The sequence below is a fragment of the Scleropages formosus genome, chromosome 14, assembly GCF_900964775.1.
Source record: "Scleropages formosus chromosome 14, fSclFor1.1, whole genome shotgun sequence".
NCBI lineage: Eukaryota > Metazoa > Chordata > Actinopteri > Osteoglossiformes > Osteoglossidae > Scleropages > Scleropages formosus.
In genome coordinates, this window is record NC_041819.1 from 27520789 (window position 1) to 27592877 (window position 72089).

At 46.8% G+C, this 72089-nt stretch overlaps 2 protein-coding genes across 3 annotated transcripts; one reads left to right on the forward strand and one right to left on the reverse strand.

Annotated features, from left to right (window-relative positions):
• The first annotated feature begins 1568 nt into the window (after window positions 1-1568).
• LOC114912198 (uncharacterized) lies at window positions 1569-5289 on the forward strand. Its single transcript, XM_029257935.1, has 2 exons — window positions 1569-2155; window positions 3899-5289. Exons 1-2 carry the CDS (start codon window positions 1649-1651, stop codon window positions 4505-4507), a joined length of 1116 nt encoding a protein of 371 aa, XP_029113768.1. The 5' UTR covers window positions 1569-1648; the 3' UTR covers window positions 4508-5289.
• Window positions 5290-23970: 18681 nt separating this feature from the next.
• On the reverse strand, window positions 23971-39693 carry LOC114909091 (prostaglandin F2 receptor negative regulator-like). 2 transcript variants are annotated; one of them, XM_029257923.1, is made up of 10 exons: window positions 39665-39693; window positions 39392-39482; window positions 37262-37627; window positions 36427-36837; window positions 35126-35518; window positions 32381-32797; window positions 30425-30829; window positions 30003-30110; window positions 24626-24928; window positions 23971-24472 (listed from the first exon to the last, which is right to left on the reverse strand). In XM_029257923.1, the coding sequence occupies exons 2-10, from the start codon at window positions 39462-39464 to the stop codon at window positions 24306-24308; spliced, it is 2643 nt and encodes an 880-aa protein (XP_029113756.1). In that variant the 5' UTR covers window positions 39465-39482; window positions 39665-39693; the 3' UTR covers window positions 23971-24305. The 2 variants fall into 2 exon arrangements, with proteins under 2 accessions (XP_029113756.1, XP_029113755.1); XM_029257922.1 differs by lacking the exon at window positions 39665-39693 and having other exon boundaries at window positions 39392-39647.
• Between the last annotated feature and the right edge of the window lie 32396 nt (window positions 39694-72089).

The window sequence follows — 72089 nt, forward strand, 5'->3', positions numbered from 1 at the left end:
AGGAACATCAGAGCACTTTTGAGTTGTCTCTACACCACAGGAGCAACATTGAGACAAGTCTGCAGTCTAACAGGTACCCTGTTTTTTCCTTTTAGTTGCACATTTACCGTGTTCAGTTTAGCAGAAGCTCTTTTGTAAAGGAATATAAAAAAGGATATGCCACTGTGACTGCAAAAATTAAAGAAAAGGTGGTACTCATAAACCTCTGCAATAGGGACAGGAGGTCAGTTCAAAACTCGGAGCTCTTTATATGTCCACTCACAACATCAGAATCAATAAAACCTTAAAAATACAGTTTAATCCTTCCATTGTCTGTAGGGGTGAGGTAAGAAAAAAGAACCCAAAATTTCCTAGAAGACTTTTAGATTCTACTTTGATCAAGAGCTCATACAAAGCAATGTCTCAGTGCAGCTCTAAACTGCGAGACACATGGTACAACATGGACACCAGTTATTACTGTCTATAGACGTGAAGCAACATTGCAGTTCGTTTTAAAATGACTCAAAACAAATGCATCTTCTCTACAAGCTCCGATTCAGTGAATTGTTGCTCCCTTTTCACACGTGACATGATGCCGTGTTCCTCCATCAGCCCAGCAGGAGAATGAAAAAGTGGGATACGTGAAGAAGGGTGAGCTGAGCCCCCCCATGAACATACTCCTCCAGTTGCCCCCAAAAGTGTCCCGCCTTCGTCCCACCCTGGAGCAAGAGGACGTCCACAGACTGTTTCGGAAGCAGAACATGAGGACGGCGACTGGTCCTGATGATGTCTGACCTGGGACTGAGACACGGTGCGGATCAACCGACTCCTGTAATTCACCAGGATATCGAACACCTCCCTGCGATCAAACCGGGCCACCTGTCGGATTCAGTTGCTTAATACCTATATTTAATGCTGTTTTTTTGAGACACAATAATACTTTACTATACAGCATTTATTCTGTGTGAAAGATGGAATAATTTCAGACACATGCTGCTCATAGCAATATGTGTACACATTGTGCTGCATACGTGGAACATCAGAGCACATGACTGTTACAGGGTTAAAACCTGAACCAAAAACTCAGGCTATGGGAGGAGATCATGGAATGAGATGATTTCCTCTGTGTGACTGAGGGAAAATTAAAGCATTCATGCAGTTTGCATTTCAGATACTACAAAGTGTAAATATGATACTGCTCTTCCATGTATTGAACAGAATAATATGAAAGAAGAAAATACGTCTTTTGGAAAGGTTTTTGACGTTTTAAAAGTCACATCCTCAGGGATAATACACCAGAAGACCACGGGGGAAGATCATCAGAGCTGATCCCACATACCTAAGGAAAATCTGCACCTAATTGAAACACTCTTGAAGAGAAGAAGAATTAGTTGCTGTGCCCGTGGAATCTCATTGAGGAGCGACGACCCTTCGGACCCCCGGCTGCCTCCCGGGTAGCGCTCAGTTCCTGCTCCTCTCAGCGCAGTTACTGAGACCATCTCTGCGTTTGGGTTCAAACGCAATTCCTAAAAAACAGGACATTAAACACCTGGCAAGTCGAGAATTCTTTTATTTACAAGCCTTTTAATATTAAAAGCAGTAACTTAATCCTCTAAAAAGGGCATTTTTTTAAAAAATTATAGCTACTTTCACTTTCATATTTTCAGACATGGCTCCTACACTATTTGGTGAAATTTTCTCTGAATTCTTAAAGAAAACAGGTACAGCTTTTAAGCTTTCTGCGGTGTTGGGTCCGAGTGTTTTCATCAACTTCATGCTTAAGTTGGAGCAAATGTGTGTCTGCAAACACTCTGGCGAGGACAACCAGTTTTTCTTAGTATCTTACATGTTTTGTCCAGCACTGATTTTGCTTATCATCATTGTGCTGATGGACAAGACCAGCATCACATGCTGGCCACTTTGCTGCAGCCCTGAGGGCCGGAAAAAACTTTTCTCTCATTCGCTCTGCTGCAGAAAAGGATGTACAGTAGTTATGAAAGGTGTGTTTGGAGCAAGTGTTTGGATAATATCAGTACTGCTTGATGGCGACTGGTACGTGTGTTTTAAAACATCACGTAACATCAGGGATGTCCTTGGAGATCTTCCCTGCAAGAGTGAAGACCGTGACACAACTGAAGAAAATTCCAGAATCACTCAGTATTACAATGTTTCACGGGTAAGTAAAGTCGTTTGAATAACCCAAGTAACTGCATTCATAATTGAGATTAAGTTTATTTTCTTAATTTCTCTTTTATGCTGTAGTTTAATTTCAGTCTCCTGGTTCAGAGAAAACATTTGTTCTGAAATAAAGCTGTGCTGTCTCTTTAAGAGAGTTGTTTGAATGTTGATTGTGTTATGCTGGGGGGTGCGGTGGTGCAGTGGGTTGGCCCACAGTCCTGCTCCCCGGTGGGTCTGGGGTTCGAGTCCCGCTTGGGGTGCCTTGCGACGGACTGGCGTCCCGTCCTGGGTGTGTCCCCTCCCCCTCCAGCCTTGCGCCCTGAGTTGCCGGGTTAGGCTCTGGTTCCCCGTGACCCCGTATGGGACAAGCGGTTCTGAAAATATATGTGTGTGTGTGTGTGTGTGTGTGTGTGTGTGTGTGTGTGTGTGTGTGTGTGTGTGTGTGTGTGTGTGTGTGTTAGTTAGTTAGTTAGTTAGTTAGTTATGCTGCTTGTTTATGTGACGCAGTGGGTTGGACCAGGTCCTGCTCTCCGGTGGGTCTGGGGTTCAAGTCCCGCTTGGGGTGCCTTGTGACGGACTGGCGTCCCGTCCCGGGTGTGTCCCCCTCCCCCTCCGGCCTTACGCCCTGTGTTACCGGGTTAGGCTCCGGTTCTCTGTGACCCTGTATGGGACGAGCGGTTCAGAAAGTGTGTGTGTGTGTTTTTCATGTAGACTTACTAGTTATGCACTGAAGAAAGTTTAGAAGCAAAGCTGTGGTTTTCCACTCCTCACTCATTTTTTATTTCTCTGCTGAACTCTAAGGAACATACCTCTTTTCACAGTGCTTCTGACAGTAAACATCTTCAACGTACTTGCCGTCTCTTGGATGTTTATTGAGGAACCTGTTTAGCTATCTGTCAAGCTAGAAATCATCACTAGATCCTAGCGAGGGCAGAATAAAAGTAGATATTTACATGTTTCAAAGTCAAGAGTGATGTAATTTACTTGACAAGTTTCTGAAAGTAATGAAAGTAACTTTTCATAGAAAAGTATGTGATTGTTGGTAGGGTAATGGTTAGAGCTGCTCCTTTGGACCCAAAGGTTGCAGGTTTGATTCCCCCTCTGGCTGTAGTACTCTTGAGCATGGTACTTACCCTAAATTGCTCCAGTAAAAAGTACCTCTTGGTACAAATGGCTCAGTAATTGTTTATAGGTAGACTAACATAAGCTGCTTTGGAGGAAAGCATCAGGTAAATGTAAATAATTCCGTTAGCACTGTCTCCCTCATTTTATATACTGTACATATCCGTGAATAAAGTTGCAATTCCAAAAAATGTTTCCAATCAAAAATTTGCTACATTCCTTTCTTTTGGGGGTAGCTGGTAGTGTAGTGCTTAAAGCTGTTTTTTCTGGCTTTGTATATTTCAACTAAATCACTCCAGTAAAAATTACACTGCTGTAATGATGGAAAAATCATTCTGAGTAACTTAACAGTGTAAATTGTTTTGGAGAAATATGTCACGTGAATGGATAAAATGCCTGTATAAAACATTCTGAAAGGTACTTGCATCTAATATAAATTTTACACAAGAACCAAACATGATACATGGTTTTAAAGGCCCATGAGCACAAATTTGAAACAGTGTATTAAGTTTTATTCGTGCAGATCTTGGCTTTTTAAAATTCTCAGATGTTTAATTGTTGAAACGTTTTTAAAATATAACGGTGACATTAATGGTGTTCTGTTTTCTTTTTTCTTCAGGCTATAAGCCTTATTTTGGCCACTATCCTGGCAATTGTATGGGCTATAGTTAGATGCTGTCAGGGTGGCTCCTCATATTACAAATATAAATATGAAAAATATCAGGAAAGGGAAACAGGAAAAGCCCTGAAAGAACACTTACAAGAACTTGCAAAACAAAACGCTAAAAAGACCTGCCTTCTGGTATTATCTGCAATTCAGGAAACATCTGGGGCGTCTACGACACAGTCACAGCCTCCAACTGTGGAACAAGTTATTGTAGAGCCTTTAACCGAAACTCAGAGACGAAACCTAATCGACAGAGCAAAAAAGACCCAACTACAACAGAAAACACTTGATGACCTTTGGGGAAAAATGTCAGAACCAGATTTTTGCTTATCCGGACTCCAGTTAGCTATAAAAAGGAACCAATCAGCAGTCACTGCAGATCCAGCATCGACCGATGGGAGCCGTGGGAGGGCAGGTCCCTCCGGTGAGAACCAACCAGCAGTCGCCTCAAATCCAGCAGCACTCAGTCAGAGTGAAGAGGAAATGCTGTTGAGTTCCACCACTGACAGGCAGCATAGACCCACTACAGCTGATCCCATGGAACTGAGAGGGATGCAGTGACAGTTACAAGTCAAAGTCACATAATTCGGTCTCAGTGTTGCGGATAGTTTGCAGAAACTTGGATGAAGATCCTCCAGCATCAAACAGTAAATAATGATCCTCCTCTTTGAACCTCAGTGATGGTGAGCAGCGGTTCCATCGCGGTGAGAGCTGTTCGGTCCCGGGTTTGAATCGCCTTATAATAGGAGGAATTACAGTACATACCCTGAGTTACTCCAGTAAGAATACCATGCTGTGTAAATTAGTCATTATGGAAATAACACCGTCAGTTAGGTAATAGTATTTTTTATTTCTTTCTTAATTTGACTTTGCTTTGAGATTCCTTCCCTTTCAGACAGTTAAACCAACTTTGATTTCTCTCTGAACTGCCCTTTCTTGGCTTCTCTAGCATGTGCTTAGTGTATCAACATAAATTTAATTTTCTTCATTTGTTACTGAAATAACCCTTCTATGGGCATGAACTGAGGACATGGCATCCATTTATTGGGTCATGCTGTTCCTTTCTGTCCTGTGAAAACCCAAGGTATTTATCCTCTTATTCTGTTAAAGCTCTGAAATTGAATACTTGCGCAGTACACAGTCAAATTCACTGATTATATTCTGTTGACCAGTTTATTCTTCGCGTATTATGACAGTATATCAAGATTGCACAATGTAACAAATTTTATTATGAGTTAAGGATTTTCCATTCAGCTTTGTTAGATTAAGCATACTTTTGGTGTAAGTTCATACTGTGTCAGTTCTTGGAAAAATATTCCATATTCTGGAAATTAGTAAATTTTGCCACCAAATATTCCAGTACCTCTTGGTATGTGATGCTTTTCAGAATGTTCTGGAACCTTTTAGAATCTTCTAATAACTGCAAGTTTCTGTGGCTAAAACAGACACTCTAGAAGAACTAGTGGCATTTATGTAATCAGTAAATGTTAATCATAGTCAACAACCGAGAACTTTGCAAAATTGTTACATTCTGTTATTGGATAGTGGTGTCTGTACAGGTGAAGATCACGCTTCTGCTATGGTATATTAGTTTGAGACATTTAGCCATGTTTTATGGAGGTATTTGAACTTCCTTATTGTATGCAATAATGTTGCTTGACTGAGTTCAATAATTGATTAAACTTTTAATTTGGAAAAGAAATCAGAGTTTTTATTCCAGAAAGACAGTTATAAGTGCATAAATACTATAGCATCCCCCCATGGAAGTACTGGAGACAAGCTCGGGAGTCAGGGCTCTAGGAAAATGCTCTTTATTAACCGCATACGTGTCTTTTCGATAACAATCTTCACAAAGATATCTCAGACACTACAAGCAGTCCCCAAGCACTGGTTCCCCCAGATCACTCTAACCCCCCTTCTCCACAATATGGTTAGGAGGTCACCCCTTGAATCCCCCAGAATTCCCCTGTGGCAAACTAAGCATAAGCAACATAACAGCCAATCAAAACAGAACACAGGACTGAGTACAGAAATAGACACTATTTACATTAATGTACATCAGCCCCCCCTCAGCGCTGGTACAATACAGTACATTTTAACTGCTTTGATTGTGTCAAACCGAATGTTCTGAGGGACACAGACATCCCCACGGTGTTTACATACTTTCAAGCAGCATTGTACACACAGGTCCTCTGTGACCACAATAAAATGCCCAGGAAAGGTGGGCAGTACCTGGTATTCAGACCCCCGAGGGCTATTTGCCAGATGGCTTAGTCTACCGTGCTCCTTATTATCTTACTGTATTATTGGATCAAAGTAAATTGCACTAATGTCTCATTTACAGCAACCTTGGTCAGTGCCCGGTGTCACTGGTGAAAAGAGCTCTATTAAAATAAAAACACTGACCATGATTTAAGCGCGGTAATGACTCTCCAACACATAAGACTATGCACAGTTCTCCTTAGGGAGCAACTGGTAGCAAAGTGGTTAGAGCCGCTGTACAGCAGGTTTCTCCCGAGGAGGTTAGCAGGCGATGCTTCTTTGAGTAAGAAAGAGTTTTTGCGAGAGCGGGCCGAGAGATACAGCCAAGGGATTAGTACATGGGGAACATCCGGACAAGGGAACATCCGGAAGTCAGCATGACAAACAGAGCACAGGGTGGCGTCCGTCACGTCATGTCAGAATGTAAGCGTTGCGGCAAACAGTGCTCTCTAGGCATCCCGCTCCTGAGTTGTCTCCAGGTGTATCCCATCTCCTTCATCTCTGCTAAATGAATAAATGTAAATGTAAGCGTGTGCGTTATATAGGTTGTGTGTGTATAGTAGTAATAAAAATATAATTGTTGCACCAGACATCGGATGAGTTACGTGGTTTATCAACACACAACAGCACCGGTATCTACATGGATAAGCAGCTTGGCACCTTCTACCTCAAGCGAGAGATAAGGCTCAGAAGAAGGAGAAGCAGTTAGATCAGTAGCCTGCGCTCTTGGTGTCTCTCGGGCCTCATCCTACTGAGTACCAAATGCTCCCCAAAATGATTATTCGAGGTAAAGGGTCCAGCTTGGGGGGCCGGTTTGGGGTGTGCCCCAGTGAGGTGAACTTCTCCCTGACTTCTGCGAAAAGGACCCATTTGTCCACCATAAAACAAGCACCAGGTGGTACATTTACTGTACCTAGTCCTTGACCGTGCCTCTCTTTCTCTGAGTCCACGTTAGTCTTCATTTTTTTCTTGATTCAAAATCCTTCAGCAAGCTCTGACTTATCCCAGTCAAAACTCCAAATACGTGGTTTACATCGTCTTTACTCAGTTACACTCATCTGTCCGTACATGTAGCCATTTCAAAGCTTTACTTAGCATGCATATAACAGAGTTATGAGCTGGATCCTCTTTTACTCTGCTTACTGGCATTAAAACCCCTTGTATTTTATGTTCTTGTGCCCAATGTACCACAGGGGCAGCTGGTAGTGTAGTGTAGTGTAGTGGTTAGAGCTACTGCCGAACTTGCAGTTTCAATTCCTACCTCTGGCTGTAGTACCCTGAGCAAGCTTATCATCATCATCTCCTTCAGCCCTGCCTGGGGCAGAGGTTGCCAACGAGAGCTCTCCAGGCATCCCGGTCCTGAGTTGTCTCCAGGTGTATCCCATCTCCTTCATCTCTGCTTCTGTGTTGTGGCGCAAGCTGTTTTTTGGTCGGACTCGATTTCTCTTCCCGTCCGGGTTCCAGGTGAGGGCTTGCCGTATGATGCCGGAAGCAGGTTTCGAAGGGTGTAGCCGATCCATTGCCAACGTCTTTGGAGTATTTTGTCCTCTACTGGTTGCTGTTTTGTTCGCTGCCAAAGTTCTTCGTTAGATCACAAATGTCTCTGTACCTCATCACGCCTCCTTTACCTTCAAACAGTCTAGCCGTGGACAGTCAAAAGAACCATAAGTGGGTCTCGCTCCAGGAGAGCCCCATGTCCACTTTTCTCATTTCACCCTCCTAGAAAAAAACTGTTTGATTGTCCGACTTACGAGTTTTCAACCTTACAATGATGCAATAGCGATATGCATTCAGTGGAAACCGTACTTTGAATTTCATTTCGTACTGTTTCACTGTTCGTTTTGGTCCATTATTTTACTTATATAACATTATTTGTTTCAACCAGGTTTGGGAAAGGACTACTGGAATCCATGTTCTGTCATTAACTACTAACATCTGTTTTATCAAGGAAGTATGACAAACATGCAATTGGCTGTTAAAAGGAATTATTATTATTATTATTTTTATTAGCAGGTGCCTTTATCTGCTGATAGCCATGAGCAGACAGCATTCAGGACTCCTTTTGGGCACTTCCAATTTAAAGTGTTGCCATTTGGGATTCATGAGGCACCTGCAACATTTCAAAGGCTAATAAACCATGTACTTAAAGGCACAGAGGGCTTTGCAGCAGCATAGTTGGATGACATTGTCATCTATAGTTGTAGCTGGGAGGAGCATCTACACAATCTGCAACATGTCACGTCCCTGAGAAAGCAGACAGGTTTCACCATCCACCCACACAACTGTGTTTTGGCGAAGGAGGAAGCTGCTTACCTTGGCTATGCGTTGGGCCGAGGGATTTATCCTCACAGGGTTTGGAGGCAGTAGTGGAGAAGCAAGGTAGTAGGACCAAAAATATTTATTTTTCTTTACTTAAAAAATGGATCTTCACCAATAACAAAACACTTTAACCCAAGCCAAATACAAAAATAAACTGAGAAAAAAAAACATTGAGTTACAAAAGGAAATGAGGCATATGAGCCATGGGCTTAAACCTCTTGCACCAGCAGCAATACACAGCTCTCCTTTCCTCTCTGTGTCTGTCTCTCACTAGTGACCTAATACAACCTTTTATAGCAGTAACTCCACCCTTCTGGCTGCATATAACAGCCTCAACAACTAATTCCAAAATACATATTCCCCAAAAATTACACCCAACAACATAAATACAAAGACATACAAAACATTTGTCTGTTATAAATATCCCTATTTCACAATATATAAAAACATTTATCCCATTACACAGTAAAACACCCGATCAAGTTGGTTGTGCCCAAGGACTCCCACCTACTACCAAATCTTCAGTCTTCAATCTACAATATTCAGGAGTTTATTGTAATGTGTACAGTAAACAGTTCGTTACACTGTACGATGAAATTCTTACTCTGTGAATCCTCTCAGCAGCCTATGACATAAATTGTAAGGACGTAAGGAAAGAAAAACACAAGGTAAACACAAGGTGTAAATCACAAATTTAAAAAAATTACTATTAGTGCAAAGTCACAAATTACAAAAATTTTAAATTTAATTTAAATTTTAAGCCGATGGCTCAAAAAATGCATTCAAACTTTTTCGGTTTGTTCAGTCCGATCAATGTACACACACAAACTGTCTGAAATCGTTTATCCAACGCGGGGTCGTGGCAAGCTGAAGCCAAGCTTGGCAACACAGGATGTGGGGCTAGAGGACACACCTCAGACAGGGCACCCCAAGCAAGAGTAGAACCCCAGACTCGCCATGCAGCGGGACCTGGCTAAGCTTGCTGTGCCACCGCACCCCCGATCAATATAGCTCTAAGAAATTATCCTTAGCAATTAAATACAGTTTCTGCCGCATGGGTCCGTGGCCTTGCACCACCCCGCCCCCTCCTGCTGCTTGAAAGGAATTGCACCCGACCCCCCACGTTGCCTTTTCGGGCTGAGCCCGGCCGGGTTATGTGGGCTGCCCGGCCTCCAGGTGCTTGCCTAGGAACACTACCCCAAGGCCTGACTCCAGGGGTAGGTCCTGGTGACCCTATTCCAGGCAGGGTAAATGCTAATTTGTTCATGTTCACCATAGGGGTTTTTTTGAACATGTTAGTCTGGATCTTCACTCTAGACCTGGTGGCCATGAGAGACCCTACCAGGAACATACTGCTCCTGATGAAATGGCTCTGGTGATCGCTAGAACCCTTCCGTCACAACAAGGCCCTGATGCAGGAAGGGATGGTTCACTCATGGAAAAGAACGGCATGCCCACTTCAGGTAAGGGGAGAGCATTTGCCCCAGGTGGAGGAGTTTAAATATCTTGGGGTCTTGTTCACGAGTGAGGGGAGAAGGGAGCGTGAGATCGGCCGCAGACTGGGAGCAGCGGCAGCAGTAATGCGGTCGCTGTACCGGACTGTAGTGGTGAAGGGGGAGCTGAGCCATAAGGCAAAAATCTCCATTTACCGGTCGATCTACGTCCCTACCCTCACCTATGGTCATCAACTCTGGGTGATGACCGAAAGAATAAGATCGCGGATAGAAGCAGCCGAAATGAGTTTTTTCCGCAGGGTGCTGGGACTCACTCTCCGTGACAGGATGAGGAGTTCGGACATCCGGGAGGAGCTCAGAGTAGAGCCGCTACTCCTTCACACTGAGAGGAGCCAGTTGAGGTGGTTTGGACATCTGATAAGGATTCCCCCTGGGCGCCTCCCTTTGGAGGTATACCGGGCACGATCAACTGGGACGAGGCCCCGAGGTCGGCCCAGGACCCGTTGGAGGGATTATATCTCCCAGTGGGCCTGAGAGCAGCTGGGGAACCCCTGGGTTCGTCTGGGCTTCTCTGCTCTTCCTATTGCCACTGTGAGCCTAGAAGGACTAAGCGGTTAAGAAAATGGATAGATGAAATTAAATACACACACACACACACATTTTCAGAACAACTTGTCCCATACGGGGTCGCGGGGAACCGGAGCCTACCCGGTAACACAGGGTGTAAGGCCGGAGGGGGAGGGGACACACCCAGGACGGGACGCCAGTCCGTCGCAAGGCACCCCAAGCAGGACTCGAACCCCAGACCCACTGGAGAGTAGGACCCGGTCCAACCCACTGCGCCACCGCACCCCCTTACAATGATGTTAAATTGGTATTAATTTTGCAGTTACTGGTGTTTAATCCCTATTAAACTGTATTTAATGTAAATGAAGTAAACACAGTAAAGTACATCTTTCCCTCATACAATGAAAACCTGCTGCAGTGACATGAAAATATGAACTATTTTTCACACACTGGGCTTATTTTTCTGTGCTATAGGATTTTTATATGGTAATTTTACTGCTACAGCAGGTATTTTATTCACTGCTTACTATGTTTCACTCTGTAAAACACACAGACACTGTGCTTCTCCCTTGATCAAAAATAACTGCTGAATGTAACTAATAATAAATCATACAGATACCTTTTATAATGTACATGAAACTGCCACTGGAGTCAAACCCGACTCATAGCAACCGACCACATGGTGTTTGTAGGTAAGAGAGAGAATGAACGTGGTTTAATGCATTACTGCTTTCCTCTGTGCGTGTGTGTGTGAGAAGTGTGTAAAGTTTTATGCAGCTACTTCTTTCATGAACATGGATTCATATGGTGAAAAGAAACAAACTAAGTGGACTGAAAAATCACACGTCTGCATGTAACCGTGTCTTTCTGTCATGGCTGGTTCCGGAAGGAAGCGGCGGACCCAAATGCGGAGTGGGGTAAGGGCTTTATTCAGGAAAATCCAAGAATCTTCTTCACAGAACAGGCAAAAGGTCTCTCATGCGCAGACGTCGTTGAAGGGACAATCCAAAAGGCGAGGTCGATAATCATAAAGAGGCACGAAGGCTAGGAAGCAGGGTAAAGAGACTGGGAAAGGACTAAGGGATCGGGAAGGAGTTGAGGGCCAGCAAGGAGATCGCGAATCACAAGGCCGAACATGGTTCCGCATCAGCTCCTGCTTTGGCGCTGTCTTATATGCGTCAGTCTGTGCCGCGCCCCAGGTGTTCCGCGTTGGCTCGTCTGCGTGAGCGTGGCACTTACTGCCAATGTAATGAGCATGCTGTATTTTCTACGAGATGTTTGTCGCTTTGGGGAAAAGTGTCTGATAAATGAACACATGTAAATGTAAATGTGTGTGTGTTTGTGTGTTTGATACCCGTGCAGGTGGAGAAGCTGAACCCGTCTATCAATTAATAGGAAAAGAGGTTCAACTGGATCCAAAAGTGGCTGAAACCATACGCAGCATCACATGGAAGAAAGAGAACAACAAACTAGCGGAGTGGATCAGTAATAAAGTGGATTATTATGGCAGATGTAGGACTAAAGACCAGTGTGACCTGAATTCCACTACTGGGGTGTTTATAATGAAAGGGTTAAAACCAGAAGATACAGGGAAATACTCTGTTGATTTAAATTCTCTAGCATCTGCAAAGACATTTCAGCTCGCTGTACTTGGTAAGTTGGATTTAAGTATTATTTGTATTAATGCGCTAAACAGTATTGAACGCAGTGAGACACACACAAGTATAAATATCGATATCGTACAGCGAACTTCGAGCTGCACACACACCATTGTGTCACATTTACTGTGGAACTCAGATGAATGAAAGCAGCTCTGGGTTTGTTAGAACTTCCACTGTTTCCCCAAGGCTCTTTAAACACTCAAGTGCGGAAATATTACAGTGATTTGTGCCACAGGTGTATTTTTATTCTTCTCTCACCTGTTCCAAAAACTATGAATATTTACACCCTGTATAAACTGTCTACATAGATTTCATGGTGTTCCTGTAGTTTTTACTGTGTTTCCCCCTTTTTTGATCATACTCTGTGTTCTGGTCTTTCGGTAAGATGGTGTGTGAACATGGTGTGTGTGTGTGTGTTTGTGTGTTTGATACCTGTGCAGGTGGAACAGCTGAACCCGTCTATGGATTAATAAGAAAAGAGGCTGAACTGAAACCAGAAGTGACCGAAACCATACGCAGCATCACATGGAAGAAACAGAAGGACAAAATAGCCGAGTGGGACGGAAGTGATAAACCGGAATATTATGGCAGATGTTCGAAAGACCAGTGTGACCTGAGTCCCACAACTGGGGTGCTGGTAATGAAAGGGTTAAAACGAGAAGATGAATGGACATATTCTGCTGAAATAAATGGGAAAACATCTCAAGAGGAGTTTCTGGTGACTGTACTTGGTAAGTAGGGTTAAAGTTTAGCTTTATAATTTTATATCTATTATTTCAAAAAATGTGAAATGAGAAAGCAGTGATTTGTAAATGCTGTTTTACCCATATTTCACTGAAAAGAGGACAAGGACAAAATAATGTTGTGCCTCATACATTTAAAAAAACTGTAAATATAAGCTAATTCCACTTCTGATGCCTGCAGCATGTTCCAAAAAGCTGGGATAGACACCTGTTTACCTATGAAATGAGTGGAAAAAAAAAACCTGTTTGGAACTTTCCACAGGTGAACAGGTAACAGGTGACAGGTGACACTGCCATGATGGGGTATAACAGGAGAATCCATGAAAAGCTCCGCTGGTTACAAACAAGGATGAGTCGAGGCTCCACGCTTTGCGCTGCACTCGTGAGTGAATAGTTGAACAGTCTGGAACCAACATTTATCAACATACGATTGCGAGGGATTTAGGGATTTCGCCATCTGTTGTGAATAACGTCCCTAAAAGAGTCCGAGAATCCAGGGAAAACGGTCAAGGGCATAAAGGTCAAGATCGCGACATTGAAGGTCGGTGATGTTGGAGCCTTCGGGCTGCACCGCATCAGTTTGGGTCCGAAATGTGTCTCTGTAATGAATGTAACCACATGGGCTCGGGACTAGTTTGGAAAACCGTTGTCATAAACACAGTTTGTCGCAGTAAAGTGGTCTCGTGAGTTCGCCTTTCGGCTTGTTTTTGGAGAAAATGGACTTGGGGGAGGGGGCGCGGCGGCGCGGCAAGGTTTGAGCTGGGTCTGCTCTGCGGTGGTCTGGGGTTCGAGTCCTGCTTGGGGTGCCCTGCGATGGATTGGTGTCCCGTCCTGGGTGCGACCCCTCCCCCTCCAGCCCTGGCAGGCCAGGCTCTGGTTCACCGTGACCTTGCTTGGGACAAGCGGTTGTAGCCTCTGTGTGTGTGTGTGTGTGTGTGTGTGTGTGTGTGTGAACTTCATGTTCTCTGGGCCAAAAACAAAAAGGATCTCAATTTTTACCAAAGCCAAGTTGAAAATCCAGCTTCTGTCATGGTGTGTTGGTGAGTGTATATTTACCAAAATAAACGTTCATCAGTTTAAATTTTACATACCTTGTCTTTGAACTGTTTTCAGTTAAACATGGTTAAAGATCACTTATACTTAACAGTCACTGCTTTCTGTTTTTATTTGCATTTTAAATACTATCGCAACTTCCTTGGAGATGGGGTTGTGTAAGATTTTGGTTACTGATCTCCTTAGTACGCATTTCTGTGGGAAACACACACTTGGACTGGAGACTCCACTGTGTGGTGTGTGTTGACCAGCAGGAGGCGCCGTTCACTGTAGAGCCATGAAAGAGCAAAGTGGCAGAGTAGTGAAGGGGACTCTCTACTCTAGAGAGTGTTGTTACTGTCCTCATTTTATTTTTATAGAATGCTCTTCTCACACAGGCAAGAGGAAAAAAAAAAAATCCTCTGGGGCTCCAAGTGCCAGTCGCTGCCCATCACTCACGGGCATTCTAGATTTAAAAAAACTTTTAATTCAATTTACAACTAATAATAACATTATATATAAATATTAACTGGAGAAGAAAACACAACAATCTCAGCATCAGTGAGACATTGAGTCTTTAGAGCCCCCGATTTGATCACATCTATTTTTTGCCTTGTTTACCTGAGCAGCTCTTTTCCTCTACAGATCCTGTGTCCAAACCTAGAGTGACCACGTCCTGCAACAAGACCCAGTGCTTCTTGGTCTGTGTGGGAGAGGAGACTAAATACACCAGATACTCCTGGAAAGAGAACGGAAAAACTACACCTGGAAACACCTTGACAGTTCAGAAGACTGGAGACCGGAGTAAAAGTTACACCTGTGTGTTCAGTAACCCTAAGAGTGAGGAGCACAGTGACCCTCTCACTCATATGGACTTATTTCCAGGTCAGTAGTTCAACAACATTGACTCTACAGTTAAAAAAAAAAAAAAAAAAAACTAATTTCTCATCTTGGGACTTGATGACCTTCTCTAACTTTTGTTGACAGATGATCTCGAAATTAAAATATAGAATGATTTGAAATATTAAAAGGTAGGATGATTTATCAGCTTTTACTGTCTGAAATTATTTCTTCTAAAGGTTTTTCCACTGGACTGATTACAGTTGTCATCGTTGGAGTCTCTGAGATGCTGCTGCTTGTTCTCGTGGCTGTTACTGCAAGTTGTTGTCATAAAACAAGATGAAGATCATCAAAGCTCATTTTTAAAAACAGACAAATACGTTTTTCAATTAATAAACAGATACCATGACATGTAGGTTCAGGACCTGTATCTGTCACAGAGGTCTGTTGGTTGTACCTTCAGTCAAAGTGTCCCTCAGCAGAAGGTCATGTTGGACTAGAGCGACTGCTGAGAGCAGAAGCACAAAGAGCCCAGTTCCTCCAACAGCGTTTCATAGCTACACGTCACATCATTGTGTCCATTTCAATGCTTCTTCAGGGTTACGAGTGAATTCCTAGTTGATGGTCCTGCCTGTGAAGTTCTGCTCTCTGCTTCACGTCACACTTTCAGTGCCTGCTGTTGAACTTCTCTCATTGTCTCCAGGATAATATATTTGGCCTCAAGAATCCTGAGCAATAAAGAAAAAAGCTGTTTGTGTCCATGGGCTTCGATCTCTCTCTACTTCTTCTTCACAGGTGTGACATGATCACAAGTCTTTAACATGTGACCAGATACACCGCTGGGTTCACATGTAGAGCACAAACATGACAATCCATGACCTTTAACCTCCAAGACACACCCCAGTTCCTGCTGCTGAACCGTCCTGTCTGTCTTCTTGTAAAGTTGACCATGTTTAAAAGTAAAACAGTGTAATTGTCTCTGGGGAAAAGTAAGAAACACTGAACTTTTCTGTCCTGTAAGTCAATGCTTGAAACTCATAAATGAGCCTTCAACTGCGCACACGCAAACGCACACGATGACTGTCGAAGAGTGTCGCCCCCTGGTGGTCATTGTGCGCATGCTGCAGACACTTTCACTTGTCATGCAGAAATTACCAGGAGGGAGTTAAATGCAAAGTGAAATTATCCTCCATCCTGTTCGTACCTCTGGCCAACAGTCTGATCAAATAATGACTCTGAGCGGAGTGTTAACTGTGTGGACTCCTCAATGCTTTTTCTGGAGTTTCTCGCCTCTCGGCATCTGGCTCTAACATCTGGCTCACCGACAGGGCATGAGGGTTTTGAGCCGACTGGGACGGACGGTCGGACGGTCGGACGGTCGGACAGTCGCGCCCACGCGCGAGAGGCCGCTCCGGCTTTGTTCTTGTTAACGATTCTTCCGCAGGTTCACCTACGGAAACCTTGTTACGACTTTTACTTCCTCTAGATAGTCAAGTTCGATCATCTTCTCGGCGCTCCGCCAGGGCCGTGGCCGACCCCGCCGGGGCCGATCCAAAGACCTCACTAAACCATCCAATCGGTAGTAGCGACGGGCGGTGTGTACAAAGGGCAGGGACTTAATCAACGCGAGCTTATGACCCGCACTTACTGGGAATTCCTCGTTCATGGGGAATAATTGCAGTCCCCGATCCCAATCACGGTTGGGGTTCAGCGGGTTACCCGCGCCTGTCGGCGAAGGGTAGGCACACGTTGCTCCACTCAGTGTGGCGCGCGTGCAGCCCCGGACATCTAAGGGCATCACAGACCTGTTATTGCTCAATCTCGTGTGGCTGAATTCCACTTGTCCCTCTAAGAAGTTGGCCGCCGACCGCTCGGGGCCCCGTAACTATTTAGCATGCGGGAGTCTCGTTCGTTATCGGAATTAACCAGACAAATCGCTCCACCAACTAAGAACGGCCATGCACCAACACCCACAGAATCGAGAAAGAGCTATCAATCTATCAATCCTTTCCGTGTCCGGGCCGGGCGAGGTTTCCCGTGTTGAGTCAAATTAAGCCGCAGGCTCCACTCCTGGTGGCGCCCTTCCGTCAATTCCTTTGTTTCAGTTTTGCAACTATACTCGCCCCTGGAACCCAAAGACTTTGGTTTCCTGGACGCTACCCGGCAGGTCATGGGAATAACGCCGCACGATCGCGGGTCGGCATCATTTACGGTCGGAACTACGAAGGTATCTGATTGTCTTCGAACCTCCGCACAAAGCACACACACACACTTTCAGAACTGCTTGTCCCATATGGGGTCGCAGGGAACCGGAGCCCACCCGGCAACACAGGGCGTAAGGCCGGAGGGGGAGGGGACACACCCAGGACGGGACGCCAGTCCGTCGCAAGGCACCCCAAGCGGGACTCGAACCCCAGACCCACCGGAAAGCAGGACTGTGGTCCAACGCACTGCGCCACCGCACCCCCAGACCAAAATATATGAATTGAAACCGAAAAATCTAAAGTGACCAGTAAATTTACAATGGGGAGGGGGGTCATGGGAAAGGAAATGGAGGTTCAGACAGTATACCTGAGATCCCTCCACTGAACACACTGGACGTTGTTCAAAATAAGGTGCTGGATTGTGACACCAGAAATGCTGATAAAAGGGCCCAGGGAGGCGTGAGTTTATGATATCTTAGCTCCATCATAACTAGTAGACGTTCTCTCTCAGGAAAGCCACCAGTTTCTCAAATCCTCCTTCCTCTGAGGGAAGCCCTCTCGAGTTCCCTCAACAAGCCCACCAGCCTAGCTGTCTGGACGCCCAGGGACAGGATGAACCGACCGGAATACCATCTCTGGAAGCTGCTTCTCCTGAGCCTGAGCACGAGCGTCCGCTGCGGTAAGAACAGCTCCATCTGGCCTCCAGGGCTGTGCTACGCGTGAACTGTACCGTGGTAAAGAGATACTTGTCAGGTTGTCTTTTGAAAACCTCGGCTCACCTCAAACCCCACAAGTCCAGTTGGGCTGTATGTCCATTGTGGGGGGGTTCACAGGAGACGCTCTTTACAGCTGACATGTGCAGTGAGGGAGACTCTGTGGAATCCTGGGGATGACAGTCAAGGTGGTCAGATCTCTTTTCTCCTGTTACACATTCTGGAGTTTTCTTTTGTCTCCTGTTGCCTTGTGTGCTGTTCTGACACTGAAAAACAAGTTAAAATATGTGACTGACCAGTGCAAGGATATAGTCCAATATGGTCAACCTGTTGGCAGAGTATTTCAGCAGTCAATTGTGCTAGAATTAAATGTGTGGACTAGCTTTTCTGCATCTTGCCTTAATAAAAGACACTATCATTTGTCTTTCTCAACTGGTGGAATCAAGACTTAAATAGCGTAGCGACGTGAAAAGAAAAAGATTCAGGTTATTAGGCAAAAAAAAAAAAAAAAAAACTCTCCGGTTTTTAACACAGTCGGCAGTTAAATTTTTGACCTGGAAAGTTTAGAAATGTGAGTTGAGAGATGTAATCAGTCCGTGGTTTTCAGCATCCCCAACTACCACGAATACTTCAGTTTTTCCTGTGCTGAGATAAAAGTTCACTGCTCATCCATTGCTGTAATTTGATGAAGCAATTAGATAAACACAAAGCAAGTGAGGACTCATTAGATCTAATGGATATACAGAGCTGAGTGTCATCAACACAGAGATGAAAACTAATATTATGTTTTGAAATAATTTGCCCCAATGGTAGCTGATGGAGTGAGAACTTTAACGGATCCAAAACTGAACCTTGCGGTACGCATTATCTGTTCTTATCTGGTCAAAAAAAAAAAAAAAAAAACAAGAAGAAGCACGATCACAAAATTTCTGCAGAAACTGTTGATTATTTGATAAAGGCAGAGCAGATCTGCCTGCAGAAAGTGCCTTCGTTGTTTTTTTCAACACTTTCAGCCAATACTACATGGTAAACACCTTTAAATAGAACAGTTTAGTCTCCATTTACGTTCAGTTTCTGAGATTCTACTTCTGTTTTCTTATAGTTCCAAAAGTTTATAGTTCTAGTTTTTTATAGCTCTAATTATGTTTGTTTTGGATGAAACCATGGATTGTTTCATTGTGTTATACAACTGGGTTATGATCCACAGTGAGCTGGATTAATATTTACCTTTTTGTATAACATTTAATTTCCTCACCATCTCAAATTTGATAAAATTATTATCATCTAGCTGTCACACTGTTCTTCTTCTAGTCATAACAAGTGACACCAGCAGGTTGAGATCAAAAGCTAGTAGATAATCTGAAATCATTTCATTTAGTGGGTTTACTGTTAACACCTGCACTATAAGCAATGATAACGTGGAGTATATTTTAATGAGAACGTGCTGGACCTTCCACAACTTGGGTAAATCCTACAGAATTTAACAGAGCCATGAAACATTGGCAATGCTTTGGTAAGTCAAACCCAACTCGTCCTGCGGTATTCTGTATCGGCTCAGGAGGGTTGATAGCAGAGGCTGGAAGGCCAGACAGGAGAGAGTTGCAGCATCCAGGCGGTGTCACTGCCCCGGATCGTGCGCCTGACGACCGTGAAATTGACGACCACAGACTATAAAAGCAGCTGGTCAGACGCACTTGGGCGTGGAAGCTCAACATGAAAAGATGCACTCCTCGTCTGCCCTCCAAGACTTCTACGTTCTGAGACTGTGAATATGACTCCTGTGTTCCAGAAATAAAAGCACCTGCATCTGAGTCCGTCTGCCTGGTTTCCTGCGTTTGCCACCACAGGTGGGATATCACCATGGTCTTGACCAGGAGTTGTGTAGAATCTGTTTAGATCAGGATAGCGATGTGCACAATGACACTGTGTCCTGGTCTCTCAGTGAAGATAAGGATGTGTGGTCATGGTGTGTGTGTCTGTGCGTTTCATACCTGTACAGGGGGAACAGCTGAACAGGTCTATGGATTAATAGGAAAAGAGGTTCAACTGGATCCAAACGTGACTGAGGCCATCAGCAGCATCACGTGGAAGAAAAGCAACACTGGAATATTTGAGGGGGGTAGGAGTCATAACACGGTTTATTATAGCAGATGTCTGTTTCAGAACTTCTGTGAGGAGAATATCACCACTGGGGTGCTAATATTGAAAGGGTTAAGACGAGAGCACGAAGGACGATACTCTGCTGAAATAAACAAAGGACCTGCAAAGGAATTTCAGCTCATCGTACTCAGTAAGTGGATTTCAAGTCCAGTGAATTCTGTTAGAATTTGTGTTTTAAGTACATGATTTAGAGATGAATAAATAGAGAAACGCAGTTTACCCAACGAGGGGGTGTGGTGGTGTGGTGGTGCACCAGCTTTGACCAGGTCCTGCTCTCCGGTGGGTCTGGGGTTCGAATCCTACTTGGGGTGCCTTGCAACGGACCGGCGTCCCATCCTGGGTGTGTTCCCTCCCCCTCCAGCCTTGCACCCTATGTTGCTGGGTTAGGCTTCAGTTCGCTGCGACCCTGCTTGGGGCAAGTGGTCTCAGACAATGTGTGTGAGTTTACACAACATGAACTTTTACCGTGTGGTTTGGGAATAATGTGACTCCACTGTGAAAATTCAAACAACACATTCACGGTGTAGTGTTTAATTTTCATTGACTGTATCACAGTGAAATAATGTGGATGAAAGTGACAAGAGAGTGAAGAAGGGCTCTGGTGTCCAAGTGGAGATCCTACAAAGCTCTTTCAGAGACACTGGGGCTGCAACGTACCAATTGTTTTAGTAATCAAGTACTCTAGCGATTATACTGATGATCATTTCGGTAACTGGATAAGGAAAATACTTATACTATATTTTATTAAACAGCAATAAAAAATTTGGAGCAGAGGAAAAATGATAGCAAGTGGCATATTTAAATAGAGGAAAACTACAAGCGAAAGTGAAACTAAACCTGTGCAGCCTTCAAAGGCCACATTAATATCCTTTGGCCCCTCCTGGGTCATAGGCCACCGAGAAGAGCTCTCCAGGCATCTGTCAACTTGTCTCCAGGTGTATCCCATCTCCTTCGTGTAAACTTCACCATAGCGGTCCAAAGCCTGGATGCAAAAGGAGGAGGGTTGGGTGTGGGGTTAGCAGCTCCTCCCTGTAAAAACCTGCAATGCTACAGAAACAAAAATCATAACTTACTGTTGTGAAATTTAAGTTCACATCAGGAATAATGTGCACCTTAGAAGACCATGGGGTTTCAATAAGCAATGTTTCTTGGAGCACTTTTTGGCCTTTATAGAAGGCAAAAGGTCAAGAAGGTTATAGACCAAGGAAAGGTGCGTGACTGTCACCAGCTGGCCTGAGTGTGGAGGGGAGAAACTGGGGGTGAACGCTCAACTCTCGGAAGAAGACCAAGTTCCTTCATCTCCTGACCTACGTGGTCACATCACGTCAACAGCGTCAACTCTTGGCATAGGAGGGATTACCATCGGTGCGCTCTGTTGTTTGCTGTTCACACTGATGGGCACCACGATAATGAAAGGCACATATAAAAAATATATATAGATATGTGTGCAAATGGAATGAGTTCCTGAAAAAGAAAATTAAGACAAGTTTCTCATTTTCTTTAAGGACACTTCAGTATGTTTGTTTCTTACAGATCCTGTGTCCAAACCCATTGTGACCACGTCCTGCAACGAGACCCAGTGCATCCTGACCTGTGTGGGAGAGGAGACTAAACACACCAAATACTCCTGGAAAGAGAACAATGAAACTGTAAAGGAGGGAAACACCTTGATGGTGGAGAAGAGTGGAGAGCAGAGTAAAAGTTACACCTGTGTGTTCAGTAACCCTAAGAGTGAGGAGCACAGTGACCCTCTCACTGAGATGGACTTATTTCCAGGTCAGTGGTTCAACAACATTGACTCGACAGCTTTAAAAAAAAAAGAAAAACTAATTTCTCATCTTGGGACTTGATGACCTTCTCTAACTTTTGTTGACAGATGATCTCGAAATTAAAATATAGAATGATTTGAAATATTAAAAGGTAGGATGATTTATCAGCTTTTACTGTCTGAAATTATTTCTTCTAAAGGTTTTTCCACTGGACTGATTACAGTTGTCATCGTTGGAGTCTCTGAGATGCTGCTGCTTGTTCTCGTGGCTGTTACTGCAAGTTGTTGTCATAAAACAAGATGAAGATCATCAAAGCTCATTTTTAAAAACAGACAAATACGTTTTTCAATTAATAAACAGATACCATGACATGTAGGTTCAGGACCTGTATCTGTCACAGAGGTCTGTTGGTTGTACCTTCAGTCAAAGTGTCCCTCAGCAGAAGGTCATGTTGGACTAGAGCGACTGCTGAGAGCAGAAGCACAAAGAGCCCAGTTCCTCCAACAGCGTTTCATAGCTACACGTCACATCATTGTGTCCATTTCAATGCTTCTTCAGGGTTACGAGTGAATTCCTAGTTGATGGTCCTGCCTGTGAAGTTCTGCTCTCTGCTTCACGTCACACTTTCAGTGCCTGCTGTTGAACTTCTCTCATTGTCTCCAGGATAATATATTTGGCCTCAAGAATCCTGAGCAATAAAGAAAAAAGCTGTTTGTGTCCATGGGCTTCGATCTCTCTCTACTTCTTCTTCACAGGTGTGACATGATCACAAGTCTTTAACATGTGACCAGATACACCGCTGGGTTCACATGTAGAGCACAAACATGACAATCCATGACCTTTAACCTCCAAGACACACCCCAGTTCCTGCTGCTGAACCGTCCTGTCTGTCTTCTTGTAAAGTTGACCATGTTTAACAGTAAAACAGTAAGAAACACTGAATGCTTCTGTCCTGTAAGTCAATGTTTAAAGCTCAATTTCAGCTTCTGTCTCACACACACACACACACACACACACACACATGATGACCATTGAAAAGTGAATGTTACCCCCTGCTGGTCATTGAGAGCATCGCCATGCAGGTCAGACAGTCCAGTGGAAGAAAGGCAAAGGATATGTGGAGAAAATGTGAGCAGGGTGCAGATTCCTGACCATAAAACCAGTGAATACAGACACTTTTACTTGTCATGCAGAAATTACCAGGAGGGGGGTAAATACAAAGTGGAATTTCCCTCCACCCTGTTCGTATCCCTGGCCGACAGTCTGATCAAATAGTGACTCTGAGCCAAGCGGAGGAAGTTGCGGGGGACCCCAGTAGGACCAGCAGGAAAGAAAATAGATGGATGGATGGAGAAAATGGTCAAATGTGTAAGAAGTTTGGGATAAACATCCAGGAGAAGTTTGTGAAGGAGCTGTGGGGGGAGGGGGTCCTGGTCCAGAGGAGTAGCGGCGAGGGTACGAGGACACGCCCCCAACAGAGGAAGCCCCTCGCTCGCTTGCTCGCCCACCCACTTTTACTGAGCTCAAGGAGCAGCCGGAGAACAGCTGGGAGAGAAATATTAACGGCCGCCTCTGCTCAGAACCCCTCAGTGAACCAAATATGGAGAACAGCGGGGTGTTGGATCAGGGCCAAGGTGGAGTTTTGGCTCCTCCCATCTGTTTTGGCAGCAACCTCCTGTTGGACAATCTTGGTCAATGATCACCCCAGAAACACACGCAGAGAAAGAGAGAGAGAGAGAGAAACAGCCAAATATTCAGTTTAAAAACTGTGTTTATAAACTTTAAAACAGTAAAAACTTCAGGTAGATGATAAAAACAAAGAGTTCAGCTTTTCTAATAAAAAGTTTGGCACCGGAGGCATCCAGGGTCAGCAGGTCGCTTACACATGAGCTACATTCCGAGGGACTGTGTGTGTGTGTGTGCGTGTGTGTGTGTGTAAGGAGGACGGAATGTGCGGACGGACACGCACGCAAAAAAGTCGGCTATGCACTGCAGGCCTCACTTCACTCCAGCAGGTAACACTGTAAATCTAAAGTTCTTTCACCACACAGGAGATGAAGGACAGATGATGACGGATCACACTGGGCCACATGAGGAGTTTCAGACCTTCAGACCTGGACTCCTCTACAAGTGTCACATGGAACAGGAGAGATTGGAGGGGTTCCTAGGGAACCAGCACTCCTGGAGCTATGGGATCAGCTGGCAGCGTTTTCCATATTCACCTGGAACTGGACCAGCAGGAGGATCAGCAGGACCAGGACATCTCACAGGGAACGTGGTACTGAAGGGACCGGCATCACCAGCCTCAGTGAATTCATGAGCTCATATCATCTCTGCCATCATCTCTCCTTCCATCCCCCTCATCATCTCCTCATCATCTCCAAATTCCTCCGAGCCCCATGTCAGCTTCAGTGGTGTGTTTCACAGTCATAAGATCTAGGTGTCAAACAGCCGTTTGGTCAGAGGAGCCACTTTCCGTCCAGCAGTTCCTGAGTTGAGACCCGTTGCTCCGACTGCTCTTCGCTCAGCGGGCGCGACAGTGCAGCAGATGCCCCGCCCTGCTCCCGGGCTCCGGTCCGCCGTCGGCTGTGCGGAGGGGTTCCGGTCGGCGTGGGCGAGGCCGAGGGGGTGCTCCTCACTCCATGTCCTGGACCATCAGGTGGTTGCGGGAGCGGCGAGGCACCAGCGCGACCTTTCGGCACCAGCAGTGGGCGCAAGCGAAGCCCACCAAGAGGGAGAAGAGGCCCACGATGAGGGCGGCACCTGCCCCGTACAGCAGGGGCATCTTCATGGAGTCCCACACTGGAACCGCACACAGAGGGACATGTCAGGTCTCTCTCTCTCTCTCTCTCACACACACACACACACACACACACACACACACACACACACACACACACACAAAACTGGTCTCACACTTGAACCTCTGTCAAATCGTGCCGAGGGCATACTGACATGCGAAGCGGACTGTGAGGAAGACCGTGGTCGAGGAGAGGTCCTGACCGCGGGTCCAGGTCCCCGCTGAGGAGCGCATCCAGGGTGCGGCGCGGCACCGGTACTCGCCGGCATCCGTGTCCTGCGTGTTGTGAATGCTGAGTCTGAAGACCTGCGATGAGACGCGTTCCAGGCTGCAGTCGCTGCTGCTGTTCCTGGGGCTCTTCTTCACGACGCCCCAGCGGTCCATACTGGCCAGCAGGGCGGCGCCACCATCCACTCGAAAGTGGTTCTGGTACCACTGCACCTCGTAGAAAATGTCACCTGCAGGAGGCGGAGACACAAATCGGCGTCGCGGTGAGCCTGACGCTTACCTTCCGGAACGTTCCCACGTTAGGAGAAGGTCTGTTCATAATCAGGTTTGTTTGTAACTCCAGTCACTTACCACAAATTCACAATTAGTAAACAGTTAATGATGACGATGTCCCTCGACTTATTTATAGGTTAGATACTCCAAACATCTGATATACAGTTTTAATAAAAAAAGAGATTTTTTTTGTAACTTTTTCAGATTTAAGCTGCATTAAAATTGCAACAAGTTTAAAATAATGAATCTCCACAGACTCCAGTTCAACACTAGTGACTGATTCATCCCGCAAACATCTACCAAGTCCCTCATCTCCCAACACCTGGGAACAGGAGACGAGAGCTGTAAACACTGCGGAACTGAGGCGAGTCCTGTTGGCTTGAGGGATAAACACAATCTGGTAAATAACATACATACATAAACAGTGTGTTGTATCAATGCCCTAAATCATGTGGTCTCTTGTTCTCTTCTGATTCTTCCCACTCAGGAAGAGACTCCAGCAGAGGCAGTGATTTCACCGTAAAAACACCACAAGTGCAGCAATCCTGCGAGAGGCCACCGGGTGGCGCTAAACCACGACCGCCAACTCCACCGTATCGGCCAGAAGCCCAGAGAGGAGCAGCCTCCGGCCATCCACCACGCGGGTTCGACAGCAGCGCCCTGGGGGAGGGTGGAGGTCAGCGAGCAAGTCGTGACCCAGAGCACGAACCCCCCAGCGTAATACAGAGGAGCGCGGCGAGTGAGACGAGGAGGGTGCGGAGGACCGTAACGGAGAGCACGTAGCTGGGACGTTTCGCTCGGAAGAAGGACCGGTTCCACCACATCAGACCCAACGGCTCTGCAACGACCGCGGAAATTTCACCGTTACTACAGCGTACCTCATTTTACCACGGCTCAACAAGAACAAGTGACCGGGTTCGTGGCTGATGTGTAATATCGTTAAATTGGAGGTGTCGCCCGAGGACTGTTTTCGGTTTGTTTTTGTTGTTAACTGAACTTGAGTTCAAGGAATATCAGCGATCATAAAAGTTCAAACACGTCTCTTAGTTTTACAGTAAAATTACAGTAATTATTTCAGTTATTTCACAGTCTAGTAGATATTAATTGATCCATTAATGATTCATTCATTCTCCTTCCTCCGTGGTTCACTGGACAGCAGGGGGCGCAGTGGTTTCAGCCTCCATCTTCGACCTTCAAGGACCCAGGTTTGAACCCCACCTCCTCCTGAAGTCCCTTTTATAAAGGTATTTTCCCTGAACTGATACAGTAAGAATAACCGTGCAGTACAGGTGGTAAATCAGTGTAAATACATTCAGCAACTGGAATGTGCTCCAATATGAAATTTTTTATACAGAATTAAATGGTGTAAAAAAATGTTTTTCAACCAATGAAAATATGGTATGAAAACTGCTTTCTTCTCATAATGTGTTTGGTTAAAATGATTAAACTGACACCTTTGTACAAAGTGACATTTGTTGGATAATCAACTGATTTTCCCTTTTATACAGGTGGGCAATGTTTACTGTATCAGTTCAGGGTTAAGTACCTTGATCCAAGGTGGGATTTGAACCAACAGCCTTCAGGCTCAAAGCGACAGCACTAACCACTGCGCCACCTGCTCTGAACCTTTCAATCAGATCCTGAATCATTTCAGATTCATTCAGAGCTCAGCTGGAGCAAAAACATATTAATAAACACCATATTCAGGGTCCGTGAGGCATCGGGCTGCGAACTACTGATGTACTGGTCCCACCTCCCCCGTTAGCCTGGTAATGAGCTCCAGGGAGGTGGGAGGAACACGCAGTGATCTGACTGGACTACTGACCCCCCCCGAGGCTGTTCTAATGAAACACTTCCGAGCACCACTCAAATCACCCCCGCCCCCCCATCTCCCAGCATCCCCCGCTGACGAGGAGCCGAGTCGACGGCGTCGGGTCGCGTTCGCTGCGACCAAAGAGGCTTCGGACCACGGAGTCGCTCTCGGAGAGCGACCTTTCGGCTCCCGTTTCCCCGAGTGACGGGCCCCGTTTCCATGGAAACGTCGAGAGGCATCTCTCAGCAGCACCTTCAGCTCGAGCAGGAAGAGCAGCAAACGAGGAGACGGGACAAAGAGGACAGGCGGGGAGGGACGGCGGGGCAGCGCTTAGAGCTGCTGCCTTTACACTCAGCAGAGCTGGGTTTGAATCCCACCTCCAGCTGTAGTAAGCTTTGGCAAGGCGCTTACCCAGAACTGATATGGTGAAAGTTACCCTGCTACATAAATGGAGGAAAAGTATCAGCTAACTGAGCAAATATAAATGTGAGTTTACTGGAAACACAGCAGTGACATCCAGATCCATAAATCTGTGGTAATCATAGTAAACCATAGTAAAATCACGAGTTACCGAGAGCAGAGATGCAGCTGGAGGTGTTTATCAGAGCAGGCCTGCTGGAAACCCTGCTGTACCAGGACCCTCCTGTCAGTGCGTGCGTGTGCGCACGCACACACACACGCACACACACACACGCTGCAGATCCAGCCCAGCTGCTCCGAGTCACATCCATGGCGCAGATCCGCAGTCGAACCCGGACTGTCCGCGAGAACCTCAGCGCTGATGTTTCACATTTCTCGGAATTCTGAGCCTATAAACACTCGCAGCTACGTAAACATGCACACGCACATCCTGCGAGTGTTCTTGCTGGAGCACTAATGAAATCCTGTGTAATTCCACGCTGTCGCTAGAAGCGGTGTGTGTGTGTACGGACTTGTTTCTGTGACGACACGCACACGCACGCACACACACCTCCCCCGTGACTGAACCTGAGCAGCCAGTATACAACACAGCCTTCACCAGAGACCAGAAGGTTCCAGGTGACACACACACACACACACACACACACACACACACACACACACACACACACACACACACACCTGTTCAGGATGAGTGCCGTGGGAAAGTGACGCAAACCCACAGATACACCCGAGTCACACCCGAGGCACCTGCGGGCAGGTGTACCGGCGCTGTCGTGCGCCCCGGCGCTGCTCGTCCCCGCGTCTCTGGAAGTCGTGCGCCGACCACATGTATCACAGAACGTGTGTCCCTCGACCGGAGGGACTCGTCTTTTCCTGCCTTCTTGAATCTAAAAACGCTCCGCATTATTTATTAATTCATTTATTTATTAATTGGAGGCAAATTTTCTCCAAAGCGATGAACAAGACTGAGCTGCTCACAGGGAAAACATAATTTTGGAGATCAGGAACATTTTTACACATGATGTATTCAACATACAGAACACCAACAATGTTTCAGCAAATGGTGAACGAGGTGCTGTGAATAAATAATATTAAATTACAAGTAATAGAAAATAAATAATATTCAACCAGTGCAAAAGTACAGAATAATCGTTTACAGGGGGTGTATATTAATATCTCTGTAATATGGGCACAGAGGTGGAAACAGCATCAAGAATAAACGTCAGTGCGTTTAGCTGCATTATGTCCATTCGTGTCCGGATATGAATTATTACGGTCAGATCACACGTTAATTTTTATTCGGCTACTTTTTGCCTTGTGTGGCGTTACCCACTTATACAGCGCGGTAAATTTTACTTTATGAGTTCAGTGTATCCTGTCCTGGGTGTGTCCCCTCCCCCTCCGGCCTTACGCCCTGTGTTACCGGGTAGGCTCCGGTTCCCCGCGACCCCTTGAAGGGGGTGCGGTGGCGCGGTGGCGCAGTGGGTTGGACCACAGTCCTCCTCTCCGGTGGGTCTGGGGTTCGAATCCCGCTTGGGGTGCCTTGCAACGGACTGGCGTCCCGTCCTGGGTGTGTCCCCTCCCCCTCCGGCCTTACGCCCTGTGTTGCCGGGTAGGCTCCGGTTCCCCGTGACCCCGTATGGGACGAGCGGTTCTGAAAATGTGTGTGTGTGTGTGTGTGTGTGTGTGTGTGTGTGTGTGTGTGTGTGTGTGAGAGAGAGTGAGAGTTCAGTGTAGCAAGCCCAACCCCCGGGAGACATAGAGCCGAGGATACACGTTCCCCGAGGCCGTGCCTTGATGGCGCAGAGAATGGCTGAACTTTCACTTTTGCTTTTACACTTATTTGGCACCGCTTAGCTCCATAGCAACACACACTTCAGCCAGTCATCTCAATTTGAATGAATGAATGAATGAATCTTTATTACCTTTTATTAACTCCAGAGTGAAAGGGCACAACGGATTTCATTCAGGAGCAAATTCCTGCTGCTTAGGGGTCTGGAACATCCAAATAAGTGGACTTATTACTCTGGCTGAGACCTGCTCTGGAAACTAAATGGAGGGGAGCTGTCATGTGCCACGTGGAACCCGGGACCAAGTCACAGCAGAGTGGGCGTGGCATCTGCACAGCCTAGCCAATCACAATGGCTGCTGGTCATCAGAAAACCATGAAGCAATCGCCATAGAGTTGCTCCGCCACAACCAAAGTCCATCTTGGTGACAACATACATGGGAAGCCTCCGTAGTCCCCTGTGTCCCTCAGAGCTGCTGAATCTCTCCAAACACTGAAGAAGGGTCTAGAACCCATCTCTTTGAGAGCCACTTCGCTCGTGATCTCCTGACAGCTCCATCAAGGAGTCTAACACCATCTGCTATGATTAACTGTGTATTTGCTGTTTGAAAGTCACTTCTATAGGAGCTACCGGAGGGATGTGAACCAGAAACATGGTGGTGTCACACACACAAGTTCCATAATCCAGTGTCTGTGACTAAAGCTTTTTTTCCTGTTGCTGATGCATTTTTTGTACTCTGCTTTACATGCCTTTGGAAAAATGTATATGAATAAATGTGGACTTGACTTCAGCACAAAGTAAAGTCCCGGTAAAGTTACCGCACTCCACAAGTGTAAGCCCATCTCTTCCAAGGAACTAGAAACATGTGAAACAGCTGCGAGATGTGAAACACACTGCAATGAGAAGGCCTTCACAGAAGATACTCCAGGGTATCAAAAGAGTTTGAACAGTGATGTTTTGTTTTTTGGGGGAGTCATTGTCTCAAACGAGGGGCGGTGTACTTGCCTGCATTAGGTGTGGACCCCGACACCGCCAGGATGCAGTCCATCTTGGTGGTCTCCCCAGGGTAGATACTGGTTGTGTCAGCGTGGATGGAAATGTTGAACGTGGGACCTGGACAGAAGGGACATGGGAGTCAGAGGTTTCAACAGTAAACAATTGGGGGGGTGTATGGACAGCAGGACAAGCAGAACGTGCTGTGAAACACTATGAGCGTCAAAGCTAACATGGGGATTAACATGGTGCCTTGGGAGTATCGATAGTGTCCAACACCGCTCCAGCAGGGCGAGCAGGAAGTGGACATCGGAGAACCCTGGGACAAATGTTGTAGTGTCCAAAGACAGGGCTGGAGGAGTGTGTCCTCAGCGGGAGGAGCTAGGGCTCCCGAGCTGTATCACCTGTCCAACTGTCCACCAGCAGAAAGTTACCTGTGTGGACGAAGGCAATCTGGACTTTGTTGGACTCTGAGCTGACAGCTTTAGTCCAGTTCCTGCTTGCGTCACGTGTCCAGGCCGTCACGGCGCATGAGTAGAACCCGCGGTCCGACACCTGCACCCCATAGAGGCGGAAGCGGAACTCGGCCGGCCCGCTCTTCTCCAGAACCGCGCTGTCTCGCCTCTCCTGGTCGCCCCCGTCCTCCGGCTGCACGACCAGGTCGGGGCCCAGGGACACGATCCGGCGGGTCTTGCTCCTCACTGACTGCTCCATCTGAACGTGAACCGAGTAACTGGGCTCCTGCAGGTTCTCTGCGATGACCCGACAGCTCATCTCAAACGTGGCCCCGGCTGACGAGGCCTCCCTCAGTCTGTAAGCGACGACTCCGAGCCTCGGCTCTGCGGGAGGAAAAGAGCGGGAGACGTTACCGTGGGACACGACCGCAGGGACAAATTGAGACAAACGCCAGCAGCTCGACCAACTAAGGTCTCAGTTACAAGCTGTCAAAGATGCAAACATGTTCCAGCTCCGTTATTTATGCTTTTACTGCCTTTTACACTCATCTCTTTTCCAACACCGCAGCCTGCAGTGGAGCGGATGTGACCTGCAGTTGCGTGACAAGCCCACAGGTGGCAGCAAAGAGCAAAGAAACAGTACAGCAGTACAGTGCGGTAGAATACCGTACCGCCGCAATTCAACTCACTTCCACAATGTTTACTGCTCCTGTCTGCTGTTCCTGAGCATCGCTGATCAATAACATGTGGAACGTTGCGCGTATTTATGGCGTGAATTGACGAAGAGTCGATACCGAAGAGCAGCGATGACGCGTTTTTATTTTTAGCAGTTTTAAATAGTTTAAATTTTTTCGATGCAGCTCAAAACGTCATGAAAAGTATTAAAAGTCTTGCAAAGCATTTTTACCGAACGCTGTTGTAGCTGAGAGCGCCAGAGTTGAGCGAGCGAATGAACGGAGGGGTGTCCGTTTCCATTTATCCGACACTTGCGCTGATTCACCCACTTATACAACAGGGTAATTTTTACTGGAGAAATTGTGGGAAAGTACCTTGATCAAGGGAAGTACAGCTCGCATCTCCAAGCGCTACACCCCCTACTGGCCCCACAGGTATCATTAAGCTTTTCTTAATTGTCACTTCTTGATAAAAGAGACCTTGGAGTTACAAAGCAAACAAGTTAGAAACAAGCTTTCGAAGCGGCGTTGTCTGAATGTTCTGGAAACATCACACAGCGCTCACTGCAACACCAAGGGAGGGATTGTGGGTAGTGTCCAGATAGCATAGCTCACCTGGTCTCGGTCTCCTGCGGTCCACTTGCTGGTAAATGTGACTCTGGAATAAGAAACTATTGAAATTAAATACACGCTTTCGGTCTCGGTTGCGTTTTAAGAGGCGGAACCCAAAGACGCCCCGACTCGGCTCAGGGTGCGAACTGGACTGAACTGGACTGAATTCCTGCCTCGGTGGGTCCAGGTAGGTGGCGCCAAAAACACCGGCCCCCTAGTGAGTCCCTCAAAGCTGAACTGAATCACCTGTGAGACATTGCGGAATGTGTAACAAATCGGTAACGATGTCAGAGACTCATCGGTGAACTCAGCAGATCATCAGTTAATCATCACCACAGACCCCTTCAGGCTTCTTTGTAGGTTATTTGTTTTCTTTGTGGGGCTGGACCGGGGGGCGGGGGGGCCTTACATAACAGCACAGCCACATTCCGTCAGCTCGTTCCATCGGTGTGGGGGGTCAGCGGCACCGGTTGGCTACGGTCGCATCTAAGTGCGGTCTTGTGAGCGCGGTCACTACAGCGAGCCTTAGTGAAGAGGGTCCAGAAATGCCGTCCTCGCCCATGTGCAGTGTTAATGGGAAAGGTGGATTGTACCACGTTTTACCAGGAAAAGCCAACAGCGGGGGACAGACGTGGATGAGAACTCTTACTTTTGACTTCCCAGTGGACCGTGAGGTTGTTGGAGCGGACCTCCTGGCTCCTGACCCATCCCCCGTCCCGTGAACGGGTCCAGGTGGAGACGGCGCAGAGGAACGCGCCCTGGTCCGACTCCCACATCTGCAGGAAACGCAGCCTGAAGGTGAGGGACTTGACCCTGGACAGCGAAATGAGTCCGCTCTCCACCCGGGGGCGGTAGTCGTCCCACACCACGAGTTCCCCCCGCTCGTCCAGCGCAGCCACGGGCCGGGCGGTCCTGACCGGGTCGGAGCCGGTGCCGTGGAGCCAGGTGACCCCCAGGCGGCCGTCTTGCAGGAGCGGAGCACCGGTCACGCGACACGCCAGCTCCGCGGGGTCTCCGGAGAACCGCGGGGTGACCAGGTCACTCAAGGTCACTGTGAAATTGGGCTCTGTGGGAAGGGGGTTGGGGGGACAGACACGTGTTGAAAGATGACGAGTCCGTGCTCTGCAGGGGGAGTTAGGGCGACGGAAACCTGCATTTACAGCGCTCTGCCTGTTGGGGGAGCTACAACCCACCCTCTGGGGACACTTTTGGAGGTCCCTACACATTCACCATCTCCCCCCAGAACTGAACCTTCTCCACAGTGACCCAAAGGTGTCCAAGGTGAGACCAAGGAGTCGAGATCAAGAGACTATGTAGGTAAGAGACCCATAAGGCCTCTCCGGGCAGGAGGGGGCGCCCTCTTCCCGTCTCTGTCCCTCTTTCGCTAGGGGACGTCTCCAGCGGCCGCTTTCCTCACGTCGCCCCGCAACACCCATCTCACTGTGTTTTCTTGGCAAATATCATGACGAAGGACACGTACGGAAAGCTAACTGATCCCCCACTCGCATCCATCACGCCTGGTGGTGGCGCCGCTCCTCCCCGCTGTCCCTTGCGGCCCTTAGATCCTCTTACTCTGCAAACAGCACGGGTGGAGATGAGAACACGTCTCCTCAACCAGCTTCATTAAAAGTCCACCCTGACTGGCAGGACGGAAAACACAGAGACAGAGTCCCGGCGAAAAGCCTCTCCTGACGCCACGGCAACGGCACCGTTTCAGACGACTCTTTATGTGGACAAGAGTGGAAGGAATGTGAAGGGTGCAGCAGAATAGGCACTGCCGGGGCCGCCTCAGGGGAGCATCTCAAGGATTGTCTCAAGGACTATTATGGGGACCATCTCAGGGATCATCTTAAGGACTTTCTGAAGGACCACCTTAGGGATCGTCTCATGGATCATCTCAAAGATCACGTTAGGGACCATGTCAGGGTCTGTCTCGAGAAACATCCTGGTATCCGTCTCAGACATCATCTAAAGCACCATCTCAGCAGCATTCTCATGGACTGTCTCACCGATCATTTAGGGATCTCCCTCAGGCTCAAGAATCATCTCAAGAACCATCTGAGAGTCCACCTTAGGGATCACTTCAACCATTTCATTTCATATCTCATGGTCTGTCTCATGAACCGTCTAGTTAGAGCTTACACAGCATCTCCTCAGGGGTTTATCTCACTCGACACCATGTACCAAACTGTGACCGCAACACCACAGCACACGACCTTTTCTGCTCAAATAACCACAGACAATGACACACTTCACACACACTAAACAAACTTTGTTTCTTTAACAAAAGGAGAATTTAAAACATCTAGAAGTGAAAAGCAGTCTGACCAGATCAGCAGCTCAACACCACCTTCAGAGCAAACCACCTTCTGCTTTTCTGATAATCTGCCAGTATGGTGTAAACACGGTAAAGTAGATAACTCAATTACTCAGGCATCATGTTCAGGCACGAATGTGCACAATGGCAACAAACCAGATGGAAAGGAGATCTTTTAGTGTCCAGAGAAGAGTCTCGAAAAGTCCCGCCTTGAGAGGAACCGACCCACGTCGCTGGCATCTACTTTTATTAATTCAGTTGGCACTCTTCTCCAAAGCAGGATTACAGTGATTTACCCTGCTATATAGCATGGTAGCTACTACTTTATCACTTCATTGGAAATACCTCGATTCTGGGTTCTACAGCAGGGGGTGGGATTTGAATTTGGGTCCTTCATGCTCCAACCACTGCGCCTCCTGCTGCCCACACTGGGCTCACTGAGCCATTAGCCCAGTTCCAGTGATGGATGAAGGTCTCCTCAGAGCCCCAGGAGCACCGGAGGTTCAGCTTCCTCAACCATTAATGGTTTTTATGAGTCTTCGTAAAATCAAGAATCGGACCAGTGGCTCCAATCCTTCCCAACCTTCCCGGTTCCAAGGAATAAAGCAGAAAAGAAAACCGTAGAGACCACAGAGGGACGGAGATTCACTTTCCTTTGTTTTTGTCTCTTTTTTTAACAGGAAAGAAGGAAATTTCACCACAACAAACAGCCTGAAGGCTTTCTGATCACAGAGTGGAGTTCAGGTCATTGAGCGTTACGGTACCGATGGACCATGGAGAGCGATGGGAGCCTGGGAGAAGCAGCTCCACACTGGGCTTGGGCCACAGCATAGTGGTCCTACCCCAACATAACAGTCCTACCCCATCCATAGCTGTCCTACAGCAGGATCAAGATCCAGAACATAAAACATAACTCAAAAAGCACCCAGGAGAGACATAACAAGAAGCAGTGAAAGGTGGTCACCATCCCTGAAAGCTGTGCAGCTCAATTTCTCCCAGCCAATAAATTTGACCACAGTTGTAGTGAGCAGATGATAAACAACCACTAAGGAACATCTGCTCTCCGTCTGCACTCACCTGTCATGGTCACCTGAACCTGGACGGGACCAGACTTCTTCTCCGCCGCTTGGTACCAGCGGCCGTTGCTCTGTCGAACCCAGGCTCTCACCGCACACGAGTAGGAGCCGGAGTCGGACCGGTCCACGTGGTGCACGGCGAGCGGGAACACGCCCCCGCCAGCCTGGCTGAGCTCCACCTGACCGGACCGGTTGGACACCACTCCGTCTCGGTTCACGTCACCCAGAACCCGAGGGGCGCCGGAGCCGTTCAGGCCGGGAGTCGGGCTCACGGACCACGTGACCTCCAGCCCGAGTGCCACCTGGTGGTCACCGGCAACTGAGCAGGTCAAACGGAGGGTTTCGCCCACGTCGAGGGTGGTGTTGTCCTCCAGGGAGACCAGGAGAGATGCAGCTGAAACACAGGAAGTTCAGGAAGAGAAGTTCAACAGAAAGAGACTAAGAGCATCGATTTGGGGCTCGGCAGCGAGAGACTGAGAATGAAACGAAGACATCTGTTTATTCTGGACCAAACGCAGAAACTCAGGCCAGAAGTTCTTGCAAAAACAGCCACTCAGCGCTGGACAGCAGAGAATGGACGACACTCTTCCCTGCCCTGCGACCAGGGCTTCCAGGATAGGCTCTGGACCACGGTGACCCAGTAGTGCAGAAGTGGTTACGGATAATGAATGAAGAAATGGAAGAATGGAGGAGCAGAAAAAATGTGTATTTCACACAGTTAACGGGACTGAAATGCAGGGAGAATGTAGGCGTCTTTTCAATATTCTTATTAAAACGTAGCTACAGTAATATGAGGCTGTACACCATGGTAAACATTGTGTAAACACTAATTCATCAAATGTTCGGCGCAGCAGACAGGATAGCGTGAAAGAAAACGCTGATGACAGCCTCCATGTTCATGGTTAAAGACCTGGAATGTTGCCAAGTGTAGAGTCCACCCCCTCCCCCCACGCAAGGTCTCGACCCGCCGCTCAGACAGTCCTTATAGCCACATTCCTCGTCTTAATTAAACGCTGCGAGTCGAGGAGACACTGAAAAAGACACCATGGAAACACTGGGGTCTCCTGAGCAACTGAGCCATGTGAGGAGGGGGAGTGATCACAGCAATACTCTGGCCCCTCCCCTCTGACCTGGCTCCTCCCCCATACCCAAGCTCCTCCCACCACTGTGGCATCTGCAGAGGTTTGTATCGTAAGGTCCCACATTCAGCAGATTAGCGCAACTGAAATTAAACAACTCCGCAGTTAAACACACTTTACACAAACTTAAACACAGGTGTAACACAGTCGCTCTGTGACGCACCAACGGGCGTGATGTCCACCTGGCCAAGCTCCACCCTCTTCTCCAGGATACTCTGCCAGACTCCGCCCCCCTCGGGGACCCACTCCCTCGCCGTACAGCTGTACTCGCCCCGGTCGCTGGGAAATGCTTCGGTCAGCAGGAGGCCAAAGGCCCCGCCCCCCCGCAGCTTGAGGAGGAGGCCCCCGTCGCTGTACCGCTGGGTGTAAAACTCCCCAACCTCCACATCTCCGTCAGGACCCACGGTCAGGATGTCCTTCGAAGGGGACGTCCCTCTCCCGACAGACCAGGTCACGGACAGGTAGGTGTTCTCCGTCATGACCCGGGTGACGTTGCAGCGAAGCTCCAGTGGACCGCCCTCTGGGACCAGCGCTGGCGAGGGCACTGGCGCCACCTGTAGGCTGTCCTTGATCACTGCAGAAGGAAAATGTGTCAAAGAAACCAGTGCAACCAGTGGCCGAATTCATAGCATGTCCTGTCCAGTGAGCAACGAAGACATTAAACCCATATCCAATGTCAACGGTCAGAACCCTCAGTCCTTCAGGGTGGGATGTCCTAAGGTCTCCATCCAGAGTGACCCTCCATGTATGGATTTGTGAGACCAGTGGAGGTAAAAGAAATCGAGATGGCAGCTGTCAAGTTTTTTCCCTCAGCTCAGAAGAAGCATGTCCTCACAGGGAGCTGCGGTCATTGTGGTCAATGTGGTCAGTGTAGAGCAGTAGTTTAGTGTGGTCAGTGCTGTCAAGGAGGAGTACCAGTCAGTGTGGTGCACCTGTCAGCTGGAGCTCGGGGCTCAACCATATCATGACCGTGTTTCAACGGTCCATGACTCACCCACCTTTCAGCTCCACATCAGCATCGTAATTCCCGCTGACAGACACGTCGGTGCTGGGGGTGCTGCACACGTAGGTGCCCCCGTCTGTGGTCCTCACGGTCCCGATCCGCAGCTCCGCGCTGCTGTCAGAGAGCCGTGTCAGGGAGAGGTCCCCGCTGGTCACACGGTCCAAGAAGCTCGTGTCTGTGAACTGCGGGTCCATCGTGGAAACGAGGTCGTAGGACACGCTCCCCTGGACGAGCTTCCACTCAAAGTCCTGCTCGAGGGGGCCCTCGTAGTCGGACACATTGCAGCGTATGGACACCGACTGTCCCTCGACGCGGATCAGGGGGCCCCTGGGGACGGTCACCAGTCTCCCCTGGCCTCCCACTGCAGAGAAACAGAGGCGGGACGGTCACTCAGCTGCTGTTCCACCTGCTCCGGTGCTCACGTCCGTCGTTATTTATTGCTTATTTGCCTAAGAGGTGTGACACTCAAAGGTCCAACAGTACAGCCCCTCCTGTGCCCCTCCCACTGCAGTCAACTGCTGAGTGAAGCTCTTCACTTCCTCATCTCTTCAGAGTACCTTGCCCCCCCCCCCAGTGATCACAATTCTATTTGAACCCTTCTGGTCAAAGTTTCTGAACAAGTGCGCAGATTTAACACGATGAAGGTCTTTTCGACCCCGACACGCCTCCTTCATGTGACACACAGGTCGAAACACACAGGTTGTGTAATGGCTGATCCAGATCATTTTTGCAGTGTGGAAGTTCTGGATGTTCAGCAGGAAGCGAGAACTGACTGACCGCAGGACCATCAACTAGAACCAACACCAGCTGACCACGGTCAGTCCATCACTGTCATCAATAGAACCTCCAGGGTCCAGCTGTCACTGCTGGTCCAACATGAGAAGAGCAGGTCTCATCACAAAGCGACAAACTCTCACATTTCAGCAGCACAGTGGTCAAAGCCATGGACCAGAACGTTGCTGATTCGAGTCCCACTGTGAGCGTTACGCCACTGTCATTAAGGGTCTTGACCCAGAAATACAAACACAGGGTTTAGTGCCGTCATCTGACTGTGACAACTGAGCCCCAATCAACAGACACGCTGTGTGGTGAAAGGCAGGAAAGTCCCAGGACATACAGTATATACACAAACACACCCTTCCTCACACACACACAAAAAGTGGTGTAACCAATCACCTGTGAGCATTGCAACACTGAATCGATTGATACAGTAGACACACACACACACACACACACACACACACACACACACACACACACACACACACACAGAGAGTCAGGCTCATCAGTGCCTACTGCCCCCCAGGCGAGTACTGCTGCCACAGAGGATCTCTGTGAGATGAAGCCATTTATGAAATATGAGGATATGAGCTAATAACCAGCACAGCTGACTGCCGATTGGTCAGTAGAAGTCCAGTGGACGTCCCATCACTGAGCGAGAGCTACAGAGGGTGACTGGTCTCACTGGGTCACATCAGGTTTCCACAGGCATAAGAGCAGTGACTGGGACTCTGGACAGAGATGCAGACACAGAAGGAGAGCAATGGGGACAGACGGACGAGTGGAGATGGACAGTGAGAGAGACAGTGGGATGGACAACAATAGAGGCAGGGGACAGAGACAGGGGCTGGGCTCTAGGAAGACCTGTGTGTCTCAATCCTGCCTGGGACTGTGCAGTTTCCAGTACAACAAACACACACACACACACACACACACACACACTACAGTACAACACACACTCCCCCGCAGGGCCCACACAGGAAGGAAGAGGCTCCACTGGCTGTGGTTCAACTGGACAAGTGGAGCGCACAGGTTATTTATACACACTGGCTGGTCCCAGCAGGGTGTGGGGTCGCGCGCACACACACACACTCAACACCAAGAGCCAATGGACACGTGGGGGGTCAGCGTGTCCCTTGCAGAGAAGTGAGGACAGGTAGTGGACATGAGTTCCTTTTCCATAACCCAGTTATTGACACTGAGAGACATAAACCCATAAACCTGAAACGAGGAAGGAGGAGCTGAAGGTTCCAAGCCTCAAATCACAGAAACACAACATTAATCTAATCCTTGACAATATCATTCAATATCAGGTATGCGGGGGGGGGGGGGTGCAGAGACTCACGGGCAGCGAGAAGAAACACCAAGGAGCAGCTGGAAAAGAATGTGGAGAAGAATCCGGGCTTCGAACTCGTCATGTCGGACCCAGAGCGCGACTTCAGCGGGAAAAAAAAAAAAAAAAACACAGAAAGTATAAATCACGTATAAACTGAAGAGTAATAAACGGAACTATAATAGCGTTACAACAACTGTCATATAAATGGAAAATAAAATAAAAAATGCCAATCCACTGACAGGGGGTGTAAAACGCTGTCCGTCCGTCCGTCCGTCTCCTTACCGCGGTAAAAGTGCACAACTCTCGCTCCCTTCACGCGCACGAAGAGCAGTGAGGACACGCCCACAGCGCGAGGACGCGCGCACCTTCCGGCCACTGGGGCGGGGCATCGGTGACGCAGGTGACACCTGTGGGGAGCGCGCGGACAGGTGGGACACAATCGAGCAAAAAAAGGAGAGAAAATGTTCAAAGAGAACAACAGTGAGTGAAGTGTAACACCGGCGGACTGTAATTTTTCTAACATTTTCATTTCGTTTTTCTACAAAGAAACTGACAACGTTAATGTTACTTTTTTTTCTTTTTTCTTTACGGATCTGAATGGATCACCAACCCACCAAGGGTGTCCGGTTCCACACACTGTCCAACTCGACAGGAATAAATTCCTCCGTTGGTACCTGGCTCTAAGGCACTACAGCTGGAGGTGGGATTGGAGCCCGTGACCTTTGTGTCCAAGTTCCTGTTACCAGTCCATCCCCAGTTGTCCCCACGTGGACACCCCCGAGGGACAGCACAAGATTACAGTGTTTGTCAGGTGTGGTCCTGTACCACAGTACAGGGGTAAACAGAGTGAAGAGGAGCGGAGACATCCCAGACATCCCAGAATTCCTCTCAGTTCTCGCGCAGATATTTTAACGTTTCTGGCGGGAAACACTTCCGTCACTCGTGTCCTTTACTGTGTTTATGGAGTAAACTGCGAGTGTAAGAACAAGGTAACGACCATGTCATTTCCTCACCGTGTGTGTAGGAGCGCTGAACGGTGTTTGTCGGAAAAGTTTTGGTTTCATGAGGAGGAAATAAAGGGTGAAAAGTCGGGCTTTATGCCTGGTAAATTGTGGTAACTCTTTAAGTGTTAACCGCACATATTTACAGTCGTATGACGATGAATTTTCTGTATTTTTCTCTCGGAGATGTACGTGACGCAGGCTGGACAGAAAGTTGTGTAAAATCAGTAAAAATACAGTTAAATGTGAATGTAAATGCTAAGGGGGTGCGGTGGGTTGGACCACAGTCCTGCTCTCCAGTGGGTTGGGGTTCGAGTCCCGCTTGGGTGCCTTGCGACGGACTGGCGTCCCGTCCTGGGTGTGTCCCCTCCCCCTCTGGCCTTACGTCCTGTGTTACCGGGTTGGCTCCGCGACCCCGTATGGGACAAGCGGTTCAGAAAGTGTGTGTGTAAATGCTATACTGTATCATGTCACAATATGATCAAAGTGCCAAATATGTATCAAAGTGCCGCGAGCGACCGCACGTGCGTTAAAAAGCGCTCATAAATAATGTGACACTGAGCACGTGAGTGAACATCGCTCCGGGACACCTGTCACCTGTCCGGCCTTCGCAGCGGGGGACACCCGGGCTGTACAGTACACAGGTTCTGCAGTGACGTACCAGGGTACACAGCGTGGTAATAGCGGTGCAGTGATTGAAGTGTCGCGGTTCTGATGTTTCGCTGTTTTCAGTAGCAGTTTGAGTGAATGAGTTGCGTCTTAGTGTCCCGCTGGTAGCGTTATGATAACCTTACTGCCGCTGCTTTAGAGGGGAAGGTTGCCGGTTCGAGTCCCACCTCCGTCCGTAGTACCTTTGAGGAAGGTACTTACTTTGAATTACCCCAGCTATACCACTGGGTGAATGACTGTGTCAGCAGATTAACACACACAGTGAGTTCCTCTGGAGGAGGGGAGCCAGATAAATGAACCAGTTTTTTTCAAAATATTTAAACGCGCTGAAGCCCTTTTTTTTTAATTTTACTGACATCTCGGTGGAAAAGTTTCCATGGAAACTCAGTTTTACCGAGTTGATGATCAGACGTGTCCTCGGTAATACTCGTGTCATCAAAAACGATGTAAAGAGGCACACGTGACCCAGTAAAATGGGCGCGGCGGGGGGGGGGGCACAGTAAATCCCCGCATTATTAATGGTGCCCGGCGGGGACCGCAGATACGTTCTGAATAAATACCTTTAAATACATTTTAATGTCCATCCTCTTTGGAAACGCGTAGAGCGGTACGGCGGTAAGGTTTTACCGCGGTAAAACCGCTTTTTTACACAACTTCACTGTCCCCGACCCGCACCGGCTCCGCACTGCGGGGTGAAAACTAAGTCTCCGCTCTCAGGTAACATCAGGTAAATCACCGCGCTTCATGAACACGCCACACGCGGGAGCGCGCCGCCGACAGGAAGTCCGTTTGCACTCGTTTCTATTCTGGGTCTGGCGGGAGCGCGCGGCACGCGCCGGCGGCAGGTGGCCGAACCATCTGGTGGTTGGGCTCGTCAGCGCGAGGCGGCTGCTGAGAGGCGTGTAAGTCGTGCGGGAGCGCGCGCGGAGTCGTGGGGGGGCGGGGGTCGCACTTCCTCTGCTCACTTTGCCTATTATTATTTTTAAATTATTCTTTGAATGAGCAGCACTGCGTCACACTCATACTATGACAGTCATACAGGCAGAAAGGGCACGCGGAGAAACTACAGCTACAGCCTCACACGTGACATATAGTGCTATAGTTACTATAGTAAATCAGGTGAAACAGGTTATAATTTTTCACAGGTGTGATCATGTGCCATTGGTCGGGTGTCAGCGGGGTTTAGTCATCCGTCTCAGAGTTTAGTGATTAGTACCAGTGCTGATTGGGGGTGCAGGTGGCGCAGTGGGTTGGACCAGGTCCTGCTCTCCGGTGGCTCTGGGGTTCGAGTCCCGCTTGGGGTGCCTTGCGGCGGACTGGCGTCCCGTTCTGGGTGTGTCCCCTCCCCCTCCAGCTTTATGACCTGTGTTGCCGGGTTAGGATCTGGCTCCCAGCGACCCTGTATGGGACAAGCGGTTGTGTGTGTGTGTGTGTGTGTGTGTGTGTACCAGTGCTGATCTTGCATGGGGCTCGTTCACCCCCCGCCATGTCACCTGCACACTGAGGTTCCCAAAACCGGGGTGACTGTGCACTCACCACACAGGTAATTCGCGATATAACTATTAGTTTTAAATGAGAAATGTTACAAATTAATTTGCTCGTTTTGTTCTAAAGTAAATATGAGAATTGAAAATACACATCCATAACAAAAGTCTCTGGACGAGGTCAGAAAGTGACATTAAAAAGAAAATAAGTGTAAATGAAAATATTGTTAATAAAAAAATACAAATACAGGAAATAAAGGCTGCAGGTACAGTTTATTATTACGTTGCGCTGCACAAACCTGCCACTTCGTGTCGCCGCCTTTGTCCTGTAGGGGGCGCCAGAGGACAAGGAGCGACCCAACGCAGGGTGTCGGCAGGTGGCGCTTCATCCACACACTTGAGCTGCTGTTTTTATTCCTTGATTCGGGAATATTGTCACTATAGGGATGTATTTATTGGAGGAAAGTTTTTTTTTGCTAATTTTGCCTACAAACTGAAGTTCACACATATCTGTGCTTCATGGACGTTTCCATGGTTACCGTCCCTCAGGTGCACAGGTGATATGTTTATAACCATACAACACTAACCCACAAAAATACACTTCTGCAGGACTGAGCTGCTTTGATCCATATGTAGAGCCTTTTATTGTTTACTTGGTGATGTCATACTCTTTTAAAATGTGGGCTGTTTTATTCTGACAATTTTCTGGTGACCTTAGAGGCACTGAGCACCTTACACTGACAGAGGACGTGTGGGAATTCTTCGATGTGTCCAGGAGAACAGTCTGAAAAATGATGATAGCACATGTGAAACACGGAGAAGCTGCACTGACAAAGAGGAGAAGTGGTCACAGGTTCAAAGGTCACTGACAGGGACAGATGGTCACTTCACAAGGTAGTTGCTAAATGCCCCAAAAGTACAGCCTCAGAAATTACCAGAGTATTGAATCAGTACCTCTGTGACCCAGTGGCAAAAAAAAACTGTTTGCTATGAGCTTCGCAAAGTTGGAGGTTATGGCACGGCTGCCAAGACCAGTACACAGACACATAATTGGGTGTAAGAGCACAAAATCTGGACCCCAGAGCAATGGAAAACAGTAATATGATATATTTACATATTATATAACAGTAATATATTATAATATCCACAGCTGGGGGTGTGGTGGTGCAGTGGGTTGGACCACAGTCCTGCTCTTCGGTGGGTCTAGGGTTCGAGTGCCGCTTAGGGTGCCTTGCGACGGACTGGCGTCCCGTCCTGGGTGTGTCCCCTCCCCCTTCAGCCTTACGCCCTGTGTTGCTGGGTAGGCTTCGGTTCCCCGTGACCCCGTATGGGACAAGCGGTTCTGAAAATGTGTGTGTGTGTGTGTGTGTTGTGCTGCAAAGAGTCACAGTCAAAGCCTTCTAGTTCCTTAAATTGTACGGAGGACATGAGCTCCTCCCCAAAGCTCCTCCCTGAAGCTCCTCTCATGCTCAAAAATTTCCGTTCACATTTTTTACCCTGTGTCACCCAAGTCCTCCAGTGTACTATTACTATGCCCTACAGTCTCTTTAAGCATTTCTGTAAACTCTCCATTCTTTGTAAGCACAAAGAAAAGGGTGAGGCTTCTGCTCCTCAACACTGTTAAGATCTCTGCCTTTCATTCAGAAGCTTCAGAAGATCCCATCTCCTCCCGAAATTGGTCATGTTGAGCACTTTTCTCCTTTGAGATGTTTGCAGATACTTCGTCGTGTTTTTAAAAGTAGCGGTAGGGCAGGGTAGAAATTATACACCTAATGTTGGATACACAGATGTAGTAAAGTAATTTAGTGTACTGTACTTATACCAGAGGAGACAATGGAGAGACATGACTGCCGGGTGGGTGCCTGTTCCACGAGGCAGCAGGGTCATTGTGTCACACGGATACACACATGTAGGTGCTTCAGCTGACACACACTGATGCTCGATTGTTCTAGAAGAGCCTCCACGTGACCAGTTATACAGAGAATGTCTGCCCTCTATGAAGCGGAGCAGTACTGAATGAAGTAATGATGAAATGAATGAAGACTTTCTAGTAGTAACAGTACATGTTGTCCTCTGCGTCACACCGTGGTCCAGGAGAAACACTGTTTCATGCCGATGTGTGTTCCAAACATATTGTGGAAGAGACAGTAAAGGTCACTTTGAGTTTGAAGTGATGCCCCACACCAACAGCTCTCCGCTCCTGCTGAACATCCAGCTGTCCTCCATCCCATCTTGGAAGCACAGCCTTCGGACCATTTTTTTTTTCCCTCTAGGCAAATTGTTGTAAGTAGCCAAGTCCACAGTAAGTCGCTTTGGAGAAAAGGGAATGAATAATGTCATGCAGATGTTTCTAATGTACAGAGGGCCTAAATCCCAGCAGATGCTGGCAAATTATGGGAAGTTCTAACAGCTCTGAAATACACTATTGTTCACTGATACACAGTAAGAACTCTCTTCTTCTGGGCAAACCAGTACTTGGGGGGGGGGGGGGGGGGGGGATTAGTAGTTGAATCCCAGAGGTGAACAGGTGGGACCTCTGATCAATAAAAACCTCTGTCAAGTTGTGATTTTGTTGGTGCATCTAATGTAACTGTGGATCAGGGGCCGTCAGCAGAAGTAACCTGAGTAACACCGGAGCAGGGATTTTAGGCAAAAATCGTCACTCTTTATTCCCACGGATCAATGCTCCTGAGCTCCAGGAGGGTCTTATACAGCCACCAATCCAAGGATTAATGGCTCTATGTATAATACATATATGGGCATTTAATTAGAACATGCACACGCACACACACACAAAAATGAAACTGAAAATACTTCAGTCGTCTGTCAGCTTACCGAGGCCATGGATTCCCGGAAAAGTCATGGTTTCATGATGAATTCTCGTAAGTCAGTGATGTCGTTACCTTTAGTTTCAAAGGTAAACTTGAAAAGTGATTCCCATTTATGCTAAAATATCACCAAATCCCATGAAAATGCACATTAATTCCCTTCATTAATTTCTCTGTAATACTGCATAACTCCATGTGCACGTGTTCAGCTCCTTTGTAGCTGCTGTGCACCACACACTCACCAAACACAAACATCTGTACACAGGTCACCGTTTGTATGTAAATAAATGTATATATTAATTCAACATTCAAAGCAAAAGTAGAGCAGAATATCCATCTATCCGTCCAAGTTCAATAAGCACTTGTGCTCAGCAGGGTCATGGTGATCTGGAGCCTGTTCTGGAAGCTGGGGGTACACCGTGGACGGGATACCAGTCCATCACAGGGTCACCGCTCACACACACTTCACACAGGCTGAGCAGGCACTGAACCCACATTCTCTTTCACCATCCAGGCACTGTGTTGCCCCTTGAAATGAATGAAAAAAAGGCAATAACATGTCTGCGAAGTGACACAGTGTGGAGAGGCAAGGAGACTGAGGAAAGTCTCTTATTCGTCGGAGGCTGATGCCACCAGCAGTGACGATGGAGCAGAAGATGCCTGAAAATCGAGAAGGACAAAGAGTATCTGACATGGTACTCCATGATTTCTGGATCATTGACATCATCCTCTCCTCCCTCTTCCTCGGCAGTGAGAGACGAGAGACACCAGAGCAGGTATCAGGTTCGAGACTCAGAAGCAGCAACAGGGATAAATACTTGTCTTCTTGAGCTTTTGTGACTTTTTCTCACTCTTTTTGCACATTTCCAGCAGATCTCTTTGACATCACTGGTGGTCGACTGGAGAAGAAGTGCAGCGGGCAGCTGATCTGCTCCAAGGAGATTGACAACAACCTCCAAACTGCATGCGGTGACTCGTCCAGAGACCAGGAACTGGAGCAGTGCAGGGACTTAATGGAACCACACAGTCCAGTGGACACGCAGGACACAGGAGAAGCTACTTGGAAGGAGGTACCGGAGGCTGTGAGGAAAGCAAGAGCTACTGGAGCTCCAGGTCTCAGTGGATCACGCCACGGGGTCCACAAGGGCCGTCGACAAGTGTTCTGCTCGGCTCTGGAGGATCTCGAAGGTCATGGGGCATGGTGTGGATCCCGAAGGTGGAGAACTCAACCGGTTCAGGTCTCTGCTCAGTGTAGAAGGCAAGTTATTCTTCTTCAGCATTTCTGCTCAGTGTTTCCTCCTCCTCAGGAATGTAGATATTGACATGTCAGTGCAGAAGGGTGGGATGTCAAGGGTGTCAGGGTGTTTAGAGCAGACTCGTCTAGTAACCTGGTTGACTAGAGAGGTTTGTGAGAGGAAGGGAAACTTGGATGTGCTATTCTTTCCCCTGTCATTTATGTATGTAGACATATCAGTCATCAGATCATCAGGAGGAGGGACATAGTTGCACACCAGGGGAGATGTGCCGAAGGGGTGTGGATCCCAAAGGTGGAGAATTCAGAAAGGATCAACCAGTTCAGATCTCAAGTTGTTCTTCAGCATTTTTGCTCAGTGTTTCCTCCTCCTCAGGAATGTAGATATTGACATGTCAGTGCAGAAGGGTGGGATGTCAAGGGTGTCAGGGTGTTTAGAGCAGACTGGTCTAGTAACCTGGTTGACTAGAGAGGTTTGTGAGAGGGAGGGACACTTGGATGTGCTATACTTTCATTCTTGATTTATGTACATGAAATATGTGTAATTTCTCATATTGTGCAGCACTGTGTACTGTGATGGTGTGCAGCACAGAGGTTCCTCACAGGAAGTCACGGCTCCCATCCTGATCCCCCTGTACACCTCTGACTTCAGGTGCAACACCAACTTGTGTCATTTGTGGAAGTTCTCAGAGGACAGTGATTGCTGGGTGTATCAGGGAGGGGCAGGAGGACGAGTACAGGAGCCTGGTGAAGGACTTTGAGTGGAGCAGAAGGAACCATCAGCAGCTCAGTGATGGAAAGACTAAAGGGATGGTGGTGGAAGAGTTTGGTGTGTCCAGTGAGAGCTGATGGAGTGGAGCTGGAGGAGATGAGCAAGTACCTGGGGGGAGGGGTACCTTAACAACGGGTTATTTACCATGTATTTATCGAAGTGAAAAGTAGAGGAACTGAGTGTCCTGCTCCACACCACACAAGTGTGTCCAACACGACACCTCAAGAGGACACCAGCGAGCAGCATGAGTAGGAGGATCTCGTTTCACACACCACCAAGCATGAGGTGAGGAGTACGGGGCTCCGCACTTTGGGACCTCTCTCTGGTTCTTCTGGCACCGTGGTAAAAACACACACATTCACACTAAGTGCTGCGAGCCACTCATTTCACAGTGATTTCAAAGTAAACCAGGTAAATGTTGTACAAGTGCAGCTCTCACTTCAGTCCTTACACTGATTTACCAGTTTGCTTTCACCTGAAGGATGTTTTAAACAGTTATAAATAAACACAGAATGGATTGTGTGAAAACAAATGTTTTTCATACATAACAAACCATCGTGAAGTTTTGTTTAAAACCCAAACCACGTGTTCAATGTGTTAAACTGAATGTTTCATTGTTTTCTGATCTTCACTATTTCTTCTTTTTAACAAAGGACTGAACACATAGAAGAGTTTAGTTGATCTTACTTTAATACACATTAATTAAAGAGATTTAAAGCGACACACAAGGTGAACATTCAGTGTGGAAAAACACACACACACACACACACATTTTCAGAACCGCTTGTCCCACATGGGGTCACGGGGAACCGGAGCCTACCCGGTAACACAGGGCGTAAGGCTGGAGGGGGAGGGGACACACCCAGGACGGGACACCAGTCCATTGCAAGGCACCCCAAGCGGGACTCAAACCCCAGACCCACCAGAGAGCAGGACCTGGTCCAACCCACTGCGCCACCGCACCCCCGTGTGGAAAAACAAGCAGCACTTAGTGTGCTTTTAAGCTAAATAACAACAATATAAACTTGTCTTTCAAAGATTTTTTACACTCGACTTCCTCCAAAGAGACAATCTGGTCCACAAAAGTGGTGCATCAGACGACCTCTTCCCATTAACTGAAGACAAGGAATGTTATAAAGGAACAGTAAATATGTCCACATACACACAGCGAGGGCTCAGGGGCCAAAGGTTACAATAGATCATGTGGCTCTTTCTAGAAACTTCCAGAAGGATGTGCAGATAATTCCAGAATTCAACGGAATGGTCATGGAAATTAAATGTAAATTTTTCAAGTGGGAGAAACTTAAACACTTCAGTGATCCACACGTTTACAGAGGGAACTTCACGTGTCGACCACAGCATTGAAATACATTTCTTTTCCAAACATGTCAGAGATACCTGGTTTACACACCGTAACATGAGCAAGAAAGGAGTTTGGGTTGTAATGTAACAAGAGAAGAGTTGGGGAGAAATCAAACTTTTTGTTAAAAGTCCAGTCAACTTTTATTTTACCAGTCTTGGAATAAAATGTGTCAAACTACTCATTTGTTTAATCTGTGCAGTAAAATCTCACATCCGGTGCAGAAGCCCCAACCCGTCTTTTGGTTCATCAAGTTTTTATAGCATAATTCTGGGCATTTTATTGTTCCACATAAATCTAGAGATGAAGGTGTCTCATTTTTTTTTGTCTCTTTTCAGTTTTAAATGCTCTGTTGGACAAAGACAGGTTTCTAACAAAGTAATAACTACTTTTTCTTTAATAATATAAAAATTTCATTACAACATTCCAGGTAATGACTTAATATAAGTAGTAACAGCGCAGCCCAGGTAATACTGTGTACCACCATATGGGTTCAAAGAACACAAACTAAAAGCTGTGATCCAGTGAAATAGTTTTTAGAAAAAAACAAAAGCAAATTAAACACTCAAACCCCAGAGGCCAACACCCCCCCCACCCAACCTGTACATCACCATATGAGCATCACGTGGGGTGGAAATTCCTCCATCCTTTCTGTATCCCAACATCTCTGGCTACAGCTATGTCTCCTTCTCTTAATGTAATGCATAAAAGCATCTGGTAAATGAGTAAATGCAAAATGTAAATGTAAATAAACCCCCCCCAAACCCCAGCATAAATTAAATGACATAAAACTGCCCCCCCATGCAGAAACATTAACATACATTAAAACCCACTGAAACAAAGGAAAAGAAACTTAGACTGAAAATTTGACCAATTTAGTTGTGTTCAGTTTCCCAAAGAAGGCAGAAAAACAGTCACCTTGTCCAGGCTGTTAAATACAAGTATCTTTTCTTCCTGGACACACGCGATCATTCATGGACACATCGGACGAGTGTTCAGACCAGGCGCCTCTGCGGTCCGAGGCCGTTGTGGGGGCAGACAGACCGACAAAAATTGCGGGATTCAGGAACAGAGAGAGAAGCTAAGTGTCCTTTCCCCGTTTATTTATTATTAATGTCAAAATTCTTCTGCACTTCAAGCGTTACAAATAAAAACGTGACTAGAGTTCCACACAATTTTTACTACGGTAAGAAGGTGAAGTGTTCAGTGAGAAGGTGACGAGTCGGGTTGTGTGTCACAGTGGAGGTGAAACGTCGGACTCATATTCCACTGGATTTGAACTGTTCAGTTTGAGCTGGACTCACAATCAGTGAAACGTGACCAGTTCACCTTTTTACCGTGTTTTCCGCCCTAAACTGCCTGCTGTGTGAAAGCAAATGTCCACTAAGATCGATGGACTTAAGCAGTGGCTCCATCTTCAGTCTTTAGTTGTTGTCCTTCAGACTCTGCTCTTCCCTCCCCGTGGTGTTCTGCTGTGCTTTACACTTATCTGTAGGAAAGGAGCAAAACAGAGTAAATTCCCATGTCAGACTCCACACGAATCCTTCTGCTCAGACCACGATCCAAACTGCTGCCTTGTTCCTTTACTTGAGCTAAAAATCCAGCCTCATATGGTAAATGTGAACTGATAAATGTATCTATATCTCATGTATCTGTATCCATACAGGACTGAGTACAGTCTTTACTTTACTACACTTCCAGTGTAAATCACTGTGTTTAACATTTTTTACCCCTGACTGGATGTAAACACCCTGCTGAAAACAATTTAAACAACTAGGAGAAATTTTACAGGTTCTACAGATGGAAAAGAAATTTGTTTCTTGTGCTGCTGTCTGGTATGTTTTCATAAACAAAAGCACACACACACACACACAATTTAGATATTCATAAGTAAACAGTATTGAGTACATTTTACAGTTTTTTTTTACAATATTTTCTTACAGTAAACTGCACAATTCATCCGGCAAACACTCACACAACTTAGTGAATGAATACAGTAATTACACTTGTTACCTCTTATTTCTGATTTTTCAAGCTATTCTTTTTATTTTCTTGCACCACTAGCAAAGTTAACATCTTAAATATACAGTATTAATGAATACAAAACTCTGTATCAATAATATTCTTCCATTCATGCAGTTTCAATAACCACATGATCAGGGTCATGGTGGTCAAGAGCCTATCCCAGAATCACTTGGTCCAAGGCTCAAAGGGGGGGACACACACACGCTGAATGGGACCCCAGTTTATGCATCACAGTGTAGCTACACACACTAAAAACAAATCAGAATCACCAATTCAAACTTCATGTCTTTCAATTGTGAGAGGAAACCAGAGCACCTGGAAAAAACATGCAAACTTCACACAGATAGACCTGCATTCAAATGTCCAAACAGCCCATGTGGTGTGATGCGCCAGAGGTACCTGCTTTGTTACCATGACACCAATGTCAACAATACTGTATTAATCAAGTGAATATAAAACAAAACACCAGTGTGGTAATTAACCATCTAGTTTCTCATAACTTATGAGCTTCAGCCGTATTGACTCAACATCTACTTTTATCTGACACTTTTCTCCAAAGTCACTTACAAAGGTTGAGCTATTTACAATTACCTCCCTTTTTCTACAGTTGGGTAAACCACATAAGTTCCTTGATCACGGGCACTATGCCTGATGGTAAGACCGGAACCTGCAACTTCTGGATCTAACGGGAGCAGCACTAACCCTAACCCTGCCAGCTGCCCGATCACTTTCCTTTAGGTAACAGTTTTTAGGATGTAAAAACGAGACACTACCAAGTATTGACCCGAACACAAATCATGCAGCTAGTTTACCATGGTAAGGTAAATGTGCAAGTTACTTGTTTAAGTGAGAGTCCACGGACACTGAAGTTCTGCCTATGAAGCACCCAGAGCTGGTTAACTAGTTAGTGAGCAGTTAGCAGGTGAGCGACACAACAGGAGAAGAACAACAACTTACTGTGACCTTTTCTACAGCGGACGTGGACTTCGGTTGTGCGGAGATTCAAACCCTTTGGCAAAGACGACAAGAGACGTGAGACAGGTGTAGGTGGTGTGTAGCCCCTCCGCCCTTCAGCATCGCTCTTCACATGTAGCCAGTGTGTGGTTCAGGATCAACAGCCCACATGGGAGCTCACTGCTCCTCTCAATGGGATGCCCATGATGGTGAGGAGCAGCGCTTCCCTCAAAGCTCCACCGTCACTTTCCCTGCTTGTGGACGATGTCCAAATGTCTAAAGTGAGCAGTAAACACCTGAACTGCTCCAGGTCTCCAGTACGATAGTGTGTCTAAACACAACTGATGAGCATCTTCTCCTGGGTCTCAGTTTTCCAACTGGAAAGCGTGGCCTGTTACTGACGTGTTTACACTGGACGTCTCCAAAAGGGACCTATCTTTTCCAGCACTGATATATGCACACACACACACACACACACACACACACACACACACACACACACACCTTAGTGAATGAATACAGTAATTATTACATTTATTACCTCTTATTTCTGGTTTTCACAAGTTATTCTTTTTATTTTCTTGTACTACTAGCAAAGTTAACATCTTAAATATATAGCTTTAATGTATACAAAACTCTATATCAATAGTATTCATCCATTCATGCAGTTCAATAACCACATGCCAGGGTCATGGTGGTCCAGAGCCTATCCCAGAATCACTGGGTGCAAGGCCTGGGGGGGGGGGGGGGCACGCTGAACGGGACCCCAGTTTATGCATCACAGTGTACCCACACACACCAAAAGCAGATCAGAGTCACCAATTCAAACTGCATGTCTTTTGATTGTGGGAGGAAACCAGAGCACCTGGAGGAAACATGCAACCTGCACACAGATAGACCTGGATTCAAATGTCCAAACAGCCCATGTGGTGTGATGTGCCAGGGGTACCTGCTTTGTTACCATGACACCCATGTCAACAATATTAATCAAGTAAATATAAAACGAAAGACCCATTTGGTCATGAACCATCTAGTCCCTCAAAGCTCAAATAACTTTATTCTGCCTCATTGACTCAACATCTACTTTTATCTGATGCTTTTCTCCAAGGTGACTTACAAAGGCTCAGCTATTTACAATTTACATATATGTATTTACAATTATTTACCCTTTTATACAGTTGAGGAGCACCGACACCTGAACCCAGACAGGTTTCTGTCCGGCACCAAAGAACTATAAACACCTGGAGTCAGTAAAGGTGTAAATGTCACAGGATGAGTGACTTTTTACTTCACTCATGAGAAATGAGGAAAGTGTAGATTCAAAGGGCTGTGAGGGACATTCAGGTCTCTAGCGGAGTTTAGAGTGAACAAAATGTGGTAAAAGTTCAATAAAGGTACAATCAACACACTTGAGTCAAAGTTCAGCTCCTGTCATGTTGGAGAAACAGAAATTCTGAACACATTAAATTGTTTTACATGTTTGCTTTTCCCTACCTTGTGGATGTCTTTTCTTCCAATATATCAGGGCTCCTGCCGCCAGCACTGTGACCAACACCCCTCCAAAGACACCACCAACGATGGGACCAACTGAAGAACCTTCAGCTGAAATAGTTTAAAACATGATTAACAAGGTGAGTAAATCCTGACAAATCACTGCACATCTATCACTTTATAATATTAAATGTTCCTGATTCTCACTTTCAGCAGGATGGAGCTCATCAAACACAGATACCACCTTTTACCCTCCTTTACCACTCAGGAGTTTTAACCACAGCTGTACCACCATCCACACTGTGGTATGAAGATACTGTGATAATAAAAGAGTAAAAACACTTTATTGAACTACTGACCTGGAGATAACTCTCTGTCTTTGGACTCTGGAGAAGAAAAGAACTGCTCAGGTAAACAAGGTAAAATATGGAGCAAATCTGTGGCTCTAAAGACTCTTCAAGTCACAAAAATGCTCAGATTGTTGTATTTTGTCTTCCACTGGACACCAGAGGGCTGATGGACTGACCACTTTGGCCATCTATTGTCCAGGTGATGATGATGAAGATGATGTGTGTGTTGGAGCATCAGTGTGATGAGCAGTGAACGTCCTGTCCTTTCAGCAAGAACACTGACCGTTTAATGGTCACTACGAGGACAGTAACAACACTCTCTAGAGTACAGTGTCTCCTTCACTACTCTGCCACTTTGCTCTTTCATTGACTCTACAGTGAACGGCGCCTCCTGCTGGTCAACACACACCACCTGCAGCAGCAGCAGCAACACAGTGGAGTCTCCAGTCCAAGTGTGTTTCCCACAGAAATGTGTACTAAGGAGGAGCTCAACTGTTATTAACCAAAATATTATAAATATAGGTCACTGATCACAGTAGAATGAGACACCTGAGTGTTTAAAGAGCGCTGGGGAAACAGTGGAAGTTCTAACAAACCCAGAGCTGCTTTCGTTCATCTGAGTTCCACAGTAAATGTGACACGATGTGCGTGTGCAGCTCGAAGTTCACTGTACGATATCGATTTTTATACTTCTGTGTCTCACAGCAACAAAAACTCAAGTCAAGAATTGATATTAAGTTACTAAATTAAGTCTTTCAGCCCGAATATTCAAATTCAGGTTTCAGGGAGGTGAATTCAATGCTTTTTACATTTATCAGACATTTTTCTCCAAAGTGATGAATATCTCATAGAAAATACAATGTGTTCATTACATTAGGAGAAAGAGACACATAGATGCAGACGTGTGATTATTAAATAGTTAGTTTGTTTCTTTCCACCATATGAACCAATGTTCATCCAAATATTGATGCTTCCTGATCACCCTCCTAGTAGTTTTTTTTTTTTGAAAAGCATATAAACATTTACGTTCTATTGCAGGAGAGGCTCTGTAAAGGACTTATCTGAGCATCATCATGAACATTTACACCTTATGTGAACTTAAGAGATTGTGAATGAATTGAATCCTGAAGAGATGAGTTTTAAGACCCAGGAGATTTAAAACTCACATTTTTGTAAAAGTTAATCTTTTGATAATTTGCACAATATTCATAACGGTACCTTAATTAAGCAAGAATCTGATTCATAGAGTAAATATAAAAAGAGTTAAAAAAAAATGTCAATCATGACTTCAAAAATTCTGACAAAGTTAGAATGTAAAGGGTTAAAAATAATTTGAACAGTTAAACCTCACAGGACTGAGAACCTTTTTTTATTTACCGTTTTACTGTCACAGTCCATCAGTGTGTCTATATTCTGCTCCACTCACCTGTCACACACAAGTTCTTCACTGCTTTATGCAGTTCTTTTCCTGTTGTACTATCATACACTTCAGCAGAATACGGTCCTTTCTGGTCCATCTGTACACTGTGCAGGATAAGGGATCCACCGCTGGTTACATTTTCTTTACTGCCTATTATAACTGTTCCTTTCCTCTTCTCAAAAACTTTTGTGTCTCCATGTTTCCAGATCAACTCATTGTCTTGTGTGAAGCCTGAATATTGCAGTTCAATGGTGACGGGGTCTCCGACCGCAGTGGTCACATCGCACTGCTGGGCTGTGGGACGGAGACGAGAGGGGGAGTTAAAAACAGACTCAAGTCAATGATGGGGTGAAACACAGTAAACACACACACACACACTGCAGAAGCTCGAAGGTGTTCACAGCAAACTAGCAACACGTCCACAGTTCAGAAAGATACTTTATTACCGCGTTACCGATGACTCCGCAGAAAGAACGACTCCCTCGCAGACACTCCAACCCCTGTGATGAACACACTACCTTGCTCACTGTATTAAACACGCTGTCCGGTTTACTGTAATTACATGGAGGGAGGGGGGGGGTGGGTGGGTCTGGGACGCCAGATCTCGCCGTTGAGCCTTCCGGAGGTGTCGTGGGCTCAATTCAATGAAACGTCAACGAAGGAAGGTGCCCACTTGACGACCCCAACGAAGTGCTCGCGGTGGCTCCCGGAGAGGAGGATGGTGCTTGCCCATGATGAGGGCTGATTTTCAGTTTTTTTTTTTGTGGAGGGAAGGAGTACTGTGGCATGGTTGGTTTGTGTCCAGCCCCCCTTGATTTTGGCATGAGGGGTTGAACATCTTTCCCTGTGTATTATTGCAACACTGACCCATTTGCTATAAAGAACACAATACCCACTTTACCGTAACGCAGTACCGTGTTTACTTTCATTACCACAAAACCAGGTTTACTGTTGGGTACTTTACATTAATGCTCACGTTTCTTCATTTATCAGCCGCTTTTCTCCGAGCGACTTCCAATTAAGTCTATGTAGTGTTAGCGGCCCACACACCTTCTTCACCGCGGTAACTTAAACTGCTAGATAACTTCAGTTGACAAAGGTGATAGAACAGCTGTGGGAAAAACAAAATTTACTGTACATGTGGAGGACAGTGGAATGTAGAGAGATGTGACAGCTGTGTAAAAATATTTATATTTATTTATTTAGCCAACGCTTTCTCCAAAGCGACGTACATCTCGGAGAAAAACACAGAGTTCATTATATCAACCGGAGTAGAGATTTGGATACAGATAATATGGTAAAGCTTGAGTATGATTTATGTATGTGAGCTGAAACTAACCCAGGCAAGAGTAAACACAGCTGAGATGCATGTAATAATAATATCATGTATGCCCTGCGATGAGGGTACGTTTAAAGCCAGTAAGTAACAATCAATCAAGGGGATCCCTTGAAGGCAGTTGTGTCTGTAAAACATAATAGCGGAGTAGCGAGAACAGCACGTGAGGAGGAGGAAGTAGAACCCCAAAGAAAGTTAGGATCCACGTCAAGTTTTGAGAATCGAGCAGACTATGGCATATTATTATGGTAGGCGCCTCTGTGACTGAAGGACCATTAATGGCATGAACCAAAACAGCAGTAAAATTAGTGGCCAGATCCAAAAGGTATCTGGAGCACGTAAAAATGGGAGTGTCTGTGTGGTTAACCCAAAATTGTGTAAAAGCCTGTACTGTTTGCAAGTTGTCTGGCAGTTTGCTCTGCAGACCAACTTGAACTTGGATTTGTTACTCTCTTAGTCTCTAATAAACTTAGTCTGCATTTACAAAACTACCCGAACTTGAGTCTGTTGTGTCGTCTCTGCAAACCGCAACACACGATACGATTGTAAAATAAAATACAGCCAGTTTGTGACTTTTCGCCATAATATGAACCGGTGCAGATGAGACGAGCAGCTGCACTGGGTTTTAAAAAAAATGAAAATAATTGCTACTGACAATTATTAAACATGAACACACATTATCATACACTAACTGAGACGGACGACAGAAATGTACAGAATAAATAAAAAGTCCGTTTCCTGAGAGAAGCTGCGAAATCAATCAGGAAGGAAGGATAAACTTACCGGCAAAAGTGAGCAGAAATTGGGTGAAAAGGAGTGAAAGGAGATACAACAAGAGGAGTTTATGATGATCTGTCCGTCCGGTCCGCATCGTCCCTCCTTTATCACCGAAATGAACAGAGAAGCTCAGAAGAAGCGCCGCCTTTTTCTTTCTTCTCAGTGTGAAACCGAAAATAAAAGTGAGGCGGTAAGTGACCTTCGACATGGAAATGACTGTAAAACAGCGTAAAAACACGGCACTGTCACCTGCTGCTGTTCATCATTCATATACTGTACCATTTAATCCTTTTTCCCACTTTAGTCATTTATTTAATCAATTTCAATCGAACCGTTTTATAGCAGTCTGTTTCAGTACAGAAAACACTGAATATATTGATTAACAAAAGATTAATTTCTGACACGGAATCTACGTTTATTGCCAGAATTTATTTTTGTTTGTTTTATTTACTGTTTGTTGTAACCTAGAAACGGACCCCACCCAACCCCACAAATTTCCCCGAAACACAGTGTCGCCCCCTACTGGTGCCAGTAAGGAGGTTCATTTACATTTATCCATTAACTTACAGCGTTGAGGTTACAATTATTTACCCTTTTATACAACTGCATAATTTTTTACTGGAACAATTGAGGGTAAGTACCTTGCTCCAGGATACTACAGCTGGAGATTGAACCTGTGACCTTTTGATCCAAAAGCAGCAGCTGTAACCACTACATTACCAGTTGCCCCTATATTTTTTTCTTCAAGTCGTCACATTTTAATAGTGTGAATGTACAATGGTTTACAAAAAATGTCAGAAAATTTCACATTCACAAAGAAACTAAATTATAAAGTCCATGTACACAATCATGAATAAATGTGAAAAGTCAAAACTGGACCATGTAACAACTTCCAGGTTTTCTTCAGTGCGGTTCTGGCCCATTTAACTGCTTGTGGCTTTTCTCCATTTGATGAACACGAATGAAGATGAAGATGAAGAAGAAATGAAGAAGTGAAGAAGTGTATCAATTCATCGAAGATGTTTTCTGTCTCTCCTAGGGGGGTCACACAGGACTGCAGTAAGACTCACTTTGAGCCCAGGAGTTCAATGGTATTAATCAGCCCTTAGTAGAAGTGGCAAATGAACAATTGAAAATTGTAACCATAGTGCATATTGGGGGAAGCTGGTAGTGTAGGTTTGACCTGCTTTTTTGGACCCAAAGATTGCAGGTTTGAATCCCACCTCCAGCTGTAGTACACTTGATCAAGGTCCTTACCTTAAATTACTCCAGTAAAATTGCTCAGCTGTATAAATGGGTGTCACACCTCCAGGATGTGGAGCTGATCCTGAGAGCAGTACCACCTGACACACTGTGGAACTTCTTCGAGGAGTCCTCTTCAGTTTGGCCCTTTAAGAACTTACCGCTTCACGTAGAGTTTATCAATCATCTCGTCCCCAACTGTGCCTTTCCTGTTATTTCCTGTACCTTCCAAAGTCTTCAGGTTTGCACTGAAGAACACTAATAAAACTCTGGTATTGGGCTATACCTTTCCAAGCCTTCAGAGTGGTTATTGAAAGATCACTGACAGTGGGTAAATAATTTTAAATGGCTTAACATTGAAAGTTGCTTTGAAGAGAAGCATCAGATAAATGTAATGTAGCCGTCATACCACCATATACCAAGTTGTGATCTGTTGTCACGCAACAAAATAATAAACAGATAATAAATGTAAGCAATGTCATAAAAAGAAAGCAAATGACATTTACATGTACATGTATTCATTTAGCAGACACTTTTCCCCAAAGCGATGTACATCTCATAGAAAATACAATGTGTTCATTACATTAGCAGGATAAGACACTTAGGTACAGACACGTGATTCTAAAGCACAGTTAGTTTGTTACTTTCCACCATATGAACCAATGTTCAACACACGAGTAGGTGTATAAAAGTTTAACCATTTTTCAACCGTTTCAATCACAAAATTATTAAACAAAAACGTTGACATGTTTATTGTGCACTTAGAGATCAGGGGCGAAGTGAGTCCAGAAGAGGCGAGTTTTAAGACCCTTTTTAAATGTAGACAGGTATTCAGCAGTTCTGATTCGGGGGGACTGGTGACTCCACCACATCGGACCCAGAACCAAGAACCTTTGTGCTTTACTTTTTGTGCACGGGACCACGGAGCAGGCAGAGGTGGAGGAATGTAGGGGTCTGTAAATAGCGTTGTAAATATCTGGGAGCAGTTCTATTGATACATTTGTAGACGATATCCAGGGTCTTAAATCTGATCCAGGGAGCTATAGGAAACCCGTGCAGAGAAACGAGTAGAGGAGATACATAGGAACGCTTTGGCAAGTCAAACATAACTTGTACTGCGGTATTCTGTATCAGCTGTAGAGATTTGATGGCAGTAGCAGGAAGGCCACACAGGAGAGAGTTGCAGTGTCCAGAGTGGATATTACCATGTCCCAGACAAGTAGTTGGGCAAACTCAGTTGTGAGGTAAGGACGGATCCTGCGGATGTTATGCAGGATGTATCTGCAGGTCCAGGTTGTGGGTTCGATCTACTGAGAGAAAGACAGACTTGAGTCAATCGTCACTCCCAGACTCTTAGTCGAGGAGGCTGGAAAATGAGTGAGTTGTCCAGGTTGATCGATAGATCGTGACAGGAGGACAGGCCAGTTAGAGAGGTTGAGCTGGAGGTGGTGATCAGACATCCATGCAGAGATGTCTGACTGGCAGCAGCAATGCGTGCGCAGTTCTCTGATGCTCCAGGTGGAAATGAATGGTTGTGAAATATCATAGAGATGACAGGCCCTTCATAATGAACCTTTCCATGCTCTTTGAAACACAACCCTAGCTCTTTCAACCTCAACCTGCTGTTTGGATCATGACCGTATCTCAGAGCCACACCCATAACACTAACACCTATCTTGTTTGTGTCCTCACATGTATCTGGGGAAATATGGTGGCATCGCTGTCTCACAGCACCTGGGGGGTGCAAGATGATGTGGGTTCAATCTCTGTTCAGTCTGTGTAGAGTTTGCATGTTCTCTGCATGGGTTTCCTCTCACAGTCCAAAATATGCCGTTCAGGTAGATTAGTGACTCTTAAATCACTCATAGTGTTTAAGTGATCAAAAGAAAGTGTGTTCCACTGATGTATGGATGAGCGACCCAGTGTAAGTAGTGTATCTAGCAGTGTAAGTCACCTTGGTGAATAAGGTGTGTGGGCTGATAACACTACATAGAGTTCATTGGAAGTCACTTTGGAGAAAAGTGTCTGATAAATAAATAAATATAAATGTAAATGTATTGCTAGTCAACATCTGGTCTCTGGAGAACATGCTCGATGATCTCAGGGCCAAGTTTAAGTTCCAGAGGGACATTCAGGACTGCAACCTCCCCTGCTTCCCAGAGACATGGCTGAAACCAGCGGTACTGGACTGTCCAGCTGGCCGAGTTCTTCTCATTTTACCGCATGGATAGAACACTGGAGTTTGGCAAGTGAAGGGGAGGTGGAGTGTGTCCTATGGGAAACAGTAGCTGGTGCAACAGCGTGAGTATTGATAGTCTCACACACTCCTAACCTGGAGCTCTTGACTATCAAATGTCTTCCTCAAGAATTTACCTCGGTAATAGTCAGCACCGTTTATATTCCACCTCAGGCGGACATGGACACTGTCTTATGTGAACTACATGAGGCTCTCACCCAGCAACAGACTCACCACCAGGACGCTGCGCTCATTGTGCTGGGGATTTTAATAGCGCTAACCTGAAACGTGCAGCGCCAAACTTTCACCAACACATCACCTGCCCCACCAGGGGTGAAAAGATTCTGGACTATTGCTTCTGTCTGTTTAAAGACAGCTACAAGGCACAACTTCATCCACCATTTGGAAAATCGGACCATGTCACCATCTCCTCATGCCTAGATCATACAAACAAAGGCTGAAACAGGAAGCTCCCGTCCAGAGGGAAGTCGCGTGCTGGACGGACCAATTGGTGGCCGCTCTTCAGGTCACTCTAGAGCAGTGGTTGGCAAACTACGGCCCGTTGGGCTGTTTAATCTGTCCCGTCGAGTATTTACAAAATTATCCTAAAGACCGCATTCATGTCACCTTTTTCCTGCAATACCCTGCATTTCAGTTGATTCTACTAGATGGCGCTGTTCACCAACAACACTGTTCCCATTGAAATTGAATAGAAGTTCTTGTTACTTTTCAGGGAATGGGTTTCACATGTAATTTATATTAGTTCATTCCCCCCATCTGCTACTGGCCCAGCCCCTCTGTCAAATTTTAAAACCCAGTGTGGCCCTTGAATCAAAAAATTTGCCCACCGCTGCTGTAGAGGACACAGACTTGGCCAAGTTTAGGAGCAGCTAGGATGATGACATCAACAGGTTTATGGAAATGGTTGTGGATTCATAGGGAAACTGGTGGATGATACAGTCTGCAAAACCCCCATCTGTACATTCCCTAACCAGAAGCTGTGGGTGGATAAATCATCCGCGATACTCTGAGAACTTGCACCACTGCCTACAATGCGGGGCTCATCACCAGGAACATGAACATGAATACAAGGCTGCAACCTACAACGTGCACAGAATGGTGAATGAAGCAAAGCGGCGCTACGGGAGAAAATTAGAGAGTCACAGTTCCAAGAAGGTGACTCTAGAAGCCTGTGGCAGGGACTGAGAATGATTACGGACTATGAAACACCACCCTCCAGAATGGTGAATGCGAACAATTCTGGCCAACGAGCTGAATGCTCACTTCGCTCACTTCGAGCATGCCGCCAAGAGCGCTAACACTGCTATGAACGCTGATGGCAGTGCGCATGCGGAGAAAGTCAGAGCGGTAAACGCTTTCACCATCTGGGAGCACGAAATGAGGAAAGCCTTCAGGAGAGTGAACAACAGGAAGGCTGCAGGACCAGACAGCACCTCAGGTCTGGTCCTTAGAGGCTGCACTGACCCCCGAGGACCAGTGTTCACGGAGATATTCAATCTCTCCCTTGCACAGCCGGTAATCCCCACATGCTTCAGACAGTCCATTATCGTTCCTGTCCCGAAGAAATCCCAGCCTGCCTGCCTCAACGACTATCTCCCAGTAGCTCTGGTCTCAGTCGTAATGAAGTGCTTTGAAAGGCTGGTCAGAAACTTCATGACCTCTTCACTACCTGACACCCTGGACCCATTACGGTTTGCATACCGTCCCAATCACTCTACTGAAGACACCATCTCATACCTCCTACTCTCAGCTTTGACCCATTTTGACACAGAGAGGGGGGAAATGTGTTAAAATGCTGTTTGTAGATTACAGTTCAGCATTTAACACTGTAATTCCCTCCAAACTCATAATCAAATTGGAGGACCTGGGACTTTGTCTGTCCCTGTAGCTCCAAATTCCATACAGACAGACCACCAGCAGTATGAGTGGGCAGACATATTTCACCCCCTCCCTACCCTGAGCACTGGAGCCCCCAGGGGTGTGTCTTGAGCCCCCTGCTGTACTCACTGTACACGTGTGACTGAGTGGCCACTTCCAACTCTACCACCATTGTTAAGTTTGCTGATGACACTGTTGTGGCCCCGACCTCCGATAACGTCGAGAAGCCCAACCTGGAGGAGATTAGGAACCTGGAGAACTGATGCCAGGAGAACAACTTCATCCTGAACGTGAGCAAAACAAAGGAGCTGATAGTGGACTTCGGCCAGAAGCAGGACAGGAGCTACCACCCCCTTAACATCAATGGGGCCCCAGTGGAGAGAGTGGACAGTTTCCGCTACCTTGGTCACATCACAAAGGACCTCTCATGGTCGTGTCACATCAACACCCTGACAAAGAAGTCCCGTCAGCACCTTTACCATCTTAGACGCTTAAGAGACTTCAAACTGCCCTCTAGGGTGCTGGGGAATTTTTACATCTGTACCACCGAGAGCATCTTGACGGGAAACATCACGGCCTGGTTTGGGAACAGCACCAAGCAGGACAGGCAGGCTCTCCAGAGGGTGGTGCGACCATCTGAGCGCATCATCCACACTGAACTCCATGACCTGCAATCTGTTTACAGCAAGCGGTGCTGGACCAAGGCCAGGAAGATGGTGAAAGACCTCAGCCACCCGAACAACGAACTTTTCTTCCTGCTGCTGTCAGGGAAGTGTTTTCGCTCCCTGAAGGCCAACAGAGAGAGAATGAAGAGGAGCTTCTTCCCGCAGGGATCCCTTGCGGAACATAATGGTGATGGCAGAACTCATCTAGTGGTGGACTCCTGGAGGTAGGACTCCCTTGTCTTTGCACCCCCAGTCTTCTCACCAATAAGCTGTGGGTCACCAGCTGCTATTTAAACCTGGCTAATTCACATCAGCTGAGAGTCCTAATCAAAACTGACACTACTGCGACAATGCTAACCAGAACAAACAGATGCAATTAATCGATCGATGGAGTCACACCCACTCTACAGTACAGGACAGGGAGTTGTTTTGCTATACATGTACCCTAACAAATTGCAAATACAATTAAACAGACAAATAAAAATATGACCAACAACTACAGAAACAGGCTATTATTATCATCATCATCATTACGGTCCATCAATAAACGCAGCAGGATGAGTGCCATCCCCACAGTTGAAACAGTCATTCCTGCTAGACAGAATTGAGCGACAGGCTCGATCACGTGCTTGTCTTCTGTAGACCAAGCCAACGGGACAGGCCAATAGGGAAATCCAGGGACACGCATGGGTCAATCGCACGGCAAACATTCATCAGAGGAAAACCAGAAATCATTGTTGAAGGAAATATGAAGCAGAGGTCAAAACCAGAAAGATAAGACAGATCATAAATCAGGTATGGGGTAATCCCTGTGGTTGCTCAGAGGAGGTTCCACACTGAACTGAATCCAGCATACCTTCTTATACCGTGCCCCTGTGTGTGGTTCCAGGTGTCGCCGATGAGTCGATGGATGGGGGTGTGACACAAACATATTACAATTCAGTCATTGATGGCGATGTAGTGTTTGGACTTATGAACAGTTCCAGTTAAAAAAAGTTTCAATTATGAAGAGTTCCAGTTATGAACACACTTTCAGTCCCAGTTGTTTGTCACCTGAGACACAACTGTCCCTGGAAACATGAATGTCCACATGAGGACACACCGCAGTGCAGCATTTTGCACAAAGTTACATGACACATACAGTTTCTTCCCAGCACCCTCGGCCTCTTCATCTGGGGGGATGGATCTGTTACGGACCTGAGCACACGGATCCTTTTATTCCTAACATTCCAGGTGTTTTACCGCAGTACTGGTGCACTCATGGAGCAGAGAGCAGGGACAGAGCCCTTATACTGGAGTCAGAGATACAAACTCTTTGAGTCTGGAAGAGTGAACTTCCTCATGAGGGTTGTGTGCTCAACAGGTACAGGTGTATAGAGCGGGGCAGGAGGGGGTGGGGCCGTTAATGCTGTTACCTGACACTCGGAAGGTTCTGGGTTTGAAAGCCCTCTTCTGTAGTGCCTTTGACTCTAGTACTTACCCTGAATTGCTGCAGTAAAAATGACCCTGCTGTGTAAAGGGGTAAAGCAGGGTAAAGTCGATTGTTTGACACTGGGAGTCAACTGGACAAAATTTAACAAGTTTGACGGTGAAACACCTCAAAGTGTTGCCGTCCCCAAGAGTAGGAAACACAAGGAGGGACTTCCTGGACCTCCAGTAGAGCCTGGTGTGTTCCTGCTTCCTGGGAGGAGTGTTGCTGTGGATGTCCTAACCACCCTGACCAGGAGGACTGTAGTAAACAAACGCATCGCAGTAACCTCTGTATGTTGGAGAAATGGGCCTGGACCATGGGGTTACAGTCGAACAGGGGTCAAACACAAGACAAAACACAAACATGAAAACACAAGTTGGCAGCAAGGTAGCATGCAGTGGCCACTTCGGGAGCCTTAAACAACATGGTGCATGTTATGTGTTATTTACACCATTTGGGAAACTCTTACCGATATGTGCATCGGAAGCACTGGTGCACATACCTATTATCACCAGCTTCTGCTGAACATTGGAAAACAAAGCTCAGGAGGAATAAACAATGGACTTTGGGAAGAGCTACGTGACCTCTGGTTGCTACGTGAGCTAGGCCCTGGGACCACGGTATTGCCTGAATCAAGGGTGCCAGAAACGGTTTGCGAGGCAGTGGAAGTGTGGTAAGCGAGCCGGTCTTCATAGTAGGCTAAAGGCTAACCCTAGCTGCCCGGCTCTACCATCCATTCTCCTCTCCAATGTTCGCTCCCTCGACAATAAACTGGACTCCCTCAGACTACAGCTAACTACCCAGCGTGAAGTCAGGGACTTCCGTGTTCTCATCTTTACACAAACACGGCTCAACGACAGCACTCCAGGTGCAGCCATTCAGCTGGCCGAGCTATTTGCGCATTGTGCCGACAGGATAGCAGCACTGTCTGGTAAGATTGGTGGCAGTAGTCTGTGTGTTTACACAAACAACGAATGGTACAGGAATGCTTTTGTGGTCTCTAGCTACTGTTCGTCGCTGGTGGAGTTTATAATCGTGACATACCGACCATACTACCTGCCCAGAGAATTTACCGCCGTACTCACTGTCGCGGTCTTCATTCCACCAAGTGAACTCTATGGGTCCGTCAGCAACTTACAGACATCACAACCCGATGGATTTTTCTTTGTCGCCGGGGACTTGAACCACGCGACTCTCAAATCAGTGCTGCCAAAATTGTACTGGCATGTCGATTTCGCATCCCGTGGTACAAACACTTTAGACCTCATTTACGCAAACATTCCCGGTGCTTACAAGGCTGCACCCCGACCCCACCTCGGCTACTCGGGCCACATCACTGTCATGTTAATCCCAGCATACAGACCACTGCTGAAACGTGCCAAACCAGTCTTGAAACGGGTGAGAACCTGGTCTGAGGGAGCCATCCCAGCACTTCAGGACTGCTTTGAACACACAGACTGGAATATGTTCAGAGAGGCTGCTACTACCATAACACCGCAGACTTGGAGGAATACACAGAATCAGTGACTGGCTACATCAGCAAGTGCTTAGATGATGTGACTTCCTTCAAGACCATCACCACACGCAAACCAGAAACCGTGGATGACTGCTGAGGTGTGCTTGCTGCTGAAAACCCAAGACAGGGTCACAGCTTGGAAAACTCGGTGCAATGATGGTGTCTTCAATACACGCGCTCATCCTTCTCCTCCAGTTAAACTAATCAAAGTTAACTCACCACCACACATGTGGCTACTTTGCTCACATAACTTATATTGAAGTATCCGAATGAGAACAAACTCAAACATGGCTCGCTCTCCCTGAGTTCTTCTCTTGCCCAGAGTTACTTTCTACTCTCCTAGCCCGCTCTCTTAACTGAATAAAACTGCAGTCCTCTTCACATGTTCTCCAACCCTCTTCCCCTCACTCGACTCTTCTCGAACTCTCTCCGGAACTCTCCGTCCCAGAAGATCGCGAGCATTTTCCCCAATTAACACTGATTGGGTCTTTCTTTCTTCTTTGGTCCTTAGCTGGTGATTTGGGGGGCAGGTCGCCCTCTCAACCAATATGCTGCTGTAGGTGCCGCTGGATTCCGTATGCCACTCACGATACGCTTCCACTTCTGGCGATCGGTGGCGATAATTCTAGCCTCGTTGATGGTCAGTCGCTAGTTCTTTAGGTCTTCTTCAACATGTTTAAGCCATGTTTTCTTTGGCGCTGCTCTTTGAACTCTCCAGTGGGCAGGTTGCTCTTGCCAGAGGAGCTTGTGTGGCAGTCGATTGGTGTTCATTCTACATACATGGCCAAACCATCGCAGTCTGCATGTTTGGATTTGCTCTTCGATTGAGGGTTGATTGTTGCACTTTTTCCGAATTATCTCGTTACAATGGCGATCACGAAGAGAGACACCCAGGATCTGTCTCAGGCATCGCATTTGGAAGACTTCGAGCTTGTTGATGTCTGATATGAGCAGAGTCCATGTTTCCGATCCGTATAGGAGGATTTGCAGGATCAATGTTCGGAAGAGGCAAATTTTGGTCTTGGTGGAGATGTTAGCCTTCTTCCATAGGAACCAAATGCTGCTGTTGCCTGGCCAATCCTGCTGTGGACCTCGGTGGTGGATGTCACTTTCTTCTCCTGCACCAGCGATTCCAGGTATTTTAATTCTTGGACCTGCTCGATTTGGATTCCATCGAGGTGGAAGTTGGCTTGTGATCCATCAGTGGTCATAACTTTGGTCTTGTCTGCATTGATTCTTAGACCGTAGGACTGGGCGATGTGAGCGATTTGGCACAGGATGTTGGTGGCCTCTGCATCTGTGTCGGCAAATATGGCACTGTTGTCTGCGAACATCAAGTCGGTCAGGAAGTTGTTTACGTCTTATTGAACTCTGATTGAACACTGATTAGGTAATCTTTAAATAACACTTTCCTGACAAGTAACCACCAAAAAAAACTTGCAATACGAGAACAAAAAAACATCAGCTTACAAAGCCATAACCCTCTTCATATTAATACAAAACTATTGTAACGACCCGCGTTACTGTTTTGAGCGGGAAATGTGTTTATTGTAATTGGTTAACGGTCGATGACATACGGACGGGGAATATAAGGGGATGTTTGCAGCTGCTGGGGAGAAAAAGCGAAGAGAGCCTGAGGGCTATAAGCAGGCTGGGAAGGCTGGCTAGACATGTGGGTCCTGGAGGAAACGGGGTCCTTGGACGGAGAGAATTATTTCACTGTTTGTCGGTGTTCAAAAATGTTCGAGATGAACGCTGCCTCTGCATCCTTCTTCGCCCCATGCAAACCCACAGTGCTGCACGCCACACTGTTTCACACCAATGAGACTTTACACCCCAGATACACAATGCAACATGGGAACAAATTTAGTAGGGGCTACACGAGTCTCAGTGCTTCCATTTATCCCCCTTGGCTGCGTAGTCTTGCTGCACTGTGTGTTCATAAATGATGTATTATTGAATCGACAGGATCACCGACTGCAGCACCGTAGAAAAAAAAAGTTTATTTTACTAAATTAATTTTAGGTGACATGTTTTTGTCCAAAAACCAATTTTGTTTTCATAAAAAATCTAATTCAATTCCCTTATGATGAGAATTCACCTAACAGGGGATTTTGGTGGAGAAATGAACCCCATTCAGTGAGGGATGGGTGTGTTTGCTCTTTTCAACAAGGACACAGACAGGTTGCCTGAAAAACGCTGAAAATGGATCATCTGCAATTGGACCCTCCCAGTTACTCCATTTCTGATGCAGAAAATCAGTTTATTAAGAACAGCATCACAGCACTGTGGGTGAGGAAGATGGATGGATGGATGTTCTTTGGTTTTATATTTAACTTGTTAAATCGCCGTGGTTCAAGGAATCAACTTGTACAATAAAGTTAGAATGTCATAAATTAGAGCATAAAATGGCATTCAATTAAACTAAACGTTTATTATGTAGCCTGGTCCGATTGTCTAAAAAATATAAAAAAAACGTACTTTTTCATGCCAGATCCGAATACTACGCAAAGTTAATTGATGAAAATGACAAGAACCTTCGCTTCCTGTTTAATACCATCGCTTACTTAACTGGGAAACACAAAGCTAAAAAATGTATTTCTGCTACCATTACTAATGATGAATTTATGTCATTTTTCAATAATAAATTAGAGAGTATCCGCAAATCCATAGTGCCTTCTAGTTCGGTTTTAGCAAACATGAGCACTTCTGACAATGATATTAGTTCTCCGCACCATCTCAGTAGCTTCGACGTAATAACTGTAGAAGAAATTACTGTGCTAATTCGCTCTATGAAAAGTACAAACTGTCCTTTAGACCCAATCCCCACTAAATTACTGAAAGCCACAGTTTCCGTGCTTGCAGAACCTATTGTTAATATTGTTAAGATGTCGTTACTAAATGGCTGTGTTCCAAAAGCTCTTAAAATTACCATTATTAGACCCCTAGTAAAGAAATCGGATCTGGACTGTAATAACCCATGTAATTACAGACCGATCTCCAATGTACCGTTTTTATCCAAAATTCTAGAAAAAAATCGTAGCTTCCCATTCATCCATCCATCCATCCATCCATCCATCCATCCATCCATCTTCCTCCGCTATCCGGGGCCGGGTCGCGGGGGCAGCAGTCCAAGCAGAGTCCTCCAGACTTCCCTCTCCCTGCACACCTCCTCCAGTTCCCCTGGAGAAACCCCAAGGCGTTCCCAGGCCAGCCGGGAGACATAGTCTCTCCAATATGTCCTGGGTCTGCCCCGAGGCCTGCTCCCAGTGGGACATGCCCGGAACACCTCACCAGGGAGGCGTCCAGGAGGCATCCGGAACAGATGCCCGAGCCACCTCAACTGGCTCCTCTCGATGCGGAGGAGCAGCGGCTCTACTCCGAGCTCCTCCCGGGTGACTGAGCTCCTCACCCTATCCCTAAGGGTGCGCCCAGCCACTCTGCGGAGGAAACTCATTTCTGCCGCTTGTATCCGCGATCTCATTCTTTTGGTCATGATCCAGAGCTCATGACCATAGGTGAGGGTAGGAACGTAGATCGACCGGTAAATTGAGAGCTTCGCCTTACGACTCAGCTCCTTCTTCACCACAACAGACCGGTACAATGACCGCATTACTGCGGACGCCACACCGATCCGTCTGTCGACCTGCCGCTCCATTTTTCCCTCACTCGTGAACAAGACCCCGAGATACTTAAACTCCTCCACTTGAGGGAGCAACTCCCCCCCCAACCCGGAGGGGGCAATCCACCTTTTTCCGACTGAGGACCATGGTCTCGGATTTGGAGGTGCTGATTCTCATCCCCGCCGCTTCGCACTCAGCTGCAAACCTCCCCAGTGCACACTGCAAGTCTTGATTTGATGAAGCTAACAGGACCACATCGTCCGTAAAAAGCAGAGACGACATCCTGCAGCCACCAAAACAGACACCCTCCATTCCCTGGCTGTGCCTAGAAATTCTGTCCATGAAGATAATGAACAGAATCGGTGACAAAGGGCAGCCCTGGCGGAGTCCAACATGCACCGGGAACAGGTCTGACTTACTGCCGGCAATGCGAACCAAGCTCCTGCTCCGGTCATACAGGGAACGAACAGCCCGTAGCAGTGAGCCCTGAACCCCATAATCCCGAAGTACCTCCCACAGGATGCCACGAGGGACACGGTCGAATGCCTTCTCCAGGTCCACAAAACACATATGGACTGATTGGGCAAACTCCCATGAACCCTCCAACACCCTAGTGAGGGTATAGAGCTGGTCCAGTGTTCCACGGCCAGGGCGAAAACCGCATTGCTCCTCCTGAATCCGAGGTTCGACTATCGGTCGGATTCTCCTTTCCAGTACTCCGGCATAGACTTTCCCAGGGAGGCTAAGGAGTGTGATCCCCCTATAGTTGGAACACAATCTCCGGTCCCCCTTCTTAAAAAGAGGGACCACCACCCCGGTCTGCCAGTCCAGAGGCACCGTTCCCGAGCTCCACGCGATGCTGCAGAGGCGTGTCAGCCAAGACAGCCCCACAACATCCAGAGACTTGAGAAACTCGGGGTGGATCTCATCCACCCCCGGAGCCTTGCCACTGAGGAGTTTTTTGACTACCTCAGCAACTTCAGCCAGGGTAATGGACGAGTCCCCCTCCAAGTCCCCAGCCTCGGCTTCCTCTACGAAAGGCGTGTCGGAGGGATTGAGGAGATCCTCAAAGTACTCCTTCCACCGCCCGAGGATATCCTCAGCTGAGGTCAGCAGCGCACCACTTCCACTGTAAACAGTGTTTGTGGAACACCGCTTCCCCCCTCTGAGTCGCCGGACGGTTTTCCAGAATCTCTTTGAGGCCGACCGGAAGTCTTCCTCCATGGCCTCGCTGAATTCCTCCCAGGCCCGAGTTTTTGCCGCGGCGACTGCCAGAGCCGCGTTCCGTTTGGCCCGTCGGTACCCGTCAGCTGCTTCAGGAGTCCCATGAGCCAGCCAGGCACGATAGAACTCTTTCTTCAGCTTGACGGCATCCTTTACCTCTGGTGTCCACCACCGTGTTTGGGGATTGCCGCCGCGACAGGCGCCGGAGACCTTATGGCCGCAGCTCCGAACCGCCGCCCCGACAATGGAGGCGCGGAACATAGTCCATTCAATGTTCCCCACCTCCCTCGGGACCTGGTTGAAGCTCTGTCGGAGGTGGGAGTTGAAGACCTCTCTGACAGGGGCCTCCGCCAAATGTTCCCAACAGATCCTCACTATGCGTTTGGGCCTGCCAGGTCTGTCCAGCTTTTTCCCCCGCCATCGAATCCAACTCACCACCAGGTGGTGATCAGTTGACAGCTCAGCCCCTCTCTTCACCCGAGTGTCCAAGACATATGGCCGAAGGTCAGAAGAAACGACTACAAAGTTGATCATCGACCTCCGACCTAGGGTGTCCTGGTGCCAAGTGCACTGATGGACACCCTTATGCATGAACATGGTGTTCGTTATGGACAAACCGTGACTAGCACAGAAATCCAATAACAACTCACCACTCGGGTTCAGATCAGGGATGCCGTTCCTCCCAATCACGCCCCTCCAGGTGTCACTGTCGCTGCCCACGTGGGCATTAAAGTCCCCCAGTAGAACGACAGAGTCCCCAGTGGGAACGCTTTCCAGCACGCCCTCCAGGGACTCCAAAAAGGCCGGGTACTCTACACTGCTGCTAGGTGCATAAGCACAAACGACAGTGAGAGACAGTTCCCTGACCCGAAGGCGCAGGGAGATGACCCTCTCATTCACCGGGGTAGACTCCAACACATGGCGGCTGAACTGGGGGGCTATTAATAAGCCCACACCGGCCCGCCGCCTCTCACCCTGGGCAACGCCAGAATAGTGGCGAGTCCACCCTTGGTCGAGAAGAGTGATTCCAGAACCCAAGCTGTGAGTGGAAGTGAGCCCGACTATATCTAGACGGTATCTCTCAACCTCCTGCACCAGCTCAGGCTCCTTCC

Bases quoted from the DNA above. Each gene is read 5' to 3' on its own strand.
- LOC114912198 (XM_029257935.1), top strand. From the start codon at position 1,649: ATGGCTCCTACACTATTTGGTGAAATTTTCTCTGAATTCTTAAAGAAA. The intron at 2,156-3,898 runs GTAAGTAAAGTC...TTTTTTCTTCAG, and splicing joins AGTATTACAATGTTTCACGG to GCTATAAGCCTTATTTTGGC.
- LOC114909091 (XM_029257923.1), bottom strand. From the start codon at position 39,464: ATGACGAGTTCGAAGCCCGGATTCTTCTCCACATTCTTTTCCAGCTGC. The intron at 36,838-37,261 runs GTGGGTGAGTCA...TTCCTTCTGCAG, and splicing joins TGCTGATGTGGAGCTGAAAG to TGATCAAGGACAGCCTACAG. The intron at 30,111-30,424 runs GTAACTTTCTGC...CCTTCTGTCCAG, and splicing joins GATTGCCTTCGTCCACACAG to GTCCCACGTTCAACATTTCC.